The sequence below is a fragment of the Loxodonta africana genome, chromosome 26 (genome assembly GCF_030014295.1).
Source record: "Loxodonta africana isolate mLoxAfr1 chromosome 26, mLoxAfr1.hap2, whole genome shotgun sequence".
NCBI lineage: Eukaryota > Metazoa > Chordata > Mammalia > Proboscidea > Elephantidae > Loxodonta > Loxodonta africana.
This window is the reverse complement of record NC_087367.1, coordinates 39,940,933-40,013,021: the sequence shown is the minus strand read 5'-3', so window position 1 is coordinate 40,013,021 and position 72,089 is coordinate 39,940,933.

Here is a 72,089-nt window from a genome sequence, read left to right as displayed (position 1 = left end):
AACCAAAATTACAAGAAATATTAAGGAAGTTCTCAGGTTAGAAAATCAATAACATCAAAAAACAGCCCAAGACTAGAACACAGGAGAGAGAAACCAGAGATCAACCGAGATAGGGGAATCACAAAAATAATTCAAGATTTTAAAAAAAGCTTTAAATTCAAGATTAAAAAAAAAAAGGAAACAGAGAAGACATTATATGAAAGATGACAACATTAAAACAAAAAAGAGGGACTACAAAATGTAGTCATAGGTCTTTCACATGAAGAGGAAGTCAAGGCAATATAAAGAAATAAAAATCAGGTTTAAACTTAGAAAATAGGGGTAAATATTAAAGTAACTACAAAGGAAAACAGCAGGCATGGCACTACAAATTTCTGACAAAATAGACTTTAAAGTAAACTCCACAACAAAGGATCAGGAAGGACACTATACAATGGTTATAGTGTCAATATACCAGATGGATATAACCACAATAAATATTTATGCACCCAACAACATGGCTCCAAACTCTAACAGCATACAAACTCTAACAGCTTTGAAAAGTGAGACACACAGCTCCACAATAATAGTAGGAGGTTTCAACACGCCACTTTCGATGAAGGACAGAACATCCAGAAAGAAGCTCAGTGAAGACACAGAAGATCTAAATGCCACAATAAACCAGCTTGATCTCATAGATATATACAGAACACTCCACCCAATGGCAGCCAAGTATGCTTTCTTTTCTAACATACATGGAATATTCTCCAGAAGAGACCACATATTCGGTCATAAAGGTAGACTTCACAGAATGAAAAACATCAAAATATTACAAAGCGTCTTTTCTGACCATAAAGCCATAAAAGTAGAAATTAGTAACACAAAAAGTAAGGAACAAAATTTAAACACATGGAAACTGAACAACAGTTTGCTCAAAAACTACTGGGTTGTAGAAGAAATTAAGGATGGAATAAAGACATTCATAGAATCAAATGAGAATGAAAACACTTCCTACTAGAACCTTTGAGACACACCAAAAGCAGTTTTCCGAGGTCAATTTATAGCAATAAATGCACACATCCAAAAAGAAGAAAGGGCCAAAATGAAAGAACTATCCCTACAACTCAAATGAATAGGAAGAGAGCAGCGAAAGAAGCCCTCAGGCACCAGAAGAAAGAAAATAATAAAAATTAGAGCAGAAATTAATGAAATAGAGAACAGAAAAACAATTGAAAGAGTTAATGAGACCAAAAGCTGGTTCTCTGAAAAGATCAAAAGAACCAATAAACAATTGGCAAAACTGACAAAAGTAAAACAGGAGAGGAAGCAAATAACCCAAATAAGAAATGGGACGGGTGATATCACAACAGAACCAACTGAAATTAAAAGAATCATAACAGACTACTATGACAAGCTGTACCCTAACAATTTTGAAAACCTAGAGGAAATGGAGTAATTTCTGGAAACACACTACCTACCTAAACTAACACAGAGATACTACAACTAAATAAAGCTGTAACAAAAGAAGATATCGAAAAGGTAATTTAAAAAGTTCCCCCCAAAATCCCTGATGCTGACAGCTTCACTGAAGAATTCCACCAAAATTTCAGAGAATAGTTAACACCACTACTGCTAAAGGTATTTCAGAGCATAGAAAAGGATGGAATACTCCCAAACTCATTCTATGAAGCCACCATAACCTTGATACCAAAACCAGGTAAAGACACAACAACAACAACAAAAAAGAAAATTAGAGACCAATAATCCCCATGAACTTAGATGCAAAAATCCTCAACAAATTTCTAGCCAATAGAATTCAACAACAAATCAAAAAATAATTCACCATGACCGAGTGGGATTCATACCAGGTATGCAGGGATTGTTTAACATTAGAAAAACAATCAATGTAATCCATCACATAAATAAGACAAAGGACAAGAACCACATGACCTTATCAATTGATGCAGAAAAGGCATTTGACAAAGTCCAACACCCATTCAGGATAAAAACTCTCAGCAAAATAGGAATAGAAGGAAAATTCCTCAACATAATAAAGGACATTTATACAAATACAACAGCCAGCACCATCCTAAATGGAGAGAGTCTGAAAGCATTCAACTTGAGAAAAGGAACTAGACAAGGATGCCCTTTATCACCACTCTTATTCAACATGGTGCTGGAGGTCCTAGCCAGAGCAATAAGCTGGAAAAAGTAATAAAGCACATCCAAATTGGTAAGGAAAAAGTAAAAGTATCTCTATTTGCAGATAATATGATCTTATACACAGAAAACCCTAAAGAATGCACAAGAAAACTGCTGGAAGTAATAGAAGAGTTCAGCGAAGTTTCAGGATACAAGATAAACATACAAAAATCAGTTGGATTCCTCTACACCAACAAACAGAACATTAAAGAGGAAATCATCAAATCAATACCATTTACAATAGCCCCCCAGAAAATGAAATAACTAGGAATTAATCTAACCAGAGACGTGAAAGACCTATACAAAGAAAACTACAAGACACTACTGGAAGAAACCAAAAGAGACCTACATAAGTGGAAAAACGTATCTGGCTCGTGGATAGGAAGACTCAAGATTGTGAAAATGTCTATTCTAGCCAAAGTGATCCACAGATACAATGAAATCCCCATCCAAATTCCAGTGGCATTTTTTAATAAGGGGGAGAAACAAATCATCAAATTCATATGGAAAGAGAAGAGGCCCCAGATAAGCAAAGCATTACTGAAAAACAAGAACACAGTGAAAGACCTCACACAGCCTGATTTTAGAACCTATTATACCACCACAGTAGTCAAAACAGCCTGGTACTGATACGACAGATATACAGACCAATGGAACAGAACTGAGAGTCCAGACATAAATTCATCCACCTATGAGCAGCTGATATTTGACAAAGGCCCAAAGTACATTAAATGGGGGAAAGATAGTCTCTTTAGCAAATGATGCTGGCACAACTGGATACCCATCTGCAAAAAAATGAAAGAACACCCATACCTCACACCATGCACAAGAACTAACTCGAAATGAATCAAAGACCTAAATATAAAATCTAAAATGATAAATGTCATGGAAGAAAAAATAGAGAAAATGCTAGGAGCCTTAATACATGGCATAAACAGCATACAAAACATTACTAACAATGCACAAACACCAGAAGAGAAATTAGGTAGCTGGGAGCTCCTAAACACTGGGGTACTGGGGGGAGCTCCTAAAAATCAAATACTTATGCTTATCGAAAGACTTCACCAAAAGAGTAAAAAGACAACCTACAGACTGGGAAAAATTTTTGGCTATGACAAATCCAATCAGCATTTAATCCCTAAAATCTACCAGATACTGCAAAAGCTCAACTACAAAAAGACAGCCCAATTAAAAAATGGGCAAAGGATATGAACAGACAATTCACCAAAGAAGACATTCAGGTAGCTAACAGATACATGAGGAAATGCTCACGATCGTTAGCCATTAGAGAAATGCAAATCAAAATTACAATGAGGTACCATGTCACTCCAACAAGGCTGGAATTAACCAAAAAACAAAAAAATAATGAATGTTGGAGAGGTTGTGGAGAGACTGGAACACTTATACACTGCTGGTGGGAATGTAAGATGGCACAACCACTTTGGAAATTGATTTGGCGCTTCCTTAAAAAGCTGGAAATAGAACTACCTTAAGATCCAGCAATCCCACTCCTTGAAATATATGCTAGAGTGATAAGAGCCCTCATGCAAATAGATATATGCATACCCATGTTCATTCCAGCACTGTTTACAATACCAAAAGATGGAAACAACCAAGGTGCCCATAAATGGATGAATGGGTAAAGAAATTATGGTATATGCATACACTGGAATACTACTCAACAATAAAGAACAACGATGAATCTGTGAAACATCACTTAACATGGAGGAATCTGGAAGGCATTATGCTGAGAGAAATTAGTCAGTTGCAAAAGGACAAATTTTGTATGAGATCACTATTATAAGAAATCAAGAAAAGGTTTAAACACAGAAGAAAACATTCTTTGATGGTTATGAGGATGGGGAGGGAGGGAAAGAGGTATTCACTGATTAGATAGTTGTCATTGTTGTTAGATGCCCTCTAGTCGGTTCCGACTCATAGCGACCCTATGAACAACAGAACGAAACACTGCCCGGTCCTGCGCCATCCTTACAATCGTTGTTATGCTTGAGCTCACTGTTGCAGCCACTGTGTCAATCCACTTTGTTGAGGGTCTTCCTCTTTTCCACTGACCCTGTACTCTGCCAAGCATGATGTCCTCCTCCAGGGACTGATCCCTCCTGACAACATGTCCAAAGTATGTAAGACACAGTCTCTCCATCCTTCCCTCTAAGGAGCATTCTGGCCACACTTCTTCCAAGACAGATTTGTTTGTTCTTTTGGCAGTCCATGGTATATTCAGTGTTCTTTACCAACACCACGGTTGAAAGGTGTCAACTTTTCTTTGGTCTTCCTTATTCATTGTCCAGCTTTCACATGCATATGATGTGATTGAAAATACCATGGCTTGGATCAGGCGCACCTTAGTCTTCAGGGTGACATCTTTGCTCTTCAACACTTTGAAGAGGTCCTTTGCAGCAGATTTGCCCAATGCAATGTATCTTTTGATTTCTTGACTGCTGCTTCCGTGGCTGTTGATTGTGGATCCAAGTAAAATGAAATCCTTGAGAACTTCAGCCTTTTCTCTGTTTATCATGATGTTGCTCATTGGTCCAGTTGTGAGGATTTTTGTTTTCTTGATGTTGAGGTGCAATCCATACTGAAGGCTGTGGTCTTTGATCTTCATTAGTAAGTGCTTCAAGTCCTCTTCACTTTCAGCAAGCAAGGTTGTGTCATCTGCATAACGCGGGTTGTTAATGAGACTTCCTCCAATCCTGATGCCCAGTTCTTCATATAGTCCAGCTTCTCGTATTATTTGTTCACCATACAGATTAAACAGGTATGCTGAAAGAATACAACCCTGATGCACACCTTTCCTGACTTTAAACCAATCGGTATCCCCTTGTTCTTTCTGTCTGAACAACTGCCTCTTGATCTATGTAAAGGCTCCTCATGAGCACAATTAAGTGTTCTGGAATTTCCATTCTTCACAGTGTTATCCATAGTTTGTTATGATCCACACAGCCGAATGCCTTTGCATAGTCAATAAAACAGAGGTAAACATCCTTCTGGTATTCTCTGCTTTCAGCCAGGATCCATCTGACATCAGCAATGATATCCCTGGTTCCACATCCCCTTCTGAAACCAGGCTGAATTTCTGGCAGTTCCCTGTCTATATACTGCTGCAGCCATTTTTGAATGATCTTCAGCAAAATTTTGCTTGCGTGTGGTATTAATGACATTGTTCTATAATTTCCGCATTCAGTTGGATCACCTTTCTTGGGAAAAGGCACAAATATGAATCTTTTCCATCAGTTGGCCAGGAAGCTGTCTTCTATATTTGTTGGCATAGACGAGGGAGCACCTCCAGCACTGCATCTGTTTGTTGAAACATCTCAATTGACATTCCATCAATTTCTGGAGCCTTGTTTTTCACCAGTGTCTTTCAGAACAGCTTGGACTTCTTCCTTCAGTACCATTGGTTCCTGATCATATGCCACCTCTTGAAATGGTTGAATATCGGCTAATTCTTTTTGGTATAATGACTCTGTATATTCCTTCCATCTTCTTTTGATGCTTCCTGCATCATTTAATACTTTCTCCATAGAATCCTTCACTATTGCAACTCAAGGCTTGAATTTTTTTTCAGTTCTTTCAGCTTGAGAAACACTGAGCGTGTTCTTCCCTTTTGGTTTTACATCTCCAGCTCTTTGCACATGTCATTATAATACTTTACTTTGTCTTCTCGAGAGACCCTTTGAAATCTTCTGTTCAGTTCTTTGACTTCATTAATTCTTCCTTTTGCTTTAGCTGCTCGACACTCAAGAGCAAGTTTCAGAGTCTCCTCTGACATCCATCTTTGTCTTTTCTTTCTTTCCTGTCTCTTCAGTGACCTCTTGCTTTCTTCATGGATGATGTCCTTGACGTCATTCCACAACTCGTCTGGTCTTTGGTCACTAGGTTCAATGTGTCAAATCTATTCTTGAGATGGTCTCTAAATTCAGGTGGGATATACTCAAGGTCATATTTTGGCTCTCATGGACTTGCTCTGATTTTCTTCAGTTTCAGCTTGAACTTGCATATGAGCAATTGATGATCTGTTCCACAGTCAGCCCCTGGCCTTGTTCTGACTGATGATATTGAGCTTTTCCATCGTCTCTTTCCACAGAGGTAGTCAATTTGATTTCTGTGTGTTCCATCTGGCGAGGTTTCTGTGTGTTCCATCTGGCGAGGTCCATGTGTATAGTCGCTGTTCATGTTGGTGAAAGAAAGTATTTGCAATGAAGAAGTCATTGGTCTTGCAAAATTCTATCATTCTATCTCCGGCATTGTTTCTATCACCAAGGTCATATTTTCCAACTACTGATCCTTCTTCTTTGTTTCCAACTTTCGCATTCCAATCACCAGTAATTATCAATGCATCTTGATTGTATGTTTGATCAATTTCAGACTGCAGCAGCTGATAAAAATCTTCTATTTCTTCATCTTTGGCCCTAGTGGTTGGTGCATAAATTTGAATAATAGTCGTATTAACTTGTCTTCCCTGTAGGCGTATGGATATTATCACTGACAGTGTTGTACTTCAGGATAGATCTTGAAATGTTCTTTTTGACAATGAAGGCAACACTGTTCCTCTTTGAGTTGTCATTCCCAGCATAGTAGACCATATGACTGTTTGATTCAAAATGGCCAATACCAGTCCATTTCAGCTCCCTAATGCCTAGGATATCAATGTTTATGCATTCCATTTCATTTTGGATGATTTCCAATTTTTCTAGATTCATACTTCATACATTCCAGGTTCCGATTATTAATGGATGTTTGCAGCTGTTTCTTCTCATTTTGAGTTGTGCCACATCAGCAAATGAAGGTCCCAAAAGCTTTACTCCATCCACGTCATTAAGGTCGACTCTACTTTGAGGAGGCAGCTCTTCCCCAGTCATCTTTTGAGTGCCTTCCAGCACTATATCAGACAATGTTCTAGTGCTATTCATAAGGTTTTCGCTGGCTAATGCTTTTCAGAAGTAGACTGCCGGGTCCTTCTTCCTAGTCTTTCTTAGTCTGGAAGCTCAGCTGAAACCTGTCCTCCATGGGTGACCCTGCTGGTATCTGAATACTGGTGGCATAGCTTCTAGCATCACAGCAACACACAAGCCCCCACAGTATGACAAACTGACAGACACATGGGGGATTAGATAGTAGAAAAGAATTATTTTAGGTGAAAGGAAGGAGAGCACACAATACAGGGGAAGTCAGCACAACTGGACTAAACTAAAAGCTAAGAAGTTTCCTGAATATAGCCAAACACTTCAAGGGACAGAGTAGCAGGGGTGGGGGTCTGGGAACCATGGTTTCAGGGGACATCTAGGTCAACTGACATAACAGAGTGTATTAAGAAAATGTTCTGCATCCCTCTTTGGTGAGTGGTATCTGGAATCTTAAAAGCTAGCAATTGACCATCTAAGATGCATCAATTGGTCTCAACCCACCTGTAGCAAAGGAGAATGAAGAGCACCAAAGGCATAAGGAAAATATGAGTCCAAGAGACAGAAATGGCCACATAAGCCAGGGACTGTATCAGCCTGAGACCAGAAAAACTAGATGGTGACCGGCTGCCACCAATGACTGCCCTGACAGGGATCACAACAGAGAATCCCTAATGGAGCAGGAGAAAAGTGAAATTCTAGTAAAAAGACCAGACTTAATGGTCTGACGGAGGCTGGAAGGACCCCAGAGGTCATGGTTCTGGATTCTCTGTTAGCTCAAAACTAAAACCATCCCCGAAGCCAACTCTTTAGACCAAGATTAGACTTGACTATAAAGATATAAAATGATACTGGTGAGGAGTATGCTTCTTAGCTCAAGTAGACACTTGAGGCTATGTGGGCAGCTCATGTCCGGAGGCGAGATGAGAAGGCAGAGAGGGACAGAGGCTGGTTGAATGGACACAGAAAATACAGGGTGGAAAGGAGGAGTGTGCTGTCACATTTTAGGGAGAGCAACTAAGGTCACATAACAATGTGTGTATAAGATTTTGTACGAGAGACTGACTTGAATTGTAAACTTTCACTTAAAGCACAATAAAAAAATAAAAAATAATGGGAATGTTGACACAATGTGAAGAATGTAACCAATGTGACTGAATATTATGTGCAGAAATTGTTGAGTGGAAGCATTTTGCTGTGTATATTTTCACAAAAAATACAAGAAAATATTATTGTTTTTAAGTTTTATTATGTTTTAAGTGAAAGTTTATAGTACAGATCAGTTTTTCATTCAAAAATTTTTACATAAATTGTTTTGTGGCATTGGTTACAATCCCCGCAATATGTGGTGACGTATTGCGGGGATTGCAAACAATGTCATCACTCTTCCACTTTTCCTTTTGACCCTGGGTTCTCCATGTCCGTTTGTCCAGTTTTCTTGTCCCATGATGCTTTCTTGTCTTTGCTTTTGGGCGGATGTTGCCTATTTAGTCTCCTGTACTTGACTGAACTAAGAAGCACGTTCCTCACATGTTTTTTTTTTTTTTTTATAGGCCTATCTAATTTTTGTCTGAAAGGTGGACTTCAGGAGTTGCTTCAGTTCTTACTTAGCAGGGTGTACAGGGGCCATAGTCTCAGGGATTCCTCCAGTTTCTGTTAGACCAGTAAGTCTGGTTTGTGTGTGTGTGTGTGTGTGTGTGTGTGTGTGTGAATTTGAATTTTGTTCTACATTTCTCTCCCACTCTTCTGGAACCCTCTATTATGATACCTGTCAGAGCCATAAGTGGTGGTAGCCAGGTACCATCTAGTTCTGGGCTCAGGATGGAGGAAGCTGTGGTTCAGGTGGTTCATTGGTACTTTGGACTAATATTTTACTCATGTCTTTGGTTTCCTTCATTCTCCTTTGCTCTGAACATGATGGTACCAATAGATGCATCTTAGATGGCCACTCACAAGATTTTAAGACCCCAGAACCTCTATTCAGACCCATGGACTTGGAACATTCCAGTCTCTACAACCACTTCAGCCATTTCTTTAATACAAATCTGTGTGTGTGTGTATTTTTTTTTTTCTAGTAATACACATACATATTTATATACTTTACTGGTTTTGCTTCTCTAGAGAACCCAGCCTAAAACAGATGTGCCTAGGAAGTGTCTATAACTTTGCCTTAGTCAAGTTGTGCTGCCTTTCCCTATATTGTGTGTTGTCTTTAGCTTCACCGAAGTTAACACTTGTCTGCTATCTAGTTAGTGATTCCCTTCCCCATCCCTCCCCTTCCTCATAACCACCAAATATTGTTTTTTACTTGGATAAAACTTTTCCTGAGTTTTTATAATACTGGTGGCACAGTGGCTAGGAGTTCAACTGCTAACCAAAGGATCATCTGTTTAAATTCACCAGCCAATCCTTGGAAACCATATGGGGCAGTTCTATGCTGTCCTTTATTGTCACTATGAGTTGAAATCAATTGGATGGCAATGGGTTTCGTCTCATACAATATTTGTCCTTTTGTGATTGACTTATTTCACTCAGCATAATGCCCTCCAGATTCATCTATGTTGTGAGATGTTTCATGTATTCATCATTGTTCTTTATCGTTGCATAGTGTTCTATTGTGTGTATGTACCATAGTTTGTTTATCCATTCACCTGTGGATGAGTATTTAGGTTGTTTCCAATTTTTTATTGTGAATAATGCTGCAATGAACATGGGTGTGCATGTGTCTATCTGTGTGACAGCTCTTATTTCTCTAGGATATATTCCTAGGAGTGGGATTGCTGTATCGTATGATATTTCTATTTCTAGCTTTTTAAGGAGGCGCAATATAGTTTTGCAATTGTACCATTTTACGTTTCCACCAGCAGTGCATAAAAGTTCCAATCTCCCTGCAACCTCTCCAACATTTGTTATTTTCTGTTTTCCTGATTACTGCCAGTAATGTCGGGGTGAGATGGTATCTCATTGTAGTTTTGATTTGCATTTCTCTAATGGCTAATGATTGTGAGCATTTCTCCATGTGTCTGTAAGCCACCTGAATGTCTTCTTTGGTGAAGTGTCTTTTCATATTCCTTACACATTTTTTAATTTGATTATTTGTCTTTTTGTTGTTGAGGTGTTGATGTATTCTATAGATTTTAGAGATTAGACCCTTGTTGGATATGTCATAGTCAAATTTTTTTTCTCAGTCTGTAAGTTCTCTTATTACTCTTTTGGTGAAGTCTTTTAATGAGAGTGTTTAATTTTTAGGAGCTCCCAATTAGTTTTTCTTCTGGTGTTTGTGCATTGTTAATTATTGCTTGTATTGTATTTATGCAATGTATTAGAGCCTCTAGCATTGTCCTTATTTTTTCTTCCATGATCTTTATTGTTTTAGGTTTTATATTTAGGTCTTTGATCCATTTTGAGGTAGTTTTTGTATATGGTGTGAGGTATGGGTCCTGTTTCTCTTTTTTTACAGATGGACATCCAGTTTTGCCAGCAACATTTGTTTAAAAAGACTGTCTTTTCCCCCATTTAATGGGTTTTGTGCCTTTGCCAAAGATCGATTGATCATAGGTGGATGGATTTACGTCTGGGCTCTCAATTCTGTTCCATTGGTCTATGCATCTGTGTTGAACCAGCACCAGGCTGTTTTGACTACTGTGGCTATATAGTAGCTTCTGAAATCAGGTAGTGTGAGAGCTCCTACTTTGTTCTTTTTCTTCAATGATGCTTTGTTTATCTGGTGCCTCTTTCCTTTCCATATATGGTTGGTGGTTAGTTTTTCCATCTTGTTTAAGAATGATGTTGGTATTTGGGTCAGGATTGCATCGTATCTGTAGATCGCTTTGGGTAGGATTGACATTTTCACAATCTTGAGTCTTCCTACCCATAAGCATGGTATGCTTTTTCATTTATATAGGTTTCTTGCAGTAGTATTTTGTAGTTTTCTTTGTATAGTCCTTTTACAGCCCTGGTTAGATATATTCCTAAGTAACTTATCTTTTTAGGGGCTATTATAAATGATACTGTTATCCTGATTTCCTTTTTAAAGTTCTCATTGTTGATGTAGAGGAATCCAACTGACTTGTATGTTGATTCTGTATCCTGCTACTCTGCTGAATCTTTCTATTAGTTCCAGTAGTTTTCTTGTGGAATCATTGGGGTTATCTGTTTAGATGGCCATATCATCTGCGAAGAGAGATGGTAGTACTTCTTCCTTTCCAATTTGGATGCCATTTATTTCTTTTTCTTGCCTTATTGCTCTAACTAGGACTTAAACAGCAAAATGTAAAATAGAAGTGGTGAAAAAAGGCATCCTTGTCTTGTTTCCATTCTCAAAGGGAATGCTTTCAGCCTCTCTCCATTGAGAATGATGTTGCCTGTTGCTTTGTATAGATGACCTTTATTATGTTGAGGAATTTCTCTTCTATTCATATTTTCTTGAGAGTTTTTATCAGAAAAGGGTGTTGGACCTTATCCAATGCCTTTTCTGCCTCAATTGAGATGATCTGTGATTCTTTTCTTTTTTTCTATTTATGTGGTGGATTACATTGATAGATTTTCTAATGTTAAACCATCCTTGCATACCTGGTATGAATTCCACTCGGTTGCAGTGTATTATTGGTTTTTTTTACATGATGTTGAATTCTATTGGCTGGAGTTTTGTTGGGATTTTTTGCGTTTGTATTCATGAGAGATATTGCTCTGTAAGTTTCTTTTCCTTTTTTTAACTGTTCTTTTTGTGTGTATGTGCTTTAGGTGAAAGTTTACAGAGCAAGTTAGTTCCTCATTCAAAAAATTTATGGACAAATTGTTTCATGACATTGGTTCCAATCCCCACAATGTGTCAGCACTCTTCCCCTTTCCCATTCCAGTTCAGATCCCCCTACCCTGTTTGTCCAGTGTTCTTGTCTCATCCTGCCTTCTCATCTTTTCGGGGGGCAGGTGTTGCCCATTTGATCTCATACACTTGATTGATGTAAGAAGCAAGTTGTTACATCTGTTATTGTTTGTTTTATAGGCCTGACTAATCTTTGGAATTAGGAAACCAGAAGAGAAGAACATGCTTGGGATTTTTCAAGCTGAAAGAACAAAAGAAAAAGAGTCAAGCCTCGAGTTGCAATATTGAAGGATTCTATAGGGAAAATATTGAACAACACAGAAAACATCAAAAGAAGATGGAAGGAATACACAGAGTCACTGTACCAAAAATAATTGGTCAACATTCAACAATTTCAAGAGGTAGCATTTGATCAAGAACCAATGGCACAGAAAGAAGAAGTCCAAGCTGCACTGAATGCATTGTCAATAAACAAGGCCCCAGGAATTGAGAGAATAGCAATTGAGATGTTTCAGTAAAGGGATGCAGCGCTGGAGGTGCTCACCCGTCTGTGTCAAGAAATTTGAAGGACAGCTGCCTGGCCAACTGACTGGAAGAGATCCATATTTGTGCCCATGCCAAAGAAAGGTGATCCAACAGAATACAGAAATTATCAAACAATATCGTTAATATCACACACTGCTGTGACAGGTAACTACCAGAAGTTCAAGCCTCAGAAGAGGGCATGGAACAAGGCATATCGCTGTTGATGTCTGATGGATCTTAGCTGAAAGCGGAGAATATCAGAAAGATTTTTACCTGTGTTTTATTGACTATACAAAACATTCAACTGTGTAGACCATAACAAACTATGGATAACATTGCAAACAAAGGGAATTCCAGAACACTTGATTTTGCTCGTGAGAAACTTGTACATAGACAAAGAGGCAGTTGTTTGGACAAACCAAAGGGATTCTGTGGGGTTTAAAACCAGGAAAGGTGTGTGTCAGGGTTGTATCCTTTCACCATACTTATCTGATCTGTATGCTGAGCTCATAATCAGAGAAGCTATACTGTATGAAGAACGTGGCATCAGCATTAGAGAAGAATCAGTAAGAACCTGTGATATGCTGATGACACAGCTTTGCTTGCTGAAAGTGAAGAGAACTTGAAGCACTTACTGATGAAGATCCAAGACCACAGTCTTTAGTATGGATCGCACTTCAACATAAAGAAAACAAAAATCCTCACAACTGGACCAATAAGCAACATCATGATAAACAGAGAAAAGATTGACATTGTCAAGGATTTCATTTTACTTGGATCCACAATCAATGTCAATGGAAGCAGCAGTCAAGAAATCAAAAGACACACTGCATGGGGCAAATCTGCTGCAAAAGACCTCTTTCAAGCGTTAAAAAGCAAAGATGTAAGTTTAAGGACTAAGGTGCGCCCGGCCAAAATCGTGGTGTTTTTGATCACCTCATATGCATGAGAAAACTGGACAATGAGTAAAGAAGACCAAAGAATTGACACCTTTGAATTATGGTGCTGATGAAGAATATTGAATATACCATGGATTGCTAGAAGAACAAATGAATCAGTCTTGGAAGAAGTACAGCTAGTATGCTCCCTAAAAGCAAGGAATATGAGACTTTGTCTCATGTACTTTGGACATGTTATCAGGAGGGATCAGTCCCTGGAGAAGGACATCATACTTGGTAAAGTAGAAGGTCAGCAGAAAAGAGAAGACCCTCAACAGGATAGGCTGACATAGTGGCTGCAACAATGGGCTCAAGCATAACAACGATCAAGCATAACACAGGACCTGGCAGTGTTCATTCTGTTGTACATAGGTTCACTATGAGTTGGAACCAACTCGATGGCAGCTAACAACAACAATCTTTGGCTGAAATGTGAACTTTGGGAGTGACTTCAGTTCTGAGTCAGAAGGGTGTTTGGGGCCACAGTCTCAGGGGTTCTTCCAGCCTCCGTCACACCGGTAAGTCTAGTCTTTTTGTGAATTCAATCTTTTGTTCTACATTTTTTTTCCCCTCTGTCCATGACCTTCTGCTGTAATCCATGTCAGAGTGGTTGGTAGCGGTACTTCTGGTTGTGTACCTTGTTGTTTGTGTTGTTCATTAGTCCTTTGGACTAATTGCTCCCTTGAGTCTTCAGATTTTTTCACTCTCCTTTGCTCTGTGGACTTGGAACCCTGGTGCACAGTAGTTAAGTGTTTGGCTGCTAACCAAAGATCAGCAGTTCAAAGCCTCCAGTCCCTCCTCGGAAACCCTATGGGGCAGTTCTACTCTGTCCTATAGGGTCACTATGAGACAGAATCAACTTGACGGCAATGGGTTTGTGTTTTTTGGAGGGGCGGGGATTTGCTCAGACTAGAAACCAATAGGTGCTTCTTAAAAGCTGCTAGCAAGCTTTTAAGACACCATATGCTACTCACCAAAATAGGATGTCTTAAAGAACATTGTCTTTAAGAACTATGTTATGCCAATTGACACAGGTGTCCTGCAAGTCTATGGTCCTTTGCCTTTGAGCCTAGGAACTTCATCCTGTGTGGTGTTTAGTTATGACTAAGATTTCTGTGACTATGCCACTTGCGTGCTCTATTGTATTAATATATTAATATATAAGGAACACCAACAATCGTGTATTTAAAAATTTCCCAACTGAACTTGTATCTGCCGGTGAGTGTACTCCCTTAGCCCCTCCCTCACTTCTTGGCACATCTGTCTATCTGTCTGTCTATCTATCTATCTATCTATCTATCTATCTATCTATCTATCTATCTATCTATCTATCTATCTATCTATCTATCATCTATTATCATCATCTCTCTATTAACGTCATAGACGCAGGATTTACAACACATAGGAAAATCACATTGGATGACAAAATAGTGGACAATCACACAATACTGGGAATCATGGCCTAGCCAAGTAGACACAACTTTTAGGGGGACACGATTCAATCCATAACACTATGTATCCTTTCATAGATTGTTGTTTGTTGCTTCTATTGTAGGATTTTCTATGCTATACTAATTACTGTAAAAAAACCAAACCTGTTGCCGACAAGTCAATTTCAACTCATAGTGACCCTATTTAAAAAACCAAAATCAAACGCACTGCCATCGAGTCAATTCTGACGCATAGCTACCGTATATAATTGTTCTTTATTCCTGTGTTCCTCCCTGTCCTCTCTTAGTCATGTTGTGCTGGCTTCTGTATTGTGTATTGTCTTTGCCTTCACCAATATTAACACATGTCTACTACTTCTTTGGTAACCCCCCCACACACATACACACTTCCTTCCCTTGTAACCATCAGTTTTTGGGTTTTTTTTTCCTGTATATGTAAACCTTTTGTTGTTACTTTATAATATCATTTTCAAACAATATTTGTGTGGTTTTTTTTTTTTTTTTTTTTGCAGTTGACTTATATCACTCTGCATAATACCCTCCAGATTCATCCATGTTGTGAGATTATTAGCAGATTCAACATTATTCTTTATCATTGTGCGTATGTACCACAGTTTGCTAATCCATTCATCTGTTAATGGGCACTCAGGTTGCCTCCACATTTTTGCTATTGTGAATAATGCTGCAATGGACATGGGTGTGCCTATGTCTATTCATGTCACAGCTCTTTTTTTCTTTAGGGTATATACCTAGGAGTGGGAGTGCTGGATCATATGGTATTTCTAGCTTTTTGAGAAAGTGCCATACTGTTTCCCATAGTGGTTTTACCATTTTACATTCCCACCAGTGTTGTATAAGAGTTCTAATCTCCCTGCAACCTCACCAACATTTGTTATTTTCTGTTTAGTGCCAGTAATGTCGGGGTGAGTTGATATCTAATTGTAATTTTAATTTGCATCTCTCTAATTGCTAATGATCACGAGCATTTCTTCATATGTTTGTTAACACCCTGAAAGTCTTCTTTGGTGAATGTCTGTTCATATCATTTGCCCATTTTTTAATTGGGTCGTTTGTCTTTTTTGAGTGTTTGTTTTTGCTGAGGTGTTGAAGTTTTCTATAAATTCTAGAGATAAGGCCCTTGTTAGATATGTTGCAGCCAAAATTTTTTTCCCAATCTGTAGGTTCTCTTTTTTACTCTTTTGGAGAAGCCTTTTGTCAAACATAAGCATTTAATTTTAAGGAGGTCCCATTTATCTATTTTATCTTCTGTGTGTGCCTTTTTAGTTATGTTTAGTATTCTATTTATCCCATATATTAATTAAAAAAAAATATTAGGGCGGCTATAATTGTCCCGAATTTTTTCCTCCATGATTTTTATAGTTTTAGGTTTTATATTTAGGCTTTTGATCCATTTTGAGTTAGTTTTCGTGTATGGTGTATGGTATGCATCCTGTTTCATTTTTCTACAGATTGATATACAATTTTGCCAGCACCGTTTGTTGAAGAGACTGTCTCTTCCCCATTCAATAAACTTTGGTCCTTTGTTGAAGATCAGCTAACCATTGTTGTTGTTGTTAGGTGCTGTCAAGTTGGTTCCAACTCATAGCGACCCCATGCACAACAGAACGAAACACTGCCCGGTCCTGCGCCATCCTTACAATCGTTATGCTTGAGCTTATTGTTGCAGCCACTGTGTCAATCCACCTCATTGAGGGTCTTCCTCTTTTCCGCTGACCCTGTACTCTGCCAAGCATGATGTCCTTCTCCAGGGACTGATCTCTCCTGACAACATGTCCAAAGTATGTAAGACGCAGTCTCCCCATCCTTGACTCTAAGGAGCATTCTGGCCACACTTCCTCCAAGACAGATTTGTTCATTCTTTTGGCAGTCCATAGTATATTCAATATTCTTTGCCAACACCACAATTCAAAGGCGTCAATTCTTCGGTCATCCTTATTCATTGTCCAGCTTTCACATGCATATGATGCGATTGAAAATACCATGGCTTGGGTCAGGCGCACCTTAGTCTTCAGGGTGACATCTTTGCTCTTCAACACTTTGAAGAGGTCCTTTGCAGCAGAATTACCCAATGCAATGCAGCTACCCATAGGTGGATGGATTTGTATCTGGGTTCTGAATTCTGTCCCATTGGGCTAGGTGTTTTTTGTAGTACTGGCACCAGGCTTTTGAGATCAGGTAGCGTGAGGCCTCCTACTTGTTCTTTTTTCATAAAGCTTTACTTATTCATGAAACCCTGGTGGCATAGTGGTTAGGAGTTACGGCTGCTAACCAGGAGCTCCATGGAAACTCTATGGGCCAGTTCTACTCTGTCCTATAGGGTCTCTGTGAGTTGGAATCAACTTGATGGCAACATTTGGGTTTTTTTTTTTTTTTTTTTGGTTTTTTACTTATTCAAGATTTCTCTCCCTTCCGTGGTTAGGGACTACTTTTTCCATCTCAGTGAAGAACACTGTTGGAATTTGAATCAGGACTGCATTATACCTATATATTGCTTTGGATAGTGTTGACATTTTCACAATATTAAGTCTGCCTATCCAAGAGCATGGTGTTTGTCCATTTTTGTAGTTCTCTTTTGGTTTCTTGCAGTAATGTTTTGTAGTTTTCTTTGTATAAGTCTTTTACATCACTGGTTAGATTTATTTCTAAGTATTTTATTTTAGGGGGAGACTGTTGTAAATTGTTTGTTTTCCTGATTTCCTTTTCACAGTTCTCTTTGTTGATGTAGAGGAATCCAACCGATTTTTCATGTTGATCTTGTATCCTGCCTCTTTGCTGGATGCTAGTATTAGTTCCATTAGCTTTCTTGTGGAGTCCTTTGGATTTTCTACATGTAGGGTCATATCACCTGCAAATAGAGATAATTTTACATCTTTTTACCAATGTGGATGCCCTTTTTTCTTTTCTTATTGATCTCGCTAGACCTTCCAATACAATGTTGAATAAGACCGGAGATAAAGGGCAGCTTTGTCTGGTTCCTGTTCTCAGGGGGAATGCTTTCAGATTCTCTCAATTGAGGATAATGTTGGCTGTTGGTTTTGTATAAATTCCCTTTATTATGTTGAGGAATTTTCCTTTTATTCCTATTTTGCTGAGAGTTTTTAACAGGAGTGAGTCTTGGGCTTTATCAAATGCCTTTTCTGTGTCAGTTGAGATGATCCTGTGATTATTTTCCTTTGTTTTATTTATGTGGTGGATTACTTTGATTGATTTTCTAGTATTCAACCAACCTTGCATGCCTGGTATGAATCCTACTTGGTCATGACTTTTTTTTTTTTTTTTTTTGATATTCTGTGGAATTCTATTGGCTAGAATTTTATTAAGAATTTTTGCATCTATGTTCATGTGGGATATGGGTCTGTAGTTTTATTTTTTCAGATAAGTCTTTGTCTGGTTTTGGTATTAGGGTTATGCTGGCTTCATAGAATGAATTTAGGAGTATTGTTTCCTTTTCTATGTTCTGGAAAAGTTTGAGTAGAATTGGTGTCAACTTTTCTCTGAATGTTTGGTAGAATTCTCTAGTGAAGCTGTCTGGACTGGAGCTTTTTTTGTTGTTGGGAGTTTTTTTTTAATGACCCCTTCAATTTCTTCTTTTGTTATTGGTCTGTTGAAATTCTCTACCTCAGTTTAGTGTTAGTTAGGTAGGTGGTGCATTTCTAGAAATTTGTCCATTTCCTCCATGTTCTCAGACTTACTAGAGTACATTTTTTTCATAGTATTTTGCTATGTTCCTTTTTACTTTGGTTCCATTGTAATATCACCCATGTCATTTGTTATTCAGGTTATTTGCATCTTCTCCTGTTTTTCTTTTGTCAGTTTGGCCAGTGGTTTGTCAATTTTATTTATCCTTTCAAAAAACCAGCTTTTAGTCTTGTTGTTTCTATTGTTTTTCTGTTCTCTATTTCATTTATTTCTTCTCTGATTTTTATTATGTAGTTTCTTCTGGTGACTGTAGGCTTCTTTTGCTGCTCTCTTTCTAATTGTTCAAGTTATAGGGTTAATGTTTTGGTTTTTGTCCTTTCTTCTTTTTTGATGTCTGCATTTATTGCTATACATTGACCTATGAGCACTACTTTTGCTGTGTCCCAAAGGTTTCTAGCAATGATTCAGGAAGCATCGAAAGAAGATGGAAGGAATACACAAAGTCACTGTAGCAAAAAGAATTGGTCAAAGTTCAATCATTTCAGGAGGTAGCATGATCACGAACCGATGGTACTGAAGGAAGAAGTCCAAGCTGCACTGAAGACTTTGGCAAAAAAAAAAAAACAAGGCTCACGAATTGAGGGAATACCAATTGAGATGTTTCAACAAATGGGTGCAGCACCGAAGGTGCTCACTCATCTATGCTAAGAAATTTGGAAGACAGCTACCTTTCCAACCAACTGGAAGAAATCCATATTTATGCCTATTCCAAAGAAAGATGATGCAATAGAAAGTGGAAATTATCAAACAATATCATTAATGTCACACGCAAGTAAAATTTTGCTGAAGATCATTCAAAAGTGGTTGCAGCAGTACATTGACAGGGAACTTCCAGAAATTCAAGCTGGATTCAGAAGAGGATGTGGGACAAGGATGATCATTGCTGATGTCAGGTGGAAGCTGGCTGCAAGCAGAGAACACCAGAAAGATGTTTACCTGTGTTTTATTGACTATGCAAAGGCATTTGACTGTGTGGATCATAAAAAATTATGGATAACGTTGCAAAGAATGGAAATTCCAGAACACTTAATTGTGCTCATGAGGAACCTGTATATAGATCAAGAAGCAGTCATTCAAACAGAACAAGGGGATGCTGCATGGTTTAAAGTCAGGAAAGGTGTGCCTCAGAGTTGTATCCTTTCACCATACTTCCTCAATCTGTATCCTGAGCAAATAATCAGAGAAGCTGGGCTATATGAAGAAGAACAGAGCGTCAGGATTGGAGGAAGACTTATTAACAGCCTGCAATATGTAGATGACACAACCTTGTTTGCTGAAAGTGAAGAGAACTTGAAGCACCTACTGATGAAGATCAAAGACTACGGCCTTCAGTATGGATTACACTTCAACATAAAGAAAAGAAAAATCCTCGTAGATGGACCAATAAGCAACATCATGATAAATGGAGAAAAGATTGAAATTGTCAGAGATGTCACTTTACTTGGCTCCACAATCAACACCCATGGAGGCAGTGCTCAAGACATCAAACAATGCATGGCTTTGGGCAAATCTGTGCAGAAGACCTCTTTAAAGCATTAAAAAGGAAAGATGTCACGTTGAAGACTAAAGTGAGCTTGAACAGTGTTTTCAATCACCTCACATGTATGGGAAAACTGGGCAATGAATAAGGAAGACCGATGAAGAATTGATGCCTTTGAAACACAGTGTTGATGAAGAACACTGAATATACCATGGACTGTCAAAAGAACAAACAAATCTGTCTTGCTAGAAGTACAGCCAGAATGCTTCTTAGACGCAAGGATGGCAAGAATTTGTCTCACATACTTTGGACTTGTTATCAGAAGGGGCCAGTCCCTGGAGAAGGACAACATGCTTGGTAAAGTAGAGGATCAGCGAAAAAGGGGAAGATCCTCAATGAGATTGGTTTACACAGTGGCTGCAACAATGGGCTGAAGCATAACAACGATTGTGAGGGTGGCACAGGACCGGGCAGTGTTTCATTCTGTTGTACATAGGGTCGACGTGAGTTGGAAGTGACTTGACAGCACCTAACAACAAACGTTTTGGTGCATTGTATTTTCATTTGATTCTAGGAATTTTTTAATCCCATCTTTGATTTCTTCTATTACCCAGTAGTTTTTAAGCAGGGTGTTATTTAGTTTCCATTTATAAATTTTTTTTTCCCTTGCTCTACCTGTTACTGATTTCTACTTTAATAGTGTTGTGATCAGAGAAGATGCTTTGTATTATTTCTGTTTTTAGTTTGTTGAGGTTTGCTTTGTGACCTAAAATGTCATTTACTCTGGAGAATGATCCCTGAAATTAGAGAAGAATGTGTATTTTGCCACTATTGGGTGAGAAGCTTTGTATATGTTTATGAAGTCAAGTTGGTTGATTGCAGTATTTATATATTCTCTGTCTTTGTTGAGTTTCTTTCTAGTTGTTCTATCCTTCACCGAGAGTGGTCTGTTAGAGTCTCCTAGTATTATTGTGAAAGGGTCTAGTTCTCTTTTCAGTGCCGTTAGAGTTCGTTTTATGTATTTTGGAGCTCTGCCATTGGTTTGTAAATATTTATTATTGTTATGTCTTCTTAGTGGATGGATGTTTTAGTCATTATATAATGTCCTTCCTTGTCTTTTATAGTGGATTTTGCTTTAAAATCTATTTTATCAGAGATTAATATTGCCACTTCTGCTCTCTTTTGGTTATTGTTTGCTTGATATATCTCTTTCCATCCTTTAAGTTTTAGTTTATTTATGTTTTTGTCTAGAGTGTGTCTCTTGCAGACAGCATGTTGATTGGTCGTGTTTCTTATCTATTCTGCCACTCTTCATCATCTTTACTGGTACATTTAGGCCATTTACATTCAGTGTGATTATTGATAGGAATGAGTTCTATTGCTGTCATTTTCTTCTTCTTTTTTTTTTTTGGTGTTGATGGTTTCTTCGTTTTGCTTAATTTTCCATGCTGAGTTTTTGTTGTTGTTATTTTAATTGTGGCTCATCTTTTCATTTCTTTCATCTTTTCATTTCTTTCATCTTTTTTGGTTTTGTGTGTACTGAATCTAGGATTTTCTCCTTTTATAGTTTGATGAGTAGGTTTGTTGATTTTCTTTGACGTTACCCTGAAATTTACCTTTATCATCCTAAGTTTAAAGCAGTAATTTATTTCTTGGTATCACCTTGACTGCCTCTCCATATGGAAGTTCTAAACCTATGCTCTTTACTCCCTCTTTATGTTTTGAAGTGGCCATCATTTACAGGTTGACAACTCTTTCTCCCTGTTTTCTGTCTTTTAGTTTTATTTTATTTTGAGATTTCTTTATCTGGGTTGATGTTCTCTCATATTGTGATATGTTTTAATCTCAGGTTGCTGTCTGTTGTGTTGCTAGTTTTCTGTTTGAAAGACTCCTTGTAACATTTCTTGTAAAGTTTATCTGGTTTTTATAAATTTCTTTAATTTCTTTTTACCTGGAAGTGTCCTAATTTCACCATCATATTTGAGGCATAATTTTGCTGGATACATAATTCTTAGTTGGCAGCTTTTTTGTTTTTTTCTTTCAAGAGTTTTTATATAATCCTATTGCCTTCTTACCTGCATGGTTTCTGCCAAGTAGTCAGAACTTAGACTTATTGATGCCCCTCTCCAGGTGATCTTTCATTTTTCTCGAGCTGCTTTCAGAATTCTTTCTTTGTCTTTGATTTTGGAAAGTTTGGTTATGATATGTCTCTGTATTCTTCTATTGGATCTATCCTGTATGGGGTTCATTGTGCTTCTTGTATGGTTATCTTTTCATCTTTCATAATATTAGGGAAGTTTTCTGTCAGCATATCTTCAACAATTCTCTCTGTGCTTTTTGTTGACTCCTCCCCTTCTGGGATTTGAATCACACATAAGTTATTCTCCTTGATGGTGCCCCACATAACTCTTAGGCTTTCTTCATTCTTTTTTTTTGTTTGTTTGTTTGTTCCTCAAATGTTTTAGTGTCAAGGATAGGTCTTCTGTTCCACTGATCCTGTCTTCCATTGTTTCAATTCTACTCCTATGACTTTCCACTGAGTTGTCAATTTCTGCAATTTTATTAAGCTTCTGGATTTCTAGCTGCTGTTTCTGTATTGTTTCCAATTTTCTTTTTGTCATTTTGTTCTTGTATCATTTTCCAGAATTCTTCTAGTGTTCTTTTCTGTGTTTTCCTTGGATTTGTCTGTGTTTTCCATAATTTTGTCTGTGTTTTCCTTGATTCCTTTGAGGATTCTACACATAGCCTCTTGAATTCCTTATTAGGCAATTCCATTACCTTTTTTTCCTGAGTGAGAATTTCTGGTTCTTTATTATGGTCACTTGCTGGGGTCATCTTTCCCTACTCCTTTAGGTGGTTTGGTATTGTCTGTTGTCTCTGGATCATTAAGGTGCTATTGTATTTATTTTTTACTTGTATAATTGTTTGCTGGGTCCTGTTTTTTGTTTTGTTTTGGAAACTATGGCAGGCATGGCTGGAGTGGTGCTCTGGTTGCTGGATTGGCTGTGATGGAGCATTCCTTACCTGTCTTTGGGTGAGTGGAGTGGTGGTTAGGTGTGGGAGCTCAGGCCTCTGTTTACTGATCTTGCAAGGCAGCTGAGAGTGGGTTGGTAAGTCTTTGGCCTCCATCTGTCTTTAGTTCAGTGGCTCAGGAGTATGGGATGGTGCTCTCTGTGTAGACATAGTGGCCTATGTGGTGGGTGTGGTGGATGAGTGTTGGCATGCTTGTCATCTCTCTCTGGCTGGGGAGGTATGGGTGGCAGAGAGGGAGTGACAGGCAGACATTCACACAGTTGCTCCACCTCCACCTCCTCCTGGGCAGGAGGAGGGAGGAAGGAATGGCAAGCAGATGTTCACTCAGTCTCACTGCATCTGTCTGTTGGTGGCAGAAAGAGGGAGGAAGGTACAGCAGATGATATGTGAGCTCTAAGTCCTCTTTCACCCTGTGGTGGGCAAGGGGAGGGAGGAAAGGGCCTCAAGGGGGTGTGTGCGCATAGTTGTAACTCCTTTGTCCCTTGCTGGGCAGATTAAGGGATGGAGTAGTACCTGGTGGATGCACACACAGTGCTGCTACCTTGCTTCAGGCAAAGGGAGGGAGGAATGGGCTGCAGTGGGATGTGCACGTTGTCATGGTTCCTGTACCCCTCACTGGATGGGTTAAGGAGAGAGTTGTGCCTGGCAGAGCCGAGCACAGTTGTGCCACCTCATGTCAAGCTGGAGGAAGGAGGAAGGGATTCTGGGGGGATGCCCACACAGTCACAGCTCTTCTATCCCTTGCTGGACAGGTTAAGGGATGGAGTTGTCCCCAGCGTTTGTGAGCTGCCACCGATGGTTGAGAGAAAGGAAGAGGGAATGGTGGGTGTGTCTCTTGCTGTTCTGCTGCTGCTGCCATCCACGAGGCCCTTGGGAGGGGGTAGGTGGAAGATGGACACATGCACAGGGGTGCACCAGTCTCGCTTATAGAGTGGGCAAATTGGACATAGTAGACAGGGTTGGGTGGGTAGAAGGGAAGAGGACAGGCTTGTGTTGTGGTCACCCACTCAGCCAAGGTGGTCGGGGTATGGGACCCTCTGCTGCCTCTGATCAGGAGGATGGATTGAGGGGGAGTGTGTTCTTCCAGATAGGATACACAGGTGTCAACGTACCTCATGTCCATTGCAGCCAGTGAGTGGGACCTGTCCTCTCTAGAGTGTGAGGAGGGGGCCACCCAGGGACTGGTTGGGTGATAGAGCTCCTGCCAACACTCCACAGGTCAGCCTCTCATGCGTGCCACTCACCCCTGGTGTCAAGGGCTGCTGCTCCTGAGTATCTCTGGTTCTGAATCTGGCACTCTTTCTGTCTCTGCTTCTTTGTGTGTGTATAGAGATTCCCTGTCCCTTTTGGGAAAGTTGTGAAGTTGCCTTGTTGTTTTATTCACCCAGGGTCACTTTGTCCTAAGTTAGCTGTGGCGGGCTGGGTTGTCTGGGTGAGCTTCTCCATTTCATGTTACTCCTCTTTCACTGCTTTCCTTATTCTTTCCAATCGGTGTTTGGTTCAGTTCTTAGGCCTTCTTTTTTGATAATCAGAGTTTGTAGATTGTTACCTGCTTCTGTTTTCCTTCTCTTTTGGGGTCTTTGATGTGGGGGGACATTAAAGTGTATGTGACTAAATTGCTATCTTGGCTCCACCACCTGTAATTTTCTTTTTTTCTAGTGTCTTTGCCTGGCTTTGGTATCAGGGTTATGCTGGCTTCATAGAGTGAGTTCAGGAGTATTCCTTCTTTTTCTACGCTATGAAATAGCTTGAGTAGTACAGGTGTAAGCTCTTATCTGAATGGTTAGTAGAATTCTTCAGTGAAGCCATCCAGGCCAGAGTTTTTTGTTGTTGTTAGGAGGTTTTTGTTTTGTTTTTAACTCATCTATCTCTTCTCTTGGTATGGGTCTGTTCAGATTTCCTAACTCAGCTTGTGTTACTTTAGGTAGCTAGTGTGTTTCTAGAAATTTGTCCATTTCTTCTAGGTTCTCAAATTTTTTGGAGTGCAATTTTTCATACTATTCTGTTATAATCATTTTTATTTCAGTTGAGTCTGTTGTAATGTCTCCCAGTAACTAATTTCTAATTTGGGCTATTTGCTTCTCCTGTTTTTCTTTTGTCGGTTTGGCAAATGGTTTTTCAATTTTGTTGAATTTTTCAAAGAACCAACATTTGGTCTTGTTAACTCTTTCTACTGTGTTTTTTTTTTTTTTCTCTATTTCATTTATTTCTGTTCTAATCTTTATTATTTCCTTTCTTTTGGTGTCTGTGGGCTTGTTTTGCTGTTCTCATGACATTTCGATTTTGTTCCTTTCTTCCTCTTTGATGTGTGCGTTTATTGCTATAAATTGCCCTCAGATGGTGTTTGGGGCTAGATAGGGAGAAAGAAAAGGAAGAAAGAGAGGAAAAGAAAAAATAATAAAATTAAAAATGGTGCAGCAGGAGCTGGCGGATGATGGTGGGAAGGACCCTGGGTGGCAGCAGGCCAGTGGCTCTCTAGCTGTGGTGGCATAGCACTGTCTGGAGGCAAGTGGTAGAGGTGGGATGGAGGAAGAGGAGACCAGGTGGGAATGAGAAAGAAAACGATAGAAGAAAGGGGAAAAAATGAAGTGGTGGAAGGTACAGGGTGGGGGTGGATGGGACCCCAGGGTGGTGATGAGCTGGCAGCTCTCTACCCACAGTGGTGCAGCAAGGCTGGGTGAGAAAGGGCAGAGGTGGCATAAGAGGCTAGGTGGGAGGGAGAAAGAAAAGGAAGAAAGGATAAAAGGAAAAAAAATGACTTGGCAGGAGCCTTCTGGTGGGGGTGGGGCAGAACCAATGTGGCAGTGGCCATGGCTGTCTAGCCAAGGTGGTGCAACATAGCCTGGCAGGAAGGGGTGGGGGTGGCATACAGTGATAGGTGGATGGAGGTGGACCTGGCCTGGCAGTGGGCCAGAGGCTGTCTAGCCAAAGTGGTGTAGCATGACTTGGCAGGAAGGGGTAGAAGAGGGATATAAGGCTAGGTGGAAGGGAGAAAGAAAAGGAGGAAAGGTGAAAAATTGAGTAGCAGGAGACAGTGGGTGGAGGCAGGGGGATCCAGGTTGGCAGCAGGCCAGTAGCTCTACCCATGGCAGTGCAGTGTGGCCCAGCAGGAATGGGAAAAGGTGGCATATGGGGCTAGGTGTGATGAAGAAAGAAAAAAATTGAAAAAATGGCACAGTAGAAGATGGCGAGGGGGACAGAGAACACCCAGAGAGCCTGTAGCTCTCTAGCCTACTGGCATGGTGTGACCCAGTGGGAAGGGGTGGTGGTGTATGGGGCAGAAGGGTGAGGGGTGGGAAATTGTGTTTCTCTGGTTACTAGATGCTTTCATCTCCTGTTGGGAGCTCCATGAAGTTGCCTTCTCATATCGCCTGTCTGAGGTGATTGCTGATTTTGCTCCAAGGTGCCGATGCTGTGCCATGTTAGTTGGCAGGGGACCTCCACTCCACATCTCTCCTCATTCTCTGTTTTTCTTCAGTTTCTTCTTCCATTCAGTGTTTGATCTAGTTCTTTATTCCTTCATTTGATGCTTGGGGTTCTAGGATTGACATTTGTATCTGTTTTACTTAGTTTTTTGGTCTTTATTACAGAGGGATGGCATGATGCACTTGTTTAGGGTACCATGTTAGTTCTGCCTTCCAAGAAAATGTTTTTTAAAGCAAATTTTTAAATTAAAAAAAAGAGGGCCAGGATGACAAATTAAGCAACTGGTCCCAGGGGAAGCAAAAACAATTCAGAGAACAGAACTGGGCTTTAAAAATCTCAACAAATATTCTTTGAGAGATTTGAGAAGATGTTGTATCTGCAAAGTCAGCAGAAGCTGTTATATTGAAGGCACAACCAGAAATACGAAAGATATCTTGGAAATTAAAAGCACAATTTCCAAAATTAAAAGCACTGTAGAAGAGCTGGAAGAAAAGAATTCTCCTATAAAATAGAGCCAAAAGAAATTAAAATTATTAGGAAAAGTCAAGAAAGAATATTTTTATATTTTATTGTATATTTTTGCATGTTTTTATTGTACAAAAGAATATATGTAACACAGATGTAAGCTGTGACTCTCAATAATAAAATGAACACTATGAACCCACCACCCAACTCAAAAGCAAGACCATCACTAATCTGGCTACCCCCTTTTTGTTCCCTTCTGTTGCCTCCCAACCAGGGGTAACTGCCATTCTGAATTTTGTATTTATTATGACCTTAGTTTTGACATTTTGTTTATAGCACATATGAATGTGCCCTTAAACAATAGTTTTACTTGATTTTGAACCTAATAAAAATGGCCTCATACTGAAGGCTTGATAGGTAGGCATAGATAGATATAAGGCTAGGTGGAGAGGCAGCAAGCACAGTGATTAAAAGCAGGACCACTAATTCACACCCTGCCTCTACCACTCCCTAGCTAGATGAACTTGAGCAAGTTGCACAACTTCTTAGAACCTCAGTTTTCTCATCTGTACAATGGACATAACAATACCTCCTTCAGAGGATTAAGTGAGGTAATGCATGCATCATGCTTAGAATGGAGCTTGGCCCAGAGTAACATCTATATGGATATTTGCCATTTTCACTGCTAAAATGTATGTTGTTCTCTATGTTTGTTTTCACTCAATTTTATGTTTCTATAATTTATCAATTTTTTTGCACATAGCTCTAGTTTTTTTATGCATAATATTGTATCATGAGAATATGCTACATTTTACTTATTCTCCTGCCAATAAACATTTGGATTGTTTCTTTTTTTTGCTATTAAAATCTCTGTTGATATAAACATTCTTATACCTGTCTCCTGGCACATGGTTACAAAAATTTCTCTTGGGTATACATCCATACACCTAGTAAAGGAATTTCTGAGCCATAGAGTATGAGAATGTACTTTACATGATAAGATCAAATGACCAGATTGTTCTCCAAAATAGTAAATACTTGTAAGTATATAAGACTTTTTTTCCACTGAATTGCAGCCTCTTGGTATTGTCAGACTTCCTAATTTTTTCCTCTTCAGGGAGGGTAAAATTTTATCTCACTATATTAATTTTCATGTATTTAATTTCCAATGAGATTGAGTTTCTTTCAATATTTGTATCCTATAGGACATATGGATACAAATATTGAAAGAAACTCAACTGCATTGGAAATTAGGGAAATGAGACTAAGATAGTGAGATAGTTGCAATCACCTCGATGGCAATGGGTTTTTTTTTTTTTGGTTTATTCTATAAAATACTTGCTTATACTATTTCCCCATTTTTCTATTGAGTTTTTGGCTTACAAATCTTTTTTGACTTGTAGGAGTTCTTTATATATTTATTCTAGAAACTGATTCTTTCTCAATAATATTTCATGTGAATATCTTCCAAATTTGGGGCTTTATTGATGGTGTCTTTTGATGAATGAATGTTCTCAACTTTAAAATGATCAATTGTGTCAATTTTTAATTAGCTTTTTCCCTCTTTATGTAAAAAAAAATCCTACATTTCTGATAAAAGTTTTGCCTTTCATACTTAAGTCTTTAATGTGTTAGAGATTTTTTAAAAAATACAGTTTAATCTAAAGATCTAATTTAATTTTTCCACATTCTTAATTCATTTTCCCAACATCATTTATCACATAGCTCTCCTTTCTCCATTGATTTGCAGTGTGGACCAGTATCAAGTTTCCATGTATTGGCATGTCTAGCTCTGGACTCTCTCTTCTATTCCATTGGCCTCTTCCTATGCTTGAACCCAATACCTTCATTGCTCTTCATTAACTTAGGGAAGTCCTTTCTCTTATTTTTCTTCAAGAGTGTCTTTGCTATTCTTGGACCTTCACTCAGCTATGTAAACTTAATAATCAGCTTGTCAAATTCCTTTTTTAAAGAAAAATCCTGTTGGGTTTTATTAGAATTGCACTGAATCTTAGGAAATTGCGGGAAACTGACACCTTTACATTATTGGGTCCTCTGATTCACAAATATGGTGTATCTCTCTCCCTTTTCTTTAATCTCTTTCAGTAAAGAGTATTTTCTCTTTATATTTTTCACATCTTTTTAAAATAAACATTTTATTTCCGAAAAAGTTTAGATCCACAGAAAGCTTGTAAAGCCAATACGAAGAGTTCCCATATACTCCTCATCCAGTTTCCGCTAATTTTAACATCTTACATGTGTCTTTCGTTAGATTTTTCCTGGGTACTTTGCATAATTTGTTGTTTTTGAAAATGGTGAAAGAGATTATTAATCCAGGTGGTTCAGCAACGAAATAATAGGAATCTCCAAAAGAGGGAACAGAAAAAATACAGAGAAGAAATTTTTCAAAGAAAAATTAAATTTTCTAAAACTTGTGGGAACAATGATCTTTAAATTGGAAAAGCCCACTAAGTATTGAAAAAGATGAATAAAAGTAGAATCTCACCTAGACCCTTCCTTGTGAACATTCAGAACACCAAGGGTAAAGAGATCTTAAAAACCTCATAAGATTGTTTACTGTAAAGGGTGTTATCTCGGATAGCAGATTCTACATATAACTCAGGGACCCTGTGTTGATTTTTTCTTTCTAAAAACATGATCTCCTTTTATGCATCAATAGTTTTAAAGTGCTCTCATGTAGTGCTTATATATATACTGCTAAATTTATTCTGAGGTGGTTTGTATTTTTGCTGCTGTTATAAATTGAAATGTTTTTCCTCATATTTTCTGGTTACTGTTTGTAATACTTAACGTTGTGTGTCAGCTTGGCTGGCCCATGGTTCTAAGTGGCTTGGCAGTTATGATGTAGTCTGATAGCTGTGTAAAATGTAATCACTTCTGTAATGAGATCTGATTTAATGTAATCACCTCCATCATGAGATATGATCAGCCAATCAATTGAAAGGGAGTTTCCTTGGGGTGTGGCCTGCATTCAATATAAGCGGACTTTCTGGCAAAGCTTATGGGCTTTTGCTCACTCTGGATCCTGCAGCTGGCTCCTGTTGATCTGACCTCTGGTTCTTGGGACTTAAGCTAGAAGCTCACCTGCCAATCTTGGGATTCGTCAGTCTCCACAGCCTGCGACCTAGAGGTCTGCTGGCTGGACTGCCAATCTTGGGTTCACCAGCCCCTGCAGCTACATGAATCAAGAGAAACCTGCACCCTGACCCATGAACTTGAGACGTTCTGGCCACTACAACCAAGTGAGCCATTTCCTTGATCTAAATCTCTCTATATATTTATACACCTCACTGGTTTTGCTACTCTAGAGAACCCAGCCTAAGACATTTGGTACAGAGAGTGGTTCAAGAGAAACAAAATTGTAAGGATGAGTTTTCTGAACTGGTTCTCAAGTCTAGTTAGTCTTAAAGATGTTGATGACTCTGCTTCTAGTGGGAAAGAGGGCACTGCTGATCAATGGAGTGAGGTGGCAATAAAACTTGCAAAATATCACCACCAATAGATCAAGTACTGATGAGAGGCAAGGCTTTGGATGATCGCATGTTTAATACATTTCTAAATTTTGTCATAATAAGAAGTATAAGAAGCTGGTTGGTTGGTCCTTATTTTGCTAGATAAAGTGGTGAAAGAAAGAGATGAGCTCAGGGCTTCAGAGTCACAGCTCAAGTGCTACATGAACAACCTCAAAGTTTCCAGTTGTACCTTGAAAGAAAGCCTTATTCTTGTAGTAACAGAGTGATATTGCCAAAAATCAACCCAGAGTCTTATCGTAAGAGTGGCTGGATGACAACACCGATTGATTTCCCAACATCAAGTGGTGTCTGAAGTTAAAATGAAAGAATTAATTGGGAAGAAATGAGATCCTGAAACTTGGGATGGGGACATGTGGGCAGATAATCAGGAAGCTAGTTACACTGAGCTCCTAAACTTCACAGAATCACTCCTGCCAACGGGACCAGCCCTCTCACTCCCATCTGAATAGATTACTCCATCTTTGTCTGTTAAGCCACCCTCCCCAGTAAAACCATTAGACTCTCCATCCCCATCTGATAAGATTAACCCAGCTGTGTCTGAAGAGCTTTTGTCTGAGTCATTGCCTGAGGCATCACCTGAGGCAGATGCCTTACAAGATGTTGCTGAATGTTCTCAAAACATATGCCCACCATCCATTTTTGCTCCTAGACCTATAACTAGACTTAAGTCCCAGTAAGCCCCAAAAGGTGAAGTAAAAAGCATGACCCAGAAGAAGGTACACTACACTCCAAAAGAACTGCTTAAGTTTTCTAACGTGTACAAACAGAAACTTGAGGAATATGTGTGGGAATAGCTATTAAGGTGTGGGGTAATGTTGTAAGGAACGTAAAGATGGATCAGTCTTACAGAATGCCTTATCCACCACCATGGTATCCCACATACCATTGCCTCTAATCAAGAGACTCACTTCACAGCAAATGAAGTGTGGCAATGAGCCCATGTTCATGGAATTCACTGGTCTTACCATGTTTCCTATCATCCTGAAGCAGCTGACTTGAGAGAATAATGGAATGGCCTTCTAAAGACACAATAATGGTACCAGCTAGGCAGAAATACCTTGCAGGGTTGAGGCAATGTTCTCCAGGAGTTTGTATATTCTCTAAACCAGCAACCAATATATGGTGCTGTTTCTCCCATAACCAGGATTCATGGTTCCAGGAATCAAGGAGCAGAAATGAGAGAAGCACCACTTAATATTGCCCCTAGTGACCCGCTTGCAAACTTTTTGCTTTCTGTCCCCACGACCATATGCTCTATGGCTCTAGAGGTCTTATTTCCGGAATTGAATAAGGTTCTTGCCCCTCACTGGTCAAGAATGAGCAGGTTAGGCATGAAGGGTTTTCCACACGAGCAAAGCTTTATTGAAGAGGCTTTCAAGTGGAGACGAGGAGGGCCTAAGCTATGCTTACCTGCATCTCACAGAACGAAGGACTTGCCTGGGTTTTTTGAAGTTCTTGGGTGGGAAAAAATTCATGTTTATTCATAGGCATAGGTGGGGATATGTTAACTACGGTGAACACACAGCAGCTTTCTAAGATGGTTCCTGTCCTGGAGGCCTCTGGGATTCATAGCAGGACTTATTATGGGGTGTCAGGCCTGTGCAGTCTCTCACTCCCCAAGTTCAATTCCCCAGCTGCTACTGCAGCCCCTCACTGCCCCTGGTGGAAAGTCACACAGCAGTCACAGGTGGATGTTCTGCACCTGTCCCTGGGGCTGGTTTTGTCCAGCTGCTTCTGAAAGATAACTTTAAAGAAGTTTGTGGGCTGTTTTCTGATACCCTGCCCCATTGTTCTGGGGAATGGCTTTGTTTCTGTGCCCTGCCCCATTTCCTGTTACTTTGTTTGCAGATTTGGGGGCCTCTCTGTTCCCTGTCTTAGTCTTTTTTCTAAAGGGAGGAATGCCCCCACCAGGAGACACAATATTGATTCCATTTAACTGAAAGTTAAGAATGCCACCAACAGGAAAGAAGAAAGTTACTGTATTGGCTGGTTTGATTGATTCTGATTACTAAGAGGAAATCAGATTGATATTACAAAATGGAGGTGAAGAAGAGTATGTGTGAATACAAGCAATCCCTTAGGATGTCTCTTACTACTACTACCATGCTCTGTGATTAAAGTCAATGGAAAACTACAGTGCCCAATTCCAACATGAGTACTAATGGCCCAGACTCTTCAGGTATTAAGGTCTGGGTCACCCCACCAGGCCATGATCAGCTAAGGGGCTTGCTGAGGTTAAAGGGAATATGGAACAGGTGGTAGAAGAAGGTAGTTCTTAATAGCAGCTACAACCACATGACCAGTTGCAAAAATGAAGACTGTAATTGTTATGAGTATTTCTTCTTTGTATGTGTGCATCAGATATTTTTGTTTTCTTCACTTATACAAGATGTAGACAAAGCTAGTGCATTTTCGGTTGTACACATGTTAGTTGTATCATGTTAGATGCAAGTATTGCTTTATAATTGTCTTTATTTAGAGATGTGTAAGGGTGCCAAATTGACCAGGGGTGGACTATGATGCTTAAGGTTGTGTGTCAACTTGGCTGGCCCATGGTTCTAAATGGTTTGGCAGTTATGACGTAGTCTGGTAACTAGTAACTATGCAATGATGTAATCACCTCCAGAATGAGATCTGATACAATGTAATCACCTCCATGATGAGATCTATTATGAGCAGCCAATCAGTTGAAAGGGAGTTTCCTTGGAGGTGTGGCCTGCATCCAATATAGGTGGCCTTTCTGGCAAAACTTGTGGGCTTTTCTCACTCTGGATCCTGCAGCTGGCTCCTGTTCATCCGACCTCTAATTGTTGCGACTTGAGCTAGAAGTTCATCTGCTGATCTTGGGATTTACCAGCCTTATCTCAGCCTGTGAGCTGTCGGCCTGTTGTCTGACTTGCCAATCTTGGGTTCATCAGCCCCTACAGCTTCCTGAGTCAGAAGAAGCCTTCAGCCTGACACATGAACTTGTGACTTTCCATCCCCTACAAATGCATGAACCATTTCCTTGATATAAATCTATATGTTTAGATGCTTCACTGGTTTGCTTCCCTATAGAACCCAGCCCGACACTACTGTTATAGGAAAGCTGCTGATTTCTGTTTCCATTTATCTAGACACTGGCCACTTACTAAACTCTTGTTGTTCCAATTGATCTTTAGTTGAGTCTTGAGTGTTCTCCAGTTAGATCATTACATAATCTGCAAGCAACAATAGTTTTGTCTTTCTTATCTCTCTTACTGATTTTTCTTGTTACTCTGGCTGAAACATTCAAAGTAATTTTGAATAATAGCAGTAATAGTGACTACCCTTATCGTTATACCCTCCTTGTCATTATCCACTCCATGGTTAATCTTACTGTTGTTGTTGTTTTAATTGTGATAAATATATCGGTAACAAAACATTTGCCAATTCAACAATCTTCACATGTACAGTGACATTGTGTTCATCATGTTGTTCAACCATTACCATTAATTGTTCCCACATTTTTCCACCACCCTTAACAGAAACTTCGTGTCCCCTAACCATTATGCCTACCTTTTTCCCTCTCGCTCATCTGCCCCTGGTAACCACTGATAAACTTTGATCTCTATATGGTTGCCTGTTCTACATATTTCATGTAAGCGGGGTCATACAATATTTGCCCTTTTGTAACTGACTAATTTCACTCGGGATAATGTTTTCAAGGTTCATTCAAGTTGCAGCACGTATTAGGAGTTCATTTCTTTTTATGACTGAATAAGATTCCATTATATGGTTATATCACATTTTGTTTATACATTCATCTTTTTTGGGGGGGAGCCTTAAATGAAAGTTACAGTTCAAGTTAGTTTCTCATACAAAAATTTATATACACATTGTTATGTGATCCTAGTTACTCTCCCTATAATGTGACAGCACACTCCTCCTTTCCACCCTGTATTTCACATGTCCATTAAACCAGCTCCTATTCCTCTCTGCCTTCTCATCTCATCGCCAGACAGGAGCTGCCCATTTAGTCTCATGTATCAACTTGAGCTAAGAAGTACACTATTCACAAGTATTTTATATCTTATAGTCCAGTCTAATCTTTGTCTGAAGAGTTGGCTTCAGGAATGGTTTTAGTTTTGGGCTAACAGAGAGTCCAGGGGCCATGTCTTCTGGGGTTCCTCAGGTTGCAGTCAGACCATTAATTCTGGTCTTTTTACTAGAATTTGAGTTCTGCACCCCACTTTTCTCCTGTTCCATCAGGAACTCTCTGTGGTGTTCCTTGTCAGGGTGGTCATTGGTGGTAGCCAGGCATCATCTAGTTCTTCTGGACTCAGGCGGATGGAGTTTCTGGTTTATGTGACCCTTTCTGTCTCTTGGGCCCATAGTCTCCTTGTATCTTTGGTGTTCTTCATTTTCCTTTGCTCCAAGTGGGTGGGGACAAATCGGTGCATCTTAGATGGCCATTCACCTTTTGAAGGACATTTAGGCTGTTTCTACTTTTTACCTATTGTGAATAGTGCTACAATGAACACTGTTGTAGAAGTATCTGTTTGCATCCCTGTTTTTAATTCTTTTGGGTGTATACCTAGGAGTTGAATTGCTAGATCATATGGTAATTTTGTATCTAAGTTTTTGAGGAAAGACCAAACTGTTTTCCACAGTGACTGTACCATTTTGCTTTCCCATCTGCAAAGGATGAAGTTTCCAATTTATTTTTTGCCTGCAATACAACACTCTTAAGATAATGAGTGCTTTCGTTTCAGACAAAGCCTCTAGATGTTGGGCTTTAACATATGTATTCTGCATGTATTGAGATGATCTAATTTAACCTATTAATTTGATGAGTTTAATCAAAATATTTCAACTACTGAGTCACCTTTACTTTCCTGGAATTAGCCCTACTTATTTAAAATTTATTGCCCTTTTAATTCATTCCTAAATTTGTTTGCCAATGGTTTATTTATACACTGTTAAATGCTATTTTTCTGTAGTTTTCATATGTATACCACTTTTAGCATTAGGCTTTGGCATCAGGTTTGGGTTAACCTTGTAAAACTAATTGCAAATTTTGCCCTCTTTTCTTTGCTTCGAGCAGTTTAAATAGCAAAGAATGCACTATGTGTTTCATGAAAGCTTGCTAGAATTTTTTTTTTTTAATCATCTAGGCTTAGCAAGCCTATTGCAAGTAGTTCTGACAGTTTTTAAAATTATTATTAATTTCATAGTTATTGTCCACTCAGATTTTCTGCCTCTTTTGAGTTAATTTTGATAATGTTTTATTTCCCAATAAAATTGTCCAATTTAAATTTAATCTCATCTTTCAACATGATGATATTTCCTAACAGTGTGTTTTTGTGTATGCTCTCTTCCTCTCTACCAGACTTAGTCTAGGTTTGTATATCTGGTTAAGTTTGTATAATTGGTTGAGTTTGTATAAAATAATATTTTGAATAAAACTAATTTCTGCCCTTTTTCTTACTCTTTTATCAATTCTGTGGTTGTATTTTTTGTATTTTTCATCATCTAATTCCTGTCTTTATTTTTTTCTCCCCCTCTTCCCAATTAATCTGGCAGTGCTTTTCCTAGTTTCTAGAACTAAAAGTTGAATTGATTTATTTTCAAATTTTTTCATGTTCTAAAGCATTCCTAAGTCTATTTAGGGCTAGAAATTTGTCTTGAGTTCAGATTTGGCTATATCGCACAGGTATGGTTTGTAATGTTCTCTTGGCTACTAATTTTTATATTGACTATTAGTTCTTGGATAAAAACACAGGATAGAAAAGTTAGAAAATGCTTGAAAAATTTTAAGGCAAGAAAATGAAAATATCTAGATACCAGTTTAGAAGGGGAATGGAGACTGGGGGTTGGAAGTTGGGATGAAGGGAGAAAATAATCCAAATCACTTTCTCGATGAACAATTATGCTACAAATGTTTTACCTATACTTAAAATTCTAAGTTTGAATCATTTCTTATTCCAGGACATTTCTTGTCAGTCTGTGTATGTGTCTGATTTGAGAATCTTCATGAATATGTCTAAAAATCCTTTTCTGTTGTCTTCTTACTTGAAAGGTATAGAAATCCCTCGAGTCACAAGCTTAACCTCTCAGTCTTTTAGAAACTTTTGTATTGTTTCTGGTATTTAGTATTTCAGAAGAAATGCCCAATAATAGCAAAATTGTCTTCCTTTGTATGCAGTTTTTTTTTTTTTTTTTTTTTTTGCCATATACTTAGGGGATGGCTTTTTATTCTAGAAATTTAAAATTTTCATCAGAACTTTTGAATTTCAATTATGAGAAAGATTTCAAATTTTTCCTTTTTAATAAACATAATATCTTCTTTAATCTCATTACAGTTTAAAGATTTTCTTTTATTTACTCCTTTTTCTTGGTACATACCATTTTGAAATTTTACTTTTGTTCTGGGCTCCTGCTCCACAAATACTAGGTCTTTTCATAACTCTAGTTACATTTTTTTGCCCAGTCTCATTAAGGAAGATTTATGTTTGTCAAATTTTGTGAATGCAAATGGGCTCTGTCACAATTTCAGGGAGGCCTGTTTCCATTATTTTAGTCTGGAGTTTTCACTGTGGTAACCTAAGGAATCGTTGACCATAGAAGGTATGGAGAGAGCTACTTCTCTAGAGATTTCTTTTCCACATGGTGTGGAGTGGCCATCTAAATATTCATGAACATTGTTCTCCCCCTTCTCTAAGTGGCCTGACTGCAGTTTTCAGAAGTCTACTGGCTCCTAAAAAAATCAACTGGCACTGCTTAGCATGCCATCCATACCAGCTGGAGGCTGGGGATGTGGTCCATGGTCAGTAGGTTATAAAATATCCTCATTCATCTATGAAATATTTAATGAATATTTATGATGTATAAGGAATTCTTGGGTGGTGCAAATGATTATGAATTGGGCTGCTAACTGAAAGGTTGGAGGCTGGAGTCCACCCAGAGGCACCTTGGAAGAAAGTCCTGGCAATTTACTTCTGAAAAATCAGCCATTGAAAACCCATAGAGCATAGTTCTACTCTGACACACATGGGGTCATCATGAGTCAGAATTGACTCAGCAGCAACTGGCTTTTTATGATGTATAAGTTACAGGGCTAGACATTGGGGATAGAGCAACAATCAAAAGAGACACAATACCAGCCCATTCAGCAGAAGAGACAGACATCAAACAACTGATTCATTTTTAATAATAATTTTAATAAACACTGGAGCTTACAAGAGAGTTACTGGATGAGGACATAAATTTCAGTCATCAACTCTCTTAGGGTAATTAATGCTACGGAAGTGTTACTTCCATATAGGAGTGCGTAGAGACTATGAAATGATCTCCAATTTGACCTACTCCTTCCAAACCTCCCTTATAATCAATGTGAAACGATGATACCTTGGGTGTGGCTTGTCCAGGTCCCAGGTGAATCTAAACAATGCAAATGGCTGAGATAGTTGCTCAGAACTAATGCTGGGTCCACATGTGATAGTACATTGTGTGTATGTGCAGTGGTTAGCTACTTTTACTAGTTTCCTATTGCTGCTATGGCAAATTACCATAAATTTAGTGCTTAAAACAACACAAATTTATTATTTTACAATTCTGAAGATCAGAAGTCTAAAATGGGTCTCATTGAACTAAAATCCAGGTGTTTGCAGGGCTGAGTTCCTTCTGGAGGTTTTAGGAGAAAATCCATTTCTTTGCCTTTCCCACCTTCTAGAGTTCACCTGCATTCCTTGGTTCATGGTCCCTTCTTCCATCTGCAAAGCCAGAAGTGTAACACCTTAAAATCTCTCTGACTCTGACACTTACTGTCCTATCTCTCTCTTTCACTTATAAGAACCCTTGAGATTACGTTTGGCCCACCCAGATAACCCGGAATAATATCCCCATCTCAAGGTCAGCTGTCGAGTTGATTGTAACTCATAAGGACCCTACAGGACAGAGTAGAACTGACCCACAGAATTTCCAAGGAGTGGCTGATGGATTCAAACTGCTGACCTTTTGATTAGCAGCTGGGCTCTTAACCACTGCACCACCGGGGCTCCAGTCAGCTGATTAGCAACTTTAATTTCATCTTCAATCTTAATTTCTCCTTTGCCAGGTAACATAACATATTCACAGTTTTCAGGAATGGGACATAGACAGTTTGGGGGGCCATTATTGTGCTTACCACATTATTAATGATGTTATTTCAATAAATTGGCTCCACAAACAGTCATGGAATATTATTTTCAAAATCTCCTGAAAATCTGTGCATTTCTGCTTCAGAAATACCCTCCTCAGGTGCCCTGGGAGCTTTCATTTCTTGTGCTTCCCTTACCCTCAAGCACTCAAGGACACTGGTTCTCAAAGTGTAGTGCCCAGGTCAGCATCAATATCATCTGGGAACTTGTTACCAATGAACACTCAGTACCCACACCAGACCTACTGATTCAAAACCTCTGGGGGTAGGGCCTGGCAAACTGTTTTAACAAACCTTCAAGATGCTCACTCATGTTTGAGAACCATCGGGCCAGGCATTATTAAGTCTGAAGACTTCTTACACTGCATCTAAAATATATTGCTTTGAAACCACAATTGTTTTTAATATCCACTGTGCAAAAAAGTTTTGGTACTGTGGGAAGCAACATTCTATAACCCAGGAGGAAAAAAAAAAAAAAAAAACGCCACACACACACACAGAGAAATCACCAAAATATTAACAGTTACGTTTCTCTGAGAGGTAGAATAATTTTTTCCACTGGATGTTTCTACTTTTCCAAATATTTTAAAATAAACATTTTTATTTTAGAGCAAATAAGAAATAGACTGCAAAATGGAAGGAATAATTTGTAGTCCATCAAGCACAAACATTCAAGAAGCACATACCAAAAATCCTCTGAAACATTTCAATAGTCAGGCCAACCAAACAATAATAATAATTTGGCTAAGTCTTTCTTTAGTCCTTAAAGTTTCTCCACTCTTTGGCCTTCAAACAAATATATTTGATCACTGAGTGTAGTGGCCATGGGTTCTACATTAGTAGTCTTAATGGGCCCATCTAGGCCAGGACAACACATTTCAGAAGAGTCGAGCATTTCTCAGAACCTAGAGATCCTCAACAAGGCAAGAATGCCACCACCTCCCTGATGCATGAAGTCTTAGATGAGGTGCCCAAGTCACCCAAGCCATCTCCTCTCCTCAGGACTTGATAGGACAGGGACCTACAAACTCCACATGGTCCTACTCAGTCCAGCAACATGCTGCATCCCCATCCCCAATTTTTTTTCTAAAGCAGACAATGTGGTATTGTGATTAGATATAAACTGAAAGTGTATTTTCTGCGCTTCAGTAATTACACTGCCTTATGGTAGTATTATTCAGTGTGAAGCCTTATTATACTGCAGAATGAAATTCTGTATAATTTTCTTCTCCTCCAATGCACAAATGGAAATCATATTTTGGCCCGAGTTGGGAAGAAAGGCTCGGTTATCACTTGTGAGCGTGGTGTTATTTTCCCCAGAATTAAAAAATCCATCTGGGTGTCTGACCTAGCTCACCCTGCTGCCTCTCCATTCAGCCTTTTGTATGCAGATGAACCTTATCAATTTCCACCACCTCAAAAGCCCGCACCCAGCTTGGTGCCTCCCCCTGGTCCACACGGCTTTAATGGAAATGCATGAGGTTTTTTTTTTTCTTTGATGTCTGTGCAGTATACCATGTGGATAAAAACCTGTGCTTTTATTTAGTGGGAAGGGGAGGAGGAGGGAGGTTCAAATCAAAGTTAAAGTCTCTACCCTATTGCGCCTCGCCTGCGATTATGGAAGAGAGAAAGAAACAGCAAATCCAACACAGAAGCTGTGAAACTGGGGTTATTCAGATTATTGACTAACAAATAAAGGGGCATAGGATGTCATATTTGTATTCTAAGGGTTTTCATCCCACCACAGGCCTCATCAACAACTTAGTGGAGTGCTACTAAATCCCTTGTGTTAACACACAGAGCTGGGGCGGGGCGGGGGGTGCTCCACATAATTAATGCATTGATTGCAGCTCCCTCATGCCTGGCTCTAGCTATGTCAATAATTCACTTATGGCTAGTTGGCCCTTGAGTTATTCTTCAGTCTAGTGTAAATAATTCGCAAATAACACAACTCAACTATTTACCCCAGTTCGATTGCTGTTTCCCAGGCTATTAGCAACTTTGTCTCTGGTGGCAAAGCCTAGCCTTGGGATTGTCTGAAGCCACCAGAACTACAGGAGTAGCAGATCGACACAGCCTGGCTCTCCCCCAAGGTGGAGACTCACTTAGCTCTCTGAAATGCTGCTTTCCCAGACCAGGTCTACACATCTCAAAGTAAACAGTTGTTTGAAAAAAAAAAAAAAAATGCCTAGATAATTAAGCAACATCAAAAAAAAAAAAAATTTTTTTTTCTCCCTATTTACCCAGATAAATCACTCAGAGAGAAGAGGAAAGAAAGAAAGAAAAAACTCAGATTTTCTTTGGCTCAGACTATGCCAACTGACTCATTAAATATGTTACAGACAAGTTTGGTTCTGTTGACCAAGACTTTTATGCTGTGACCCTGAAAATGCAATTCACATAATCTTGAGTTTGGAGTCAGAAATGAGATCACCTTCCCTAAACTAGTGACAATAGGCTGTGTCAGTCCCTTCACTGCTCAGAGCCTCTTTGCTCACCTAAGGAAGAAATATTAAAATTTGTTCTGTTTACCTTATAGATTGCTTTAAAGGTTTTAAAGTAGTGATAAATGTGTAGACATTTTTTAAACTTGTAAGTACTAATCAAAATGAGAAATTAAGGCTTTCATTGATTAATGTGATAAAGTAATATATCTTTGAAATCATAACACTTTAAATATCTCAAAAAGTAGTCATATATATGAGTATTTGTAGAAAAAGTACTCAAACATACAGAACTGGCAAAACAAGGACTAACTGACTTTTTAGATCTGAATAATCAGGTTTAAAGAAACAAGCGGGGCAGGGCCAAGATGGTGGAATAGTCAGAAGCTTCCTGTGGCTTCTCTTACAACGAAGACCCCAAAAAACAAGTGAACCAATTATATATGACGACCTAGGAGACTGAACATCAAAGACAAAGTTGAGGAGTCAGACTGAGTGACAGGGAGAGGGAGAGACAGTTCAGAAACAGCAAAGAAGTGCCAGACCTGACCTAGCTGGCACTCTGCAGGCTGGATCATTTGGCGCATGTAGGCTGAGACAAGCAGCATCACTCAGACATGTTTTAGCATGTTGGGAGAAACGAAGCAGATGAGAGTCTGCACAAGCCTCTGGAGCCAAGGGTAAGTGGCACTAGATCTGTGAAAGCTAAGTACAAGCATCTAACCTATCACACTGGATCAAAATAACCCTTTCCCTTTTAGGATTTCCATAACAAAGAAGTTCCTCTCTTCCCCTCACCTGCCCCTCCAGGCTCTGGTCCAGTGCAGTCCAGTGGGGTTCAGTGGTTGCCAACACCCTAGGCCGGAAGTGGGACCCATTGTGTCTGAGCCAGTCTCCCAGCTTTGGGGAGGGGACAAATAAATAAACAAACAAAACAAGAAACTGCCAACTCCCCTAAGCTGGGAGCTCAGGACTCACCACTCCAAACAGTCTGGAGGCTTCGTGGGCTTTAAAAAAAGCCACACCCCCTAAGCCAGGAACTCAGGACAGGCATTGCCCCTTTGCCTAGGTACAGGCATAAGGGGTCGATGGACTTCAAATGCCTTTCACCCCTGGCTGTGTGGGCATATTCAACAGTGTAGGCCCTCATTAACATAGTACAGCAGGGTATATACCTGAAGCCTATTTTCAACTGCAACAGCTAAGGGACAGTGGCAGATTGGTGATATTTGACACCACTTTGCCCATTAAGCAGGGCCCTCACCCACCCACATTAGGAACCTGAGGACTGGAGGCTTCACCCATCCCACCTAGCCATCCAAAAGAGGGGTCTGAGAAGAAGTGATGCTCCCCAGTTCTTACAGTCCACAGCATTGGGTGCCCACGTTCTGGTTGCATAACTCACCCACTTACATGCTCTAGGGACAAGGAGACACCTTCCACCTAGGCACTCAGGGACAGCCATCAGCTCCCTACCTTGCTCAGCACAGAACTGCCTACTGCAGTCAGATACCTGTGCCTGCTCCAGTCACCCCTACATAGCCCTCCTAGTCTGGAACTGTAGGTGAGAGCCTTCACCAAACACTCAGTGACCAATAACCTGGACAACTGAGCTGAATAAACATAAGAAAAGTAAATGGACTCCTGGGCTCACACACTTAGTAGCTGCTCTAACCACCTGGTGACAAGATGTGAGAGCTTCAAAGACGTCAATAATCAAAGCTCACACTTCCAGCCCATTTGGGCATATCAAAACAAAACAAAAAAGAAGATAAGACACAGTAAGCAAACATACAATAAATAAATATAACTTATGGATGTCTCAGAGACAATAGTCAATATCAAATCACATAGAGAGGCAGGCATTGGTGGCTCCAGCAAGTGACCCAAACAAAGAACCAGGAAATCTCCCAGAGGGAGCAAATGTCTTCAAATTATTGGAGATAGAATTTGAGAGATTAATAAACAGAACTCTTCAAGAGATCAGGCAAAATGCAGATAATGCCAAGGAACACAGAGACAAAGCAATAGATGAATTTAGGTATGCTATGGTGGTTTCTTTTTATGGTGGCACCCACCACCATACAGGAGCAGAATCACATATTTAATAGGCTGATAGAATCCATAGAGAGACAGCAAATAGAAATCCAAAATATGAACAACAGAATTAGACAGCTCAATAGACCATAATAGAAGCAGAATTGAGGCAATGGAAGTCAGAATTAGTGAGACTGAAGATAAAGCACTTAACACCAACTTAGTTGAGGAAAATTCAGATAAAAGAATTTCTAAAAAAAATGAAAAAACCCTAAGAATTATGTGGGACTCTATCAAAAGGAATAACCTATGAGTGATTGCAGTACAAGAAAATACAGAGAGAATTCTTGAAGATTTGCTGGCAGAAAACATCCTTTATGTCATGGAAGACAAGAAGATATCTACGGAAGAAGCTCATTGAAAGCCACATAGGGTAGACCCCAAAAGAAAGTCACCAAGACATAGTATAATCAAACATGCCAAAACCAAAGATAAAGAGAGAATTTTAAGAGCAGCCAGAGAAAAATGAAAAGTCACCTACAAAGGAGAGCCAATAAGACAAAACTTTGACAACTCAGCAGAAACCATCAGGCAAGAAGGCAATGGGATGACACACACAAAGCCTTGAAAGAAAAAAAAACTGCCAGAAAAGAATTTTATATCCAGCAAAACTGCCTCTCAAACATGAAGGCAAAATTAGGGCATCTCCAGGTAAAAAAGAAGTTAGGGGAATTTGTTAAAACAAAACCAAACTACAAGAAATATTAAACGGAGTCCTTCAGCTAGAGAATCAATAATATCAGATAACACTTCAAGACTAGAACACAGTACAGAACAACCAGATATCAACACAAATAGGGAACTCACAAAAATAAATTGAAGCTAAAAGGCTGAAAATAGGGAAACAGAGACATCAAAATATAAAAGATGACAACATTAAAATAAAAAAGAGGGACTGAAGTGTACTCATAGAACTTTCATATAGAGAGGAAGTCAAGGTGATATAAAGAAATAAAAGATTGGTTTAAACTTTAGAAAAACAGGTAAATTTTAAAGTAACCACAAAGAAAACTAAGAAATCTACACATCAAAAGAAAAAGACTCGGCAAATACAAAATCAACACCAACGAAAAAGAAGAGAAGAAAATACATAGAGAAAAAAGACTCACCATAGACAATTACATGGAAAAAAGAAACTGTCAACACCACATACACACACAAAAAAATCAAAATGACACTAAACTCATATCTATCAATAATTATGTTGAATGTAAATGAACTAAATGCACCAATAAAGAGACAGAGAGTGGCGGAATGGATAAAAGAAAACATGATCTGTCTATATGATATGCTGCCTACAAGACACACACCTTAGACCCAAAGACACAAACAAACTGCAATTCAAAGGATGGAAAAAAAATGTATCAAGCAAACAATAGTCAAAAAAGAGGAGTGCCAATATTAACTTCTGACAAAATAGACTTTAAAGTAAAATCTACCACAAAGGATAAGGAAGAACGCTATACAATGATTAAGGCATCAATACACAAGGAGGAAGTAACCATAATGAGTATACACACACCCGATGACAAGGCTCCTCAATATGTAAACCAAACTCTAATGGCATTGAAAAGAGAAATAGCTCCACAATAGTAGTAGGAGACTTCAACACACCACTTTTGGTGAAGAACAGAACATCCAGAAAGAAGCTCAATGAAGACATGGAAGATCTAAATGCCACAATCAACCAACTTGATTTCATAGACATATACAGAACACTCCACCCAACAGCAGTCAAGTATACTTTCTTTTCTAATGCGCATAGAACATTCTCCAGAATAGACCACATACTAGGCCACAAAGCAAACCTTAACAGAATCCAAAACATTTAAATATTAAAAAGGATCTTTTATGATGATAAAGCCATAAAAGTATAAATCAATAACAGATATGGCAAGAGAAAAAAATCATGAAAACTGAACAACACCTTGCTCAAAAACTACTGGGTTATAGAAGAAACCAAGGACAGAATAAAGAAAATCATAGAATCAAATGAGAATGAAAACACATCCTACCAGAACTTTTGGGATACAGCAAAAGCAGTGCTCAGAGGTCAATTTATAGCAATAAATGCACACATCCAAAAAGAAAAAAGGGCCGAAATCAAAACATTAACCCTACAACTCAAACAAATGGAAAGAGAGCCACAATAGAAGCCCTCAGACAGCAAAAGAAAGGCAATAATAAAAATTAGAGCAGAAATAAATGAAACAGAGAATAGAAAAACGATTGAAAAAGTCAACAAGACCAAAAGCAAGTTCTTTGAAAAAATTTTAAAAATTGATAAATCATTGGTCAAACTGACAAAAGAAAAACAGGAGAGGAAGCAAAATAACCTGAATAAGAAGTGAGATGAAATTAAGAGAATCATAACAGAATACTGTGAAAAACTGTATTCCAAAAAATTTGAGAATCTACAGGAAATGGGTAAATTTCTAGAAACAGACTACCTACCTGAACTAACACAAACCAATGTAGAAAAACTAAATAAACCTGTAATAACAGAAGAGATTGAAGAGGTAATAAAAAAAAAAAAAACTCCGAACCAAAAAAATCTCTAGCCCTGACTTCTTCACTGGAAAATTCTACCAAACTTTCAAAGAAGAGTTAACACCAATGTGATTAAAGGTATTTCTTTCAGGGTGGAAAGGAATGTGCTGTCACCTTGTGGGGAGAGAAAATAGGGTCACATAAAAAAAAAGAGTGTGTATAAATTTTTGTATGAGAAACTAACTTGAGCTGTGAAATTTCACTTAAAGCACAATTTAAAAAAAAAGCAAAAGGTAGAAAATGATGGAATCCTCTTAAACTCATTCTATGAAGCCAGCTTAACCCTGATACGAAAACCAGGTAAAGACACCACAAAAAAAGAAAATTGCAGACCAATATCCCTCTTGAACACAGACACAAAAACCTTCAACAAAATTCTAGCCAGTAGAATTCAACAACATAAAAAAAAAAAAAATTCACCAGGACCAAGTGGGATTCATACCAGGTATGCAGGGATGGTTCAGCATTAGAAAAAATAAAATAAAACAGAAGATAAGAACCACCTGATCTTATCAATTGATGTAGAAAAGGCATTTGACAAAATCCAACACCCATTCATGATAAAAAATTTAGCGAAATAGAAGGAAAATTTGTCAACATAATAAAGAGCATTTACACAAAGCCAACAGCCAACATCTTCCTAAATGCAGAGAGTCTGGAAGTACTCCCCTTGAGAATGGGAACCACACAAGGATGCCCTTTATCACCATTCTTATTCAACATTGTGCTGGAGGTCCTTTTTCTTGAAGTCAAGGAAAAGAAATAAAAGCCATCCAATTTGGTAAGGAAGAAGTAAAAGTGTCCCTATTTGCAGATGATGTGATCTCATACACAGAAAGTCCCAAAGAATCCACAAGAAAACTACCATAACTAATAGATTTCAGCAAAGTAGCAGGCTACAAGAGAAGCATGCAAAAATCAGTTGGATTCCTCTACACCAACAAAGAGAAAATCAGCAAATCAATAGCCCCCAAGAAGATAAAATAGTTCAGAATAAATCTAACCACAGACATACAACACGCCACTGCAAGAAACCAAAAGAGACCTACATAAGTGGAAAAACATACCTTGTTCATGGATAAGAAGACTTAACATTGTGAAAATGTCATTCTACCCAAAGTGATTTACAGATACAATGCAATTCTGATGCAAATTCCAACAAAATTTTTTAATGAGATGGAGAAACAAATCACCAACTTCATATGGAAAGGGAAGAGGCCCTGGATAAGTAAAGGATTACTGAAGAAGAACAAAGTGGGAGGCCTCACATTACCTGATTTTAGAACCTATTATATTGCCACAGTAGTCAAAACAGCTGGGTGCTGGTACAACAGCAGATACATAGACCAATGGAACAGAATTGAGAATCCAGATGTAGATTCATTCGCCTGTAAGCAGCTGATATTTGAAAAAGGCCCAAAGTCTGATAAATGGGGAAAAACAGTTTCTTTAAAAAATGGTGCTAACGTAAGCGGATATCCATCTGCAAAAAAAAAGAAACAAGATCCATACTTCACATCATGCCCAAAAATTAACTCAATATGGATCAAAGACTAAATATAAAATCTAGAACAACAAAGATCATGGAAGAAAAAATAGGGACAATGCTAGGAGCTGTAATACATGGCATAAACAGAATACAAACCATAACTAACAAAGCACAAACACCAGAAGAGAAACTAGATAACCAGGAGGTCCTAAAAATCAAACACTTATGCTCATCAAGAGACTTCACAAAAGACTAAAAACAGAACCTACAGCCTGGGGAAAAAAATAATTGGCTATGACATAGCTGATAAGGGTCTAAACTCTAAAATCTACAAGATACTGCAACACCTCAATAACAAAAAGAAAACTCAATTAAAAAATGGGCAAAGGATATGAACAGGCACTTCACCAAAGAAGATACTCAGGCGGCTAACAGATACATGAGGAAATGCTCATGGTCATTAGCCATTAAAGAAATGCATATCAACTACAATGAGATACCGTCTCACCCCAACAAGGCTGGCATTAATCCAAACTTAATCCAAAAAACTCAAAATAATAAACGTTGGAGAGGTTGTGGAGAGACTGCTGGTGGGAATGTAAATGGTACAACCACCTTGGAAATTGATTTGACACTTCCTTGAAAAGCTAGAAATAGAACTACCAGCAATCCCACTCCTTGAAATATATCCTAGAGAAATAAGAGCCGTCACATGGACAGATACATGCACACCCATTTTCACTGCAGCACTGTTCACAATAGCAAAAAGATGGACACAACCTAGGTGCCCATCAACAGACAAATGGATAAACAAATTATGGTATATATACACAATGGAATACTATACAAAGATAAACAGCAATGATGAATCCTCAAAGCATCTCACAACATGGATGAATACGGAAGGCACTACAATGAGTGAAATTAGTCTGCTGCAAAAGGACAAATATTGTATGAGACCACTATTATAAGAACTCAAGGTTTAAACAAAAGAAAACACTCTTTGATGGTTATGAGGATGGGGAGGGAAGGAGAGAGGAATTTACTAACTATATAGTGGACAAGAACTATCTTAGGTGAAGGGAGGGGAAACACACAATACAGGAGAAGTCAGCACAACTGGACTAAACCAAAAGCTAAGAAGTTCCCTGAACACAACCAAACACTTTTAGGGACGGAGTAGTAGGGCAGGGGTCTGGGGACCATGGTTTTGGGGGACATATAGGTCAATTGGCATAATAAAGTGTATTAAGAAAATGCTCTGCATCCCACTTTGGTGAGCGGAGCCTGGGGTCTTAAAAGCTTGCGAGCGGTCATCCGAGATGCATCAATTGGTCCCAACACACTTGGAACAAAGGAGAATGAAGAACATCAAAGACACAAGGAAAATATTAGCCCAAGAGACAAAAGGCCACATAAACCAGAGACTCCACCAGCCTGAGACCAAAACTAGACAGTGCCCAGCTACTACCAATGACCATCCTGACAGGGAACACAACAAACAGTCCCTGACAGAGTGGGAGAAAAGTGTGGAGAACTCAAATTCTAGTAGAAAATACAAAACAGACTTAATGGTCTGACTGAGACTGGAGGGACCCCAGAAGACGTGCGCCCTGGACGCTCTGTTAGCCCAGAACTAAAACCATTCCCGAAGCCACACTTCAGACAAAGATTAGACTGGACTATAAAGTACAAAATAATACTCACAAAGAATGTGCTCATTAGTTCAAGCAGATACAGGAGACCAAAAGGGTAGCTTCTGTCTGAAGGCAGAATGAGAAGGCAGGAAGCAACGGGAACTGATTGAATGGACATGGGAAACCTGGGATGGAAAGAGGGAGTATGCTGTCACGTTGTAGGGATTGCAACTAGTGTCACATAACAATATGCATATAAATTTTTGTATGAGAAATTAACTTGGGCTGTAAACTTTCACCTAAAGCACAATTTAAAAAGGGGGGAGTAGATAGGGGTCCCTAAGATGTTCTGAGGCACCTATTCAAACTAAAAAAACTCTAAAAAAAATAAAGAAGGAAGAACCTCAGGGTTAACCTGCCCACCCCTGCTGACCTCATCCAACTTTTGCCTTGTGTAAAGGAATTTAAAATTGAGGTGCCTGGTAAAATCTGAAATGGCTGGCTTAAGTTTGGGGTCTGACCTTCTTTGTTAGTTCTGCCTTTATCCTATTAACAGCCATCTTCTGCACAGTCTTAATGATATAGCTAAGGAAATCTTTTCCCTCTGTGATAACGTTAAGGATATAAAAACATTATCTCTGAGAGGAGGCCTTGGTGTTCACCCTTATCTAAATCTCCCATGCAAATATGCACAGGAAAAGCTCTGCTTGAGCAGGCTGTTTCTAAGTAAGGAATGTCCAGTAATTATGATTGTAACATACCCTTGCAATTACCATGCTGTAAACAATCTAAGAAAGACACATATGTATTTTAAGCCAATCCTGCCTTACCAGCTCCCATTTCAGAAAGTGTCACCTTACAAGCCTCCATTTTGGGAAGTCCCACCTTAAGAGCCCCATTTCAGGAAGTCCTGCTTTGCAGTGATCTAAGTTTGTAACTACCAATCAAGTAGCATACCTCAAGTTCTTTGTTTTACCCCTATGAGAATGTCCCCACAGCTTCACCATTTTGAAGTGCTGAATTTCACTCTGGGAATTCAGTCTCTTCCCAGCTCGAGCTGTCTCTTTGCTTTCAGTAAATCTCTTGATTTTATTTTAAACTGAATGTGGGTTTTTAGGTAACCCTTTTTTTTGGTGGTGTAGTGGTTAAGAGCTATGGCTGCTAACCAAAAGGCCTGCAGTTCTAATCCTCCAGGCACTCCTTGGAAACTCTACTGGAAACCCTGGTGGCATAGTGGCTAAGTTCTACAGCTGCTAACCAAAAGTTCAGCAGTTCAAATCTACCAGGCACTCCTTGGAAACTCTATGGGGCAGTTCTACTCTGTCCTATAGGGTTGCTATGACTCAGACTCAACAGCAACGTGTTTGGTTTGGGTTTTTTTTTTTTTAAAGAGTTGTTACTCTACAATATTCTTTGGCATAGTCAGTGGGCTTCAAAGGCGCATTATCTTCTGTGTTCCTGAGAAATCGTGGCCACAGCTGCTTTGGTACCAAGCATGAAACATTTTCACTCAGGCCATCTCCTCAAAATCTCAGGAAACTGCTTAAGCTAACCCCTCTCAAATGTCAAGCCTCAGCTGTGTTGCAAAGAAAGCAATTTGGAAGATTTATTGTCTATATTTCCACTGTACTTTCATTTTCTGCTCCTCTCCTGAGCGTCCTGCTGAGTTCATTTCCAAATTAAGTTTGGCAGGACTGCCATCTAGTGGTCAGTTCATTTTACTCAACTCCCTTTTCTTTCTGGTGCATGATAAGGGTTCTGTATGCATTTAGATTTTTAATACTTGCAAATTTCTTAGTAAGATGAGGAGTGCCACATCCAAGTCCTAAAGCAGGACTCACTACTGGGACTCCTGCAACTCATATGAGTAAGCATTATGGCCCCAGTTCAGTCTTGTATTTAAGCCACTGGCATGCACATACTGAGGAAAACTTATAAGACAAATGGTCATTGTGGGAGTCGTTTGATTTAACAAAATTAACTTTGCACAGTAAACTAGAGGCTAAGAGCTCCTGAGTAAAGCAGGCACAATGGGAGGCCTTTTTTAATTGGTACTTTGAAGCTTCCAAAAGAAATTAAAATGATAAATTTGCCTCCTTGTGGGAGACCATTTTGAAACAAGCTAAGCAAATTAAAGAGTTGCAATGTCACATATCTGTAGTCTTACCAGCTACCTACCTGCCACAGACCCTATACCTTCCCTTTCCCAAAGTGGTGATGTCTCTGGTCTCTGTAATCCAATTCCAACCTCTAACACCCATCTCCCTCCTCCTTCTGCCCCTCCAGAAGCCACTCCTTTTTATCCACATTTACCATCCTATCTGTCTGAGAATAATGCCTTATCTGAACTCCCATATTACTCTAAAGAACCTGTAGAAGAGGAAAAACTCATGTCTGAAATGCCTTTTAAAGTTAAATATTCAGAAGACACTCAGAAATCCCCTCATATCATGTTTACCCCATGGTCCAAAGCAGAAATTCACACATTTATAAAATAATTCCCTAATCATTGCAGAGATCTCCAGAAGTTTACCCAAGAATTTGGGATTTTAGGTGAAACTTACAAATCTGGCCCAGCAGATTAATATAATTTAATAAGTATGTTAACTGGACCAGGTGATGTTCAAAGGTGGATAGAAAAGGCCAAATGGAAAAATCCAACAGAAACTTTAGCTATAAGGGCCAATGTTCCTGACCCCATGTTACTAGCTCAAACTAAAGCTATTGTTACAAACTTTATTGATGCCATCCCTAAGGTTTTTCCCTGTAAAATATACTGGGCTAAAGTTCAAAGTTGTAAACAGAACAAAGATGAAAACATTTACGACTACAGAGACTATTTAACAAAACTTTTCCAAGAACACTCAGGCCTGACTAGAAGAGCCAGGAGTCTGCATTGCTTTCAATTCTAAATTTGTTAATGGGCCCCATTACAGGTTCGATTAGGAAAATATTCCCCAACCTGAATTAGCTACTTTAGCTTACAAGTTGGCTCAAAACCTAGAACAAAAGGCTAAAGCTAAACAAACTTATGGCTCTGTAATCACAGTGATTACAGACCCAGACTCAGAATAAATTCCCCACACAGAAGAGGCCCACCTGACATATTGCTAAGACTGGGCCCAGTGACTTGCCTGTTGTTTGTTATTATTGTAAGAAATTTTTCGAAAATATATCCAAAAACCCTGGTGGCATAGAGGTTAAGTGCTATGGCTGCTAACCAAAAGGAAGGTAGTTTGAATCCACCACGCATTCCCTGGAAACTCTATGGGGCAGTTCTACTCTGTCCTATAAGTGTTTCTATGAGTTAGAATCAACTTGATGGCAATTGGTTTGTTTTTTGTTTATTACTCTAGGAAACCTGGACTTTTTTTATTATAATTTTTATTGTGCTTTAAGCGAAAGTTTACAAATCAATTCAGTCTCTCACACAAAAACCCATATACACCTTGCTACACACTCCCCCTAATGAGACAGCCCGCTCTCTCACTCCACTCTCTCTTTTCCTGTCCATTTCGCCAGCTTCTAACCCCCTCCACCCTTTCATCTCTCCTCCAGGCAGGAGATGCCAACATAGTCTCAAGTGTCCACCTGATCCAAGAAGCTTACACCTCACCAGCATCCCTCTCCAAGCCATTGTCCAGTCCAATCCCTGTCTGAAGAGTTGGCTTCGGGAATGGTTCCTGTCCTGGGCCAACAGAAGGTCTGGGGGGCATGACCACTGGAGTCCTTCTATTCTAAGTCAGACCATTAAGTCTGGTCTTATGAGAATTTGGGGTCTGCATCCCACTGCTCCCTCAGGGGTTCTCTGTTGTGTCAGGGCAGTCATTGGTTGTTGCCGGCACCATCTACTTCTTCTGGTCTCAGGATGATGTAGTCTCTGGCTCATGTAGCCCTTTCTGTCTCTTGGGCTCGTAATCACCTTGTGTCCTTGGTGTTCTTCATTCTCCTTTGATCCAGGTGGGTTGAGACCAATTGATGCATCTTAGATGGCTGCTTACTAGTGTTTAAGACCCCAGACGCCACTCTTCAAAGTGGGATGCAGAATGTTTTCTTAATAGATTTTATTATGCCAATTGACTTAGATGTCCCCTGAAACCGTGGGCCCCAGACTCCTGCCCCTGCTACACTGGCCTTTGAAGCATTCAGTTTATTCAGGAAACTTCTTTGATTTTGGCTTAGTCCAATTGTGCTGACCTCTCCTGTATTGTGTGCTGTCTTTCCCTTCACCTAAAGCAGTTCTTATCTACTATCTAATTAGTGAATGCCCTCTCCCACTGTCCGTCCCTCCCCCCCTCATAACCACAAAAGAAAGTTTTCTTCTCAGTTTAAACTATTTCTTAAGTTCTTATAATAGTGGTCTTTTACAATACTTGAAACCTGGACATTTTAAGGACTATTTAAAACTGAAAAATAAACTAATAAATCTAGCACCAGATGCAGCCCAAAAGCAAATGGAATGAAGGGCTCCAGAGACAAATCAGGGGCTCTTCCTACGGTAGCACTAAACTGTCAAGGAGAAACTACTATTCAAATAAATGGAGAGCCATGTAAATTTTTAATTGACGCAGGTGTTCAATTGTCTGCTATTAACTACATGTATTTACAAATTTCCTGCCCCAGAGTACTAAAATCTAAAATTGTGGGGGTCACAAATCAAGGCTGCATTTTAACCAATTCCTAACCTGCTTCTGTATTTTTGGGTTATAGAAGATATACATCCATTTTTACTCAGTTTCAATACACCAGCAAATTTACTTGGAAGAGATCTGTTATCCAGGTGGAATTGTCAAATAAGATTTTCCAAAACAAGAGAGATGTTATTAAATTTACCTGAAGCCAATCAGCAGATAGACTCTACAATAGAAAACACTGTAAATGAAGACCTATTGCTATTTACAGACACTTAGTTTGCCATTACAAGGTCATTCCCCTGCTTTATCCCATTCTACCCCTGAGAGTCTATGAGCTATCACATCTACCGATACTGGCTGAGTACTGTCAGCAGAACCAATTAAAATCCAGGTAGATACTTCCAAACTTCTACCTAAAATTTCACAATACCCTTTAAAACAAGAAGATAAGAAGGATTTGCCCCAATAATTCAAAGCTTTCTAGCTAAAGGCTTAATCATTTCTTGCACTAGTTTCTGCAATGCTCCAGTTTTTCCTGTTAAGAAACCTAACAATCAGGGCTGAAGATTTGTACAAGACTTAAAACCCACTGCCGTCGTGTCGATTCTGACTCATAGCGACCCTATACAGGACTTACATGCTATTAAAACCAAAAACCAAACCCAGTGCCGTCAAGTGGATTCTGACTCATAGTGACCCTACAGGACAGAGTAGAACTGCCCGATAGAGTTTCCAAGGAGCGCCTGGTGGATTTGAACTGCCGACCCTTTGGTTAGCAGCTGTAGCACTTAACCACTACACCACCAGGGTTTCCTATGTGCTATCAATCACATAGTAATTCCCAGATCCCCAGTAATCCCTAATCCCCATCTCCTCCTTACCAATGTACCACCTAAAGCAACCCACTTTACAGTGGTCAATCTCTGCAGCACTTTCTTTAGCATCCCGGTTCATCTAGACAGTCAATGCTTATTTGCTTTCACTTGGGGAGATCAAAAATTCACACGGACTGTAATGCCCCAAGGCGTGATAGAGTCCCCCACCTGCTTTTCTCAAGTTTTACGTGCTAATTTGCAGCCTTTACAGTTCACTCAAGGTTCTACATTATTACAATATGTCGATGATTTATTAGGCTGTTCTAACACTCAACTGGCATGTCTTGCTGATAGTTTTAGGAAATTTTCTTGACATTTATGTTCTTCATGCAGCATCAGCCATTCTAAATTCAAGATTAACTCAACATCTTTTATTTAGAAGGCTGACTTCTTATGAAGTTCTCCTTTTGGCAGCTACCAATATTGGTTACATACTGTAACCTCTCTGAATCCAGCTGCATTGTTACTTCTCCCTAACAATGATGACCATCCACCGCATGATTGCATAAATCTTACTGAATGGCTTTTGTCTCCTAGACAAGATTTACAAGAAACTCCATTATCAAATCCTGATTTAGTTCTATTTGTTGATGGGTCATATTTAAAGCCTAAACCTACCAGCTCATTAGCAGGGAGGATATGCCATGACCACCTCCACTGAGGTCCTCAAAGTGACACCCTTCCTGAAGGCACTTCAGTTCAACAAGCTGAACTGATAGTACTCACGAGAGCTTGCAAAAGGCTTTGGGAGGGTTGGTAAATATTTTTACAGACTTTAGGTATGTTTTGAAGATACTCATGATTGCCATATTATGGAAACAAATGGACTTCCTAACTTCTTCTGGGACCCAAATTAAAAATGGCCCCTTAGTAGCAGACCTCTTAAAAGCCCTTTTTCTCTCCTCTGAAATTACTGTAATTAAAATTTAGGCCTATCAACCCAAAGGGGTTTCACAAACAGAGAAAATTCAAGGAAATGATCTTTGTTGCTAGAGCAGCTGAACAGGTCATTCTCAATCACCTTTTAAGCTCTCATTCATGACTAAAATGACCCCACTCATGATCACGATGAAAAGGAAGGAATAGTTAATAATGATAAAACAGTTATGACATCTGTAAACATGACACCTGTAAAATGACAAACAAAATTTGACCCAAAAGAAATTTCAAAGTCACTTTTTAAACACCAATAATTAACCTTCACAGGAAAAATCAGAGAATGGGAGCAGGTCGGCTGTCATTAGAATCCAACCAAAGGACTATAGATCTGGCCTAATAATAAATCCATTTTACCAGAACGTTTGCATGTCTCTATAGTTCAAAATGATTGCCATGATAATATAGGAGTAATAACTGATAAGTTGATTCAAGCTTTAGAAACCTATTGATGGGGAGATTTTTCCCCTTCTGTGGACCATGTATTTTCCTACAGTTTAAAGGATCACACTTCTTTGTTTCAATACTATCAATACTTCTAACAAACATTTAACAGCTATGTATGGTCACTCACATTTAGGCACTGCTTTGGATGATGAACAACCCTTTAATGTGCTTATTAAAACCCCGCTACACCTGAAAGAGTGGCCTTAAAGGATTTATTTGAACATCAAAAATCAGCCCCATACGATGAGGTTGAGAAATGGAAACAAACATCGTGGTTCCAAATGCTCTACCTCTGGGATATGGATGAGACCCAATGAGAACTTAGTTCTCCCCAAATCCCTGCAAGCCTCTATACTGGAGGCATTGCATATGAATACTCATTTGGGAAGAGATAAGATGATAGAGATTTTAAAGATATATTGGTGGGGCATTTTTATGAAGCTGCTGAACAAGTGGCTTCCCAATGTCCAATCTGCTCTCAATTTAATTCAGGCAAATCTTACAAAGTCCACCTGGGAGATTTCCCCTGCCTTCAGGACGAATGCTTGAATGGTAGATTGATTTTATCCAACTCCTCCCCTCGAATGGTTACAAGTTTGTATTAGGGATGATTTGCAGATTTTCTTACTGGGTAGAAGCTTTCCCAAGTCATCAAGCTACTGCAGCTTTTGTAGCTAAGAAACTTCTTGGGGACATTATCTCCACTTGGTGAGTCCCAAGGGTCCTCTGTAGTGCCTGGGCACCCATTTTACTGAACAAATAATTAAAGAGATATGCAAACCTTTCCCTATTTTCCAAAGACTTCATTGCCCTGACTATTTTCAGCCCTCTGGTCTAGTTGAAAGAACTAATGGTATAATAAAAACTCAACTAGTCAAACTTTCCAAATCTTTACAGTTACTTTGGACTAAATTATTGCCTCTGATCCTATGAATTTGAGAACTACTCTATTTGGACTTCACAAATTGACTTCCCACGAAATTATTACTAGGCAGCCTATGGCCCTCCCCTATTGGGCAACTTGCCCTGATTTAAATCTGATTTGTTCCAATATTGTAAATCTTTAATCCAATATTCTAAGGCACATTTTACTCAAGTTAAGAAGCTTTTGATAGTCAAAAGCAAGAAGTATCTAAATTACCTAGTATTCAACCTGGAGATTATGTTTACTGGAAAAGACACCAATAAAAAAATTCTCTCGAACCTTGATGGAAGGGACCTAACCTGGTCCTTCTCACTAATCCTTGCACCGCTAAATTACAGGGAGTAAAGACTTGAATCCATTTCTCCCAATTAAAGACCACAGCCCCCACCTGGAGGGTTCAGGCAGTTGAAGAACTCTGTTATGGATTGAACTGTGTCCCCCCAAAATTCACGTGCCAATTTGGCTAGGTCATGATTCCCAGTATTGTGTGGTTCATCATTTTGTGATCTGATGTGACTATCCTATGTATTGTAAATCCTAACACCTATGATGTTAACAAGGCAGAAGTAGAGGAGTTATGTTAATGAGCCAGTACTCAATCTATAGGATTAGGTTGTATCTTGAGTCAATCTCTTTTGAGATATAAAAGAGGGAATCAAGCAGAGAGGAGAGGGACCTCATTACTACCAAGCAAAAATAACCAGAAGCAGAGCGTGTTCTTTGGACTCAGAGTCCCTGCACTGAGAAGCTCCTAGATCAGGGGAAGATTGATGACAATAACCTCCCAGAGCCAGCAGAGAAAGCCTTCCCTTAGAGCTAGAACCCTGATTTTGGGCTCCTAGCCTCCTAAGCTGTGAGAGAATAAAATTCTGTTTGCCAAAACCACCCATTTGTGATATTTCTGTTATAGCAGCACTAGATAACTTAGACAGACTCAAGCTGAAATTCAGCTCCCCGGGTGCCCAGAAGCAGATAACTGCAAGAGTAGACAGCTCACCCCAAGATCATGGAGCAGGACCTCATGAAAATTCAGGCAGCTGAAATTCTTGAACTGTGTTTCCTATTTCCTAAGTGTTTTTCTTTGTTTGTTTTTGGGTTTTTGTTCTTTCTGTTTTTCACAAAGTAGATCTTATTTCTTGGTGGTTTTGGTAATAATCATTGCAGAACTTATCTTTTGCTTCAAATTCATTGCATTTGAAGTAGTTTTGCTTTACCGGCTTGGATTTATTTCTTGGTAAGGTGGACTGTTTCTCATGATATCTTAAGAAAGACCTTGTTAAGGTATAATCATTACTACTATATAAACTGCTTTGTTTTACTATTGTTGGATTAATTTTTCTCTATTATGAAATTTACAATCAATATTCTCATGTTATTAACTCTCCCCAGTTAACTGTTGAAATAACAATGCATTTGTTAGAATAGCCTAGTCAGTAGCTTGTACCAGTAGCTTGTCTGAATGCTAGATTTGCCATCATATTCCAAAATCTGACTTCACAAATTCAGATCCATTATCTCCTCCCATACTGAACTATAGTTTCGTCCCCCCTGCTACTGTCAACTTGAATATCAACTTTAGGCAAGCCATGCATGCGAGACTGTGGCATCCCCCCCACGTTATTAGCTCAGATCCCATGTTTCAATCTAACACAGATTAGAGCAAAAAATTGTTCTGAACCAGCCCAGAACCCTTCAGAGTGTAAAAATGAGTGCTTAGCTTCATATAATGCCCCTCCCAGATTTTGGAAAGTGGCTTTTACAGGAAATTTAAGAGCATGCCTACAGGAAAAGAAGGCTTTTTGTTGAATTGGCTAAGATTAGATGGTTGCCTATTTGTAACAGCTCCTTGACAGAATATAGGCTTGAACAAATAAACCAAACCATCCCTCTCCCAAATAAACACACTGGAACTGACATAAATATGCCTCATATGGATATGTATTTTTACGTGGAGGATAAAGATACCCAACCATTGCCAATCCAAATCCAAGTGACAAGTCCTATACCTGGGTTTTATTCCTGTTTGGATTTTTGGAATATGACAGGTTAATGTACATTAAGTCTTTTAGGAGTCCCTCTCAATATCAGTTCCAATGATGAAAGGATACATTGGACCATCTTCACTATTCACAAAAGAGAATATATTACGAAGTCTAATAAGAACCTTGTAATGGACAGACCGGAATATGGAAAAGTATTTCTTTGAGGCTTCCTATTTTTTTTACCCCCGTTAGTATTCCTGAACTTGAAAAACTATTCACAATTTATCTATTCCTGTGCTCCAAGTAACTGATAAGCTTGCTGATAGCATAGAAAAAGAAGTCCATAAGTTCTTCAGTTAAATTTGTACTAGATCATAGAATTTCCCTTGATTTTTTTCTAGACCAACAAGGAGGAGTCTGGGCAGTTGCCAATACCTCCTGCTGCACTTGGATAAATACTTCAGCAGAAGTAGAACAAGAAGTCAGACAGGTCCATCAAAAGGCTACTTGGCTTCAAGTACCACCCACGTCAAACTCCCCTTTTCTAGATATTTTCAGCTGGTTAACCTCAGGGATTGGGTTATAGGCCAGATCTATATTGTTAGCTGAATTAATGATATTAATTGTTGTAATAATTATGCTGTTGTTGTTGTTAGGTGCTGTTGAGTCAGTTCTGACTCATAACGACGCTATGTAGGACAGAAAGAAACACTGCTTGGTCCTGCACCATCCTCACAATTGTTGCTATGTTTGAGCCCATCGTTGCAGCTATTGTGTCAATCCATCTCATTGAGGGTCCTTCTCTTTTTGCTGACCTTCTACTTTACCAAGCATGATGCCCTTCTCCAGGGACTGGTCCCTCCTGATAACATGTCAAAAGTATGTGAGACAAAGTCTCACTATCCTTGCTTCTAAGGAGCATTCTGGCTGTACTTCTTCCAAGACAGATTTGTTTGTTCTTCTGGCAGCCTATGGTATAGTCGATATTCTTCACCAACACCATAATACAAAGTCATTAATTCTTCTTTTATCTTCCTTATTCATTGTCCAGCTTTTGCGTGCATATAAGGAGATTGGAAATACCATGGCTTGAGTCATAATTATAGGAGCTATTAAATGCTGTATGAAATTTTTGACAAGTACAGTTACCCCAAAGGGCCAATTTAAGGCCGATGAGAAAAATGATGTACACTGAAAGTCCTTAATTTGATGGACTCGAACCCACTCCTTGAATAAGCCTTGAGATGCCAGGTTATTCCTGTAATATGGCCTGTCCTGCACTAACCCTCATGAGATAAGACCACAGAATCAAGAGGCTAAAGTTATGACCTGGTGAAGACGTTGAATGCTGTCCAGCTAGCTACCTTTTCACACATGTAGCATCTGGGGTCTTAAAAGCAGCCATCCAGAATAATCACCTGCTTGAAATCCATGCAGAAGAAAGCCTCCTTTCAGAATAGTGATCAATGAACTGATCAAATAATTTCTCTCAAAATCCTTGGTCAAAAGGAGGGAATGTGTAAGGGGATTTTAAAATGAGATGCCTGGTAAAATCTGAAATGGGTGGCTTGAGGCCTGGGTCCAACCTCCTTTTGTTAGTCCTCCTTTTACCCTAGCAACAGCCATCTTCTGCAAAGACTCTCAGTTTCAGGAGTCCTGCCTTGCAATGATCTAAGTTTATAAGTACCAATCAAGTAATAATCTAAGTTTATAACTACCAATCAAGTAGCATACTTCAAGTTCTTTGTTCTCCTCCTGTGAGAACAAAGAATTTCACTCTGGGGAATTCAGTCTCTTCTCAGCTTGAGCTGTCTCTTTACTTTTAATAAATCTCTTGATTTTATTTTAAACTGAGTACGGGTTGTTCCTATACAACAGCCTGAACAGGAAACAACTTTTTCCAAGAGGGTCCATTTTATCTTTGGATATCCCTAATTTGAAAGTTTTTCCTTATACTGAGCTGGTACCTGTCTCCTTTAGTCTCCACTCATTCTTCCTAGCTCTGCTCCTTGGGATCCCAGAGTACAAACCTCTAAACAGTCAGGGCGATACCTGTCCCCAAGCCTTGCAGAGAGTTCTGGAAATCAGAGCCTAGATCAGTGATCAATGAAAACCTCTATTTTTCTCTTAAACTTTAAGAGTCAACAAATTCATGGATAAAAAATAGTTCAAACAGAACACAGGTATAAAGTGACAAGTAAATATTTCCATCTACCCCCCCCAAAAAACTCAGTTTTATTTTCCAGAGGTAACTGCTATGAACAGTTTCTTGAGTAGAATTCTGACAATTTGAATGCAATTTACAAAACTGTAAATGTACACAAATATGAAGTATGATTATACCATACACATTTTTCTGTGACTTTATGGTAAGCAGTATCTTGGACATCTGAACACAACAGCACATGTAATGTACAAAGGTGTTTACTGGAGAAGCAAGCATTGGTAATAGAATTTTGTGGCTAAATTCATCTGAGATTGGCCAATGGCTTTCTTTCTGTGCTGTTCTTGTAGGTTTTGTTATCAGGTTTGCTAGCCGCATAAAATGTTTGTGTAGCTTCTCTCAATCTTTTTTTTTCCGCTCCATATTTTAGAACAGTTTATATAAAACGAAAAGTTACCCGTCCTTGAAAGTCCATTAAAATGCATCCTTAACACTGTCTGGGCCTAGTGCCCTTTTAGAGGTAATTATTTTATTACCCTTTCAGCTCCTTTATGATTACTGTTCTACTCAGGATTTCTACTTTCCAAGTAATTATTTATTTATATTTTCCCAGGCATTTTTAATTTTGTCTATATTTTTAATATCTTAGTATAAATTGCCTTATAGTTTTATCTTCTCTGTGTCTAATAGTCATGTCCCTTGTTTATTTGTGTCTTCTTCTTCCTTAATTGGACGTACCAAACATTTGTATATTTCAGTCATTTTTTCAAAGAACCAGGTTGTGGTTGTATCTAATCCACTTTTGATTTTGTAGTTCAATACTTTTTGCATTCATTTTTGCTAATTCTTTTTTCTACTTTCTATGGCATTGTTTTATTATTATTTTTCTAACTTTTTTAAGTGAAAAGCTTAGTTAATTTAATATTTCTTGTCCCTGGATGGCATAAGCTGTTTGTGATCATCTGCTAACCTAAAGGTCGGCAGTTGGAACCTACCCAGCAGTGCCTCCAAAGAAAGACCTGGTAATTTGCTTTTGTAAAAATTACAGCCAAGAAAACCCTGTGGAGCAATTCTACTCTGTAACACAAGGAATCGTCATGAATTAGAAATGACTCAATGGCGACATATTTGGTTTGGGTTTGGTGTTCAGGTAAATGCATATAATATCATGCACTCTTCTCTGACTTTGCCCGTCCTACAGACTTTTATAGGTGTGTTCTTAAAACTGTGCATTTCCAGAGTTGGTAGTAACCACTTTTTACTTCCTTTCTGGCTACTAAATTATTCAGAAATATGATTTATAATTTCTAGGGCTAAAGATTTCCTTTAGTTGTTAATTTATATTTCTATTGCCTTATGAACAATAAATACAAATCATATAATTTTTGCTTTTGGAAATTTATTGAGATTTCTTTTGTACTAGAACATAATCTGTTTGAGTTTAAAAGTAATGTTTTCTCTGTTGGAGTAAGTCAAATTTGTTAATATGTTTTTCCACTTCTCCACATCCTTTAATTCATTTCATTTTTTTTTCCACCTCATCTACTGTTCGCGAGTGCAGTAAGCTAAGGTTTCTCACTGTGATTATGCATTTATTAATTTGTGCTTGTTTTTGTTTTCCCTCTTTGTGAGGCAGCTAGTCTCAATGACCCAGCCTCCAATTCATATCAGATGAGTGTTGGAACATCTGTCATACGTTTTAATTTTTATTTTATATTTTGCTTTCTGGGGGAATTTTTCAGCTTCATCTTCTAGCTTACTACTCGTTTGCTCTTTAACTGTTTACATTCTGCTATTCAAACTACTTATTGTATTTTTATTTCAAAAATCAAATGTTTAATTTCCAATATCTCTAGCTGATAGTTATAAACGCAATATCCTCTATGGCTCTCTAATAACTTTAATTATGCTTATTCTAATGTCTTGTTCATTTTGTTTTTAATTAATTAATTTCCCGGTGTCAGCTCATCTGTTTATTGAGTTTGGTACCTCTCTTTCATAGCTTTGTCTTTCCTCGAACATTCAGTAAACCTGGGTTGTGTGCTCATTGGTTTTTTTGTGCCTTCCTTTAGCCTACAGGTAAAAGCTTTGTCTATATTCAGCAGCCTTCCTCCAAGGCTGTAGGGGAAGCATAGAACTTGTGCTGGGCAGGGTGAACCAGCAGCTGGATTCCTGGATATTGGGGCCTCCTTGGGAGCACCAGGCTTCTGAGTCACAGTCCTTCCTCTTGGACCAGAGGCCCACCCCCACCCATCTGTGGCTTGCTGCTGCCTTGGCAGAGGGGAGTGGGAGGTGCCATTCCTTCTCCAGACCCCAGTCAGTCACTCTGTCAGCTGCCCTAGCAGCCTCCTGCTCTCACATATGCCACCTTAAGGCTTATAGCCTCCCAGTGTCCTTTCCCTCTTTTGCAGCAATCCTCTTCTGCAGACATTTCTTCCTTCTCTCTGATTCATCTGCCTTTTACCTCTCTGGGAAGCCTCATAGTTTGGGATCCATCTAGGACACCTCTTATTTCCCACTCTGATTGTAGATATCCCCCCGCCCCCCCAGAACAGATTTAGAAAGGGTGAAGTGAGTCTGTAGTGTGCTCAGGCTGCCTTCTTGATCCAGTCTCTGGGAATTAATTCTAAAGATCTTACAGTTTGCCATGAAATCGGCACCTCCCCTAGACAGTATTACCATGTTCTTGAAACAATGGTGAAAAATTGTGCCTTGGGATTAATGCTGGATGAAGTATGGGGGAGAATGAACTCTTGTGTTTGTTTAACATGCATTCTTAGGGAAAGTACTTACATTTAATAGAACACTGATGTTTTTTTAAAAAAATAAGAACACCAAATGATTGCTATTCATTTCTGGTCCCTGGCAGTTGCTGTAGGAGGAGCCAGGGAGGGCTGGGCTTCCTGGGCTATTGAGGAAACATCTGCGCCTGTTTGAATAAGAGAGAGCAACGGGAGGACCAGTCTATTTACAGGTCATCAGCAGCCCTGCTATCTGATGCCTTGTGGAACTAATTCCTAATTGGGGCAGTGTTTGTCAACACTGACAGGACCCTAATACACTGTAATCGCTCCAGCCACAAGCTCCGATAGAGATCTTAATCTCCACACTGTGTCCCCTTCCCAGGCAGCAGACCCGCTGCCCAGCCCCTTCTTCCCCATTCCTGGCTTGTTCTCTCTTTCTCTCTCTCTGTCAATCTCTTTCCCCTCTACCCCCAGCCGTTTTTGTACTACTTACTTCTCTATTGTCATCTCCCTTTGTCTCTCTTTCACAGCCTGCGTCAGTCCTTTCACTCTTTGCAGGGTCTTGGGTCTCCCGCTCCAACATTCTGTATCTCTCGTCCCTCTGTCTCTCTTATAAACACCCATCAGATTAAAATTCTCAAGAACTCCAAGAGAATTTAGGCCACATTTAATGTTAATATGTGAGTATTTAATAATTTGTTGTCCAAAATCTCTGAAATCATTAAGAAAGTAAAATTATACTTTGACAAAGTTTTTACAAATTGAAGCAGCGGGTTAAGATAAATGTTTGTGGCAAATGAAGTGAGAGTGGCTTTTTTTTCCCCCTTGGCATCTATATTCGGTTAATTTGGCAAAATAATTGTTTCACCTGAGCTAGTGTTCTGGTTCGTAGTATCTGCTGCACTTATCTGACCAGGCCTGGAGGCAACATTTTAAAATGCAAAGCCAGACAAACAACAAGGCATCACTTCTCTTAAATGTCTATGCCCTGGGATCATATGGGTAAGGGCCCAGTTCCAAGAAGATCTAGAGACAACTGGGTAGATAGCAGTGGCCAAGAGGGCACTCCTGGGGGCACCGTATGCAGACCAGGCCAGGAGGTAAAGGATTCATCCCATTTCATTCCCTTTCATTTAATTTAACCTGTTGAGAATTCAGACACACTGTCAACCCCGACTCTACAGCATCATCACTTCCTCTGGATTACTGCTAGAAACTTATACTTCTCTCTGCCCTTCAAATTCTCTGCCAGAAATGGTCTTTCTGGAGGCTGGTTGTTCTCATCTTAAGGGTCTCAGCTCAAATGCTGTACCTCCTCAAAGAGATGAAACCCTGACCTCTTCAGAATATTTGTCACTCTCCACCAGCAGTTCCTCTCAATAGCATTAACCTGTTTATTGCCCCCACAGCACTTATCACAAACTGCAATTACCTCATTTATTTGTTTATCTCTCTCCACTGGGGCATAAGCTACATGAGGCAGAGAGTGTTTCCATCACCATGATATCTCCATTATAGTGCCTAGCACATAGTAGGTCTTCAATAAACATTTTCTCAATGAAAATATGGATGAAGGAAGGAATGAATGAAATCCTCTTGTCTTGTTCATTCCAACCATAGTGATCATAATTCCATTGCTTTAATTTTTCCTCTTCACAAAGGTTATTAGTGACCTATGCAATCAAATTCAAAAGTCTGAATTTTTTCTTTGAGGCTTCCTAAAATTTTATCCCTATCTCTCTAGCCAGCTCTGTTGATGTATTTCTCAAAACTTCTCATTGATAACCCTCTGCTCACTTACAACCTCTCCTACATGCCTTGGATAGTCCTACCTTTGCTCAAGCTGTTCTCCAACCTGGAAGGCCCTCTTTGCTCCTCTCCTCCTGGGATGTCAGGGTGCTAAGAAGCCAGACATGCTTTATCCTTCTATGTATCCCTAAGCCCACAGCTAAATTTCTAAAACATCTGTGGTCTGGTTATTGGCACCACTACCTGCTTGATTCTTTAGCCCTGGCGCTCTGGTTGTGTTGTAAATTCTTCAGACAAGAATGTCCTATGCTTAACTACCAGGACTACAGATGCCATGGAAATAAACTTACAGCTGCCGCAAGTTTTCACCCACCTCACTGGAAGCTCCCTCTGGATTAATCTAACTTCTGGGGTTTCTTTTCTTTTTTCTTTCTTTTTTATTGTGCTTTAAGTGAAATTTTACAGCTCAAGTTAGTTTCTCTACAAAAATTTATACATACATACATGACCCTAGCTGCTCTCCCTGTAATATGTCAGCACACTCCTCCTTTTCACCCCAGATTTCCCTTGTACGTCTGGAGTTTCTTGGGTCCAGGCTGTAGGAGAGAGTTTCTCATCTGGAGCTGCAGAGATGTCTGAAGATTAAGAAGAATGTGGGGGGGAGGGCAGAGGGTGGAAGAGGACGGGGAGGGAATTACTGTAAAGAAAAAAAAGATATAACAGAAATTCCAAAAGTGGAGGAGACACAAGCAGATCTCAAAAGCCTGAGTCTAATGATGGGAACTGGCCAGCCAAGGAGACGTGCCACAGGACTTTAAGACCTTGTTTAAGAATAAACAAAGAGTGAAGTTGGCCCATTACAGTCAGTAGGAAGGCTTGGGGTTGTGGCCCCTGTCAAGTCCCTATGTGTCAATGGAGGCAAAGGACAGAGGTAGATCAGGTATGAGGCTAAATCTCTTTGTCCCCCTTCTAGTTCATTCTGTGTCCCTGTGCCTCCTCCTTCTTGCCTTCCTACTCCTTTTTCTTCTCTGACTTGTTCTCTCCCACTATCACAGCCCCTCATTCTTGCACATACTGATACTGCTATGTATTGAATTGTTTCCTCCAAAAGAATGTGTTGAAATTCTAACTCCTGTACCTAAAATTATGACCCTGTTCCTAAGGACTGGTGACCCAACTCAGGTCACTCACCCTCCAGTGACAGGGGTCCAAGGATAACTGGTACCTCCCCGTCCTTACAACCAAAAGCATTGGGTGCTGTGTGCAGAACCCACCCACCTGTGTCCTCTAGGGAACTTGGATGCAAGTTTCTCATAGACGCTTGGGGGACAGTTGTCAGCCCCCTGCCTTGTTCAGAACATGACCCCCTGCTGCAACCAGATACTAGTACCTACACCAATCATTACTGCCCCTCTAAGACTGTAGGACAGAGCCTGTACCACACACTTGATGACCAACTACCTGGACACCTCAGCTGAATCCATACAAGAAAAGTGAATGGATTCCCAGGCTCATATACCTGATAAAAACTCTAGCCATCTGGTGACAGGACGTTAGAGCTTCAAAGGTGAAAATAATCAAGCTAGCTCACTCAAGCAACCTATTTGGACATACCAAAACAAAACAAAGTAAGAAGCTTAGATACAGTAAGCAAACAAAAAAACTAATACAATAACTTATAGATGGCTCAGAGAAAACAGTCAATATCAAATCACATAAAAAAGCAGACCATGATCAGTTCAACAAGCTCTCAAAACAAATAATAAAGGGATCTTCTGGAGGACGGTGCCTTCCTGAAATTAAAAGATGTAAAATACAAAAGATTATTATACAGAACTCTTCAAGACATCAGGAACAAGATCAGGCAATACACAGAACAAGCCAAGGAACATACAGATAAAGCAGTTGAAGAAATTAAAAAGGTTATACAAGAACATAATGAAAAATTTAATAAGCTGCAAGGATCCATAGAGAGACAGCAATCAGAAATTCAGAAGATTAACAATAAATTGATAGAATTAGACAACACAATAGAAATCAGAGGAGCAGAATTGAGCAAGTGGAGGGCAGAATTGCTGAGATTAAAGACAAAGCATTTGGAACCAATATGTTTGAAGAAAAATCATATAAAAGAGTTTAAAACAATGAAGAAAACTTAAGAATCATGTGGGACCCTATCAAGAGAAATAACCCATGAGTGATTGGAGTACCAGAAGTGAGAGGGATAACAGAAAACAGAAAGAATTTTTGAAGACTTGTTGGAAGAAAACTTCCCTGACATCATGAAAGATGAGAAGATATCTATCCAAGATGCTCATCGAACTCCACATAAGGTAGATCTTAAAAGAAAGTCACCAGGACATATCATAATCAAACTGACCAAAACCAAAGATAAAGAGATAATTTTAAGAGAAGCTGACCAAAACCAAAGATAAAGAGATAATTTTAAGAGAAGCTAGGGATAATAAAAAGTCACCTACAAAGAATAGTCAATAAGAATAAGCTCGGACTACTCAGCAGAAACCATGCAGGCAAGAAGGCAATGGGATGACTTATGTAAAGCATTGAAGGAAAAAAACTGCCAGCCAAGAATCATATCCAGCAAAGCTGTCCCTCAAATATGAAGGCGAAATTAGGACATTTCCAGATAAACAGAAGTTTAGGGAATTCGTAAAAACCAAGCCAAAACTGCAAGAACTACTAAAGGGAGCTCTTTGGTTAGAAAATCAATATTATCAGGTATCAAACCAAGACTAGAACACTGGACAGGGCAATCAGATGTCAACCCAAATAGGGAAATCACAAAAATAAATCAAGATTAAAAAGAAACGCTCAAAACAGGGAAACAGCTCTGTCATTATGTAAAAGAAGACAACATTAAAACAATAAAGGGGAGCTAAGAAATGTAGTCATAGATCTTTCTTATGGAGAGAAAGACAAGGCAATATAAAGAAATAAAAGTTAGGTTTAAACTTAGAAAAATAGGGGTAAATATTAAGGTAACCACAAAAGAGACTAACAATCCTACTCATCAAAATAAAATACAAGAAAAAAATAGAGGCTCAGCAGAAAAAAAAATCAACAACAACAAATAAAAGGAAAAGAAAATATATAAAGATAAATTACTCCGCATGAAAAATTAAGTGGGAAAAAGAAACTGTCAATAACACACAAAGAAAAGACACCAAAATGACAGCACTAAACTCATATCTATCCATAATGACTCTTAATGTAAATGGACTAAATGCACCAACAATGGGACAGAGAGTGGCTGAACGGATTAAAACAATACGATCTATCTATATGCTAGACATAAAGGCACAAACAAATTAAAGCTCAAAAAAAACAAAAAGGAAGGAAAAAAATATATCAAGCAAACAACAATCAAAAAAGATCAGGAGTGGCAATATTAATTTCTGACAAAATAGACTTTGAAGTTAAATCCCCCCCAAAAGATAAGGAAGGCCACTATATAAGATTAAAGGGACAATATACCAGGAGGATATAACCACATTAAATATTTATGCACCCAATGACAGGGCTTCAAGATACATAAAACAAACTCTGACAGCATTGAAAAGCAAGATAGACAGCTCCACAATTATAGTAGGAGACTTCAACACACCACTTTCAGAGAAGGACAGGACATCTAGAAAGAAGCTCAATAAAAACATGGAAGATCTAAATGCTGCAATCAACCAAATTGACCTCTTAGACATATACAGAACACCCCACCCGACAGCAACCAAGTACACTTTCTTTTCTAGTGCATGTGGGACATTCTCTAGAATAGACCACATATTAGGTCATAAAGCAAGCTTTAGCAGAATCCAAAACATCGAAATATTACAAAGCATCTTCTCTGACCATAAAGCCATAAAAGTAGAAATCAATAACAGAGAAAACAGGGAAAAGAAATCAAACATTTGGAAACTCAACAACACCCTGCTCAAAAAAGATTGGGTTATAGAAGACATCAAGGATGGAATAAAGAAATTCATAGAATCCAATGAAAATGAAAACACTTCATATCAGAACCTTTGGGACATAGCTAAAGCAGTGCTCAGAGATCAATTTATATCAATAAATGAACACATACAAAAAGAAGAAAGGGCCAAAATCAAAGAATTATCCCTACAACTTGAACAAACAGAAAGAGGGCAAAAAAAGAAACCCTCAGGCACTAGAAGAAAGCAAATACTAAAGATTACAGCAGAATTAAATGAAATAGAGAACAGAAGAGCGAGTGAAAGAGTTAACAAGACCAAAAGCTGGTTCTTTGAAAAAATTAACAAAATTGATAAACCATTGGCCAAACTGACAAAAGAAAAATAGGAGAGGAAGCAAAAAACCAAAATAAGAAATGAGATTTTTGAAATTACAACACACCCAACTGAAATTAGAAGAATCATATCAGATAACTGCAAAAGATTGAAATCTTCAACCTAGAAAACCTAGAAGAAATGGATAAATTTCTAGAAACACACTACCTAAACTAACACAAATGGATGTAGAACAACTATAATAAACCCATAACAAAAAAAGAGATTGAAAAGGTAATCAAAAAACTCCCAACAACAACAAAAAAACCCTGGCCCTGACGGTTTCACTGGACAATTCTACCACTACTACTAAAGGTATTTCAGAGCATAGAAAAGGATGGAATACTCCCAAACTCAATCTATGAAGCAAGTGTAACCCTGATACCAAAAGACATCACAAAAAAAAGAAAATTACAGACCTATATCCCTCACGGACTTAGATGCAAAAATCCTCAACAAAATTCTAGCCAATAGAATTCAACAACATATCAAAAAAAATTCACCATGACCAAGTGGGATTCATGCCAGGTATGCAGGGTTGGTTCAACATTAGAAAAACAATCAATGTGATTCACCATATAAATAAAATAAAAGACAAGAACCACATGATCTTATCAATTGATACAGAAAAGGCATTTGACAAAGTTCAACACCCATTCATGATTAAAAACTCTCAGCAAAATAGAAATGGAAGGAAAATTCCTCCACATAATAAAGGGCATTTATACAAAACCAACAGCCAGCATCATTCTAAATGGAGAGAGCCTGAAAGCATTCCCCTTGAGATTGGAAAAGAGAAAAGGATGCCCTTTATCACCACTCTTATTCAACATTGTGCTGGAAGTCCTAGCCAGAGCAATTAGGCTAGATAAAGAAATAAAGGGCATCCAGATTGGTAAGGAACTAGTAAAAGTATCTCTATTTGCAGATAACATGATCTTATACACAGAAATCCCTAAGGAAACTACTGAAACTAATAGAATAGTTCAGCAGAGCATCAGGATACAAGATAAACGTACAAAAATCAGTTGGATTCCTCTACTCCAACAAAGAGAACATGGAAGAGGAAAACACCAAATCAATACCATTCACAGTAGACCCCAAGAAGATAAAATTAAAAAAAAAGTTTTTTTTTTTTATATAAAATACTTAGGAATAAATCTTACCAGAGACATAGAAGACTTATATAAAGAAAACTACAAGGCACTACTGCAAGAAACCAAAAGAGACCTACATAAGTGGAAAAACATATGTGCTCATGGATAGGAAGACTTAACATAGTAAGAATGTCTATTCTACCTAAAATGATCTATAGATACAATACAATTCCAATCCAAATTCCAACGACATTTTTTAATGGGATGGAGAAACAAATCACCAACTTCATATGGATAGGGCGTGTATGGGTTTTTGTATGACAGACTGACTTGACTTGTAAACTTTCACTTAAAGCACAATAAAAATTTAAAAAAAAAGTTGGAGAATTCATACTACTGGGTATCAAGATCCATGTAAAGATTAGGTATTTAAGTCAATATGGCACTGGTACAAGTGGATAGGCAAATAGACAGATGGAAGAGAACAGAGAAAACATATGTAGTAGATCACCTGATTTATAACCAAGATGACAATTCAGTGCAGTGGGGGAAAGGACGATCTTTTAAATAAATGGTGCTGGGTCAACTGAATATCTGTATGAAAAAAAAAAAAAAAAAAACAAGCCTTGGTCCCTATATCACACCATAACTCAAAAATCAACTCTAGATGGAGTATAGAACTAAATAAAACTTTTAGAGGAAAAAATCTTTAAAAAAAAAAATGACCCTGTTTGGAAATAAGGGCTTTCTTTTGTTATGTTAATAAGGTCATACTAGAGTGGGTCCTAAACCTAATAACTTCTGAGTCCTAAAAAGAGCAGAATAGACACAGAGACACTCAAAGGGGTAAGACAGATGCCAAGGAATGCCAAGGACTACTCACAGATAGCAGAAACAAGGAGAGATGCTCAAAGAAGAAATTAGCATTGCCAAGACCCTGATTTGTTTTTAAGGCCCTTATTTGGACTTTTATTTAATGTATGTTCTTTAATGCCAGGAACCCTGGCAGTGTAGTGGTTAAGAGCTACCGCTGCTAACAAAAAGGTTAGCAGTTCAAATCCACCAGGCGCTCCTTGGAAACTCTATGGGTCAGTTCTACTCTGTCCTATAGGGCCGCTATGAGTTGGAATTGACTCGACAGCAATGGGTTTTTTGGGTTTGTCTTTAAAGCCACTCACTTTTATTTCTGTTACAGCAGCACAAGGTAATTAGGACAGATAACTTTCTCCCTCTTTTGTGCACTCTCTTGTATGCGTCCTCTCTCAGAGCAGTGACACTCACTTTCACTATCTCTAAATGTTATTGGAAACAGGGCT